This window comes from Sarcophilus harrisii, chromosome 4 (genome assembly GCF_902635505.1).
Source record: "Sarcophilus harrisii chromosome 4, mSarHar1.11, whole genome shotgun sequence".
Lineage (NCBI taxonomy): Eukaryota > Metazoa > Chordata > Mammalia > Dasyuromorphia > Dasyuridae > Sarcophilus > Sarcophilus harrisii.
In genome coordinates this window covers 59112294-59184382 of record NC_045429.1, presented here as the reverse complement: position 1 = coordinate 59184382, position 72089 = coordinate 59112294, and the positions used below count along the sequence as shown (strand labels likewise).

The window sequence follows — 72089 nt, the reverse complement described above, 5'->3', positions numbered from 1 at the left end:
GTCAAACCAAATCTGAGATAATATGCTCAGTTTAGGGCACTAGAAAATGTTCAAATGAGGGCAAACATTGATTAAATGTTTTAATGCCATATCAGGTAATGAATGAGATTAGATGGTCAGGATAGAGAAGAAAAGATTTAGCAGGAATAAGAAGGATATTCCTAAGAAAGGGGAATAGGCTTATCTGACTCCCAGAATTGTGACTCAAGAGAAATAAGTGGAAAGATTGAAAGAACAAACTTAGACTCAGCACTCTTACATTATAGAATGAGCTGCCTTAGGAGACAGTAAGCTCTTTTTCCACTGAATATCTTCAAATAAAAGTTGAATAATGATTTGTAAGGTATTTGTAGGGTTTACCACAGAAGGGATTCTCATTTAAGTCTTCATTGGACTACTGGCTTTTGAAATTCCACCCATCTTTGAGATTTTACTTGATTCTATAATTCCCAAAATCACATTCCTAATCTGCAGAGTCTAGGGGAGAAATAGTAGTAATCCCAGTACCTTTCAAAGGAATGACTTAAATACAGTAGGAGAAGGGGAATGTTATCTAAATACCAAAACTCTGAGCCTTTACTTTTCTTACTCTTCTTGGATAATCCTTTTCAGTCTTTAGTTTTGATTGGATCTTTTTTTTTTTTTTTCAATTTGTGCCACATATGAGTGGGAAGAAATGAAGGGAGTTGGAGGATGATTGGTATTTCTTGCATTTCTTTGGTATTAGTTAAAAAACAACAACGACAACATTATTTCTATGGGATATTCACCACAATATGGAAATGTCCTTCTTATTCTGATCTCTTTATCATATTATAAGTTATTACAATTAGATTTTTATCAGTAATATAATATTATTGATGCCATTATTTTTTCAATTGTTATTTGTAGAATTTTTCTGCTAAGTGATGCCTATTATTAGTATATTGGAAATTCAAATTGGTTCAGATTCTGGCTTTGACATTTTCCATACAATTATGAACAAGTGATGTGATCGATCATTTTAAGTCTCACTTTTTTTCATCTGTAAAACAGAATTAGTTCTCTTTTTACCACTTATGTTAGGGGAATGTTAAGAGGAAACTAATTTGTAAACCTTAAAGTGTTATTTAAGTGTAAATATGAATACAATTATTATTCTTATACCTTTTTATGAGCTGTTCCTTCTTGGTAGCTTCAGCCATCATTTTGCTTGACGGAGGGATCTTACACAGTCCTTTGTTGGGGGGAAAAGGATTTGATATCAGCTATAATGGATACTTGACTTTTTCTTTAGTGTAGTTAAAATCAATAGCATTTATTAATTATCCATTAATAAAATGAGCACTGGTAGGTGATGGGAGAAAAATATACTTCATCATCTAAGCGTCTTAGAATTTCTAGATTCCTTCAAAACTCAGCTTAAGTACTACCTTCTGCCTTTTGTAATTCTTTTTGCTGTCAGGGTCTTTCTCCTCCCATTGTTATTGTTTAGTCATTTTCTAAGCTGTGTCCAACTCTTTGTGATCTTATTTGAAGTTTTATTGGAAAAGATACTAGAGTAGCTTGCCATTTCTTTCTCCAGATTAGGAAATTGGGGCAGAGTTAAGTGACTTGCCTAAGGTCACACAGTAAGTCTCTGAGGCCACATTTGAACTCAGGAAGATGAGTCTTTCTGACTCCAGGTTTGGTACGCTGTCTACTGTACCACTGAATTATTACTTTTAATCTATTTTGTAGCTAGTTGCATATGTACATATTGTCTCTCTTGATACAACATGAGTTCTACTTCCTTTGTACTCTAGTACAGTGCCTGGTACTGAGGTTGTTGATGGATAAATTGATACACAGATTAGATACAACATATTTCCTTCTTTCAGGGAGCTAATGATGGAGTAGAAATTATGACTTATGTGCTAATAACTACTATACAAAATGATGCATAGAAATAAGTTAAAGTGAAGTACTATGAAGAATAAAGTGGGGAAGAGGAAAATTTCTGACTAGCAACATCTCTGGAGTGAAGCCAGGTTTTAAAGGCTAGCTAGGACTTTGGCAAGTGAGAAGTAGTTACTTCCATTTTTAGGCTTGGTATCTTCATATCTCTTCCAATGCTTGATTCAATAAAACTCAAGAAAAGGTAATATTGTCACATCAGGTGATATTATCACACCTATTTTATATATGAGAAAACAACATTGGGGACATGAAACAATCTGCCTAAAATCATATAACTAATAAGTATTACGCTGGGTTTTAAATCCAGGTTTTAGTCTGATAAATACAATGTTCTTTCATTATGCTGAGCTAATAACAAAGTCTTGGAGGAAGTTAAGAATTCCCAATACATTTTATTCCTATTATAAAATAAACGAGCTCATCAGTAAATAATCTGAATTCTGAAATTTCAAAAAGATGGTTTTTTTGGGGGGCCATACATTACTCTTAAATTAAATGGAGTACTTATTTTTTCAAAACATAAAGAAATTCATTTTAAAAAAAAGTTCCACAGTATTGCTAGCATTTCATTATATGTACTTTGCTTGAAAAACAACAACAACAAACCTAACTCTAACTGTTGTTAGAGTTGTTAAGGATGGGGTTGGACTAGGGTCATAGAATCATTGATTTTAGAAGAAAAGATACTGTTGTGTAAAGCAGAGTTATTAAAAATGAGGCCTCCACTACTGTAATACACAGAAGTGGGCCTAAACTACATTAAATGTAATTGGGAAATATTTAACAAAATAAATAAAAATATAACAGAACAAAGAGAATAATATTTGGTTTTCTATGTTAATATGTGACTGGTGGGGATGCTAATGTACAGTTTAGTGACCCTCATTTCTATTTTGACTTTACATAATATACACAGAGAATAAAACACTTAGTATAAAGTGTGGGCACAAGAGGGGCAGAGAAGGAAACTAGGAAACATGAAAATAATAGCTTTTGATAGAATAAAGTAGAATTGGTAGAGGGATTATAGAAAAAGAATTAAATTGCACCCTAATTGGGTGGATGCATAAGGCTTTGTGTAAGGTTCCCTAATTTCCAGTTGTTGGAATCATTGCTATAAGACTCACATTACACCTTCCCCTTCATTGCAGAATTTACACGGAGTCTTTCCTTACAAATATACACACACACACAGACACACACACACACACACATATAATATGAAAAAAATTTGCAAAAACTTATCTCATCTTTGGAAAATAACCCTAAACCATTGGTATTTCTTCCCTTTACTTGAGTAGATTAGTTTCAGAAAATTAGCATAGAATCAATGGCAATTTTAACTCTGAAGTTTCATTCTCAAACCATGACTTCCTATTCTACCTTTCCTGCTTTCTCATTCATGCTAAATTCATTCTTTTTTCTCATTGTGACTTCCCAACCCTTGATTCCTCCATCTTCTTCAACTCTATCTCTGCCATTTGGTTTTATGAGTTCCATATATGGCCTTTAACCCACCTATTCACTGCTTTAATGATTTACAAACTAACACCCTTGAATTATTTATCTTATCTAACCTTCAGTCATTCCTAACCTTTCCCCCCACCCAAAGCCCTCATGATTTCATTTCTTTTTAACTCTTCCTAAACTGCTGAGCCTGGAGAAAGTTAAATTAAGCTTTCACTCACTTGCCTGTATCATCTCATCTGAGATTTTAATCTTGCTAGGCAATCATTCTATTCTTTAAAGGAATTTAGGACTAAGGGCAAATGAATTCTTAAAAAAGCTTGCATTACTTTCTGGTGGTGGCTATGTCAGGATGTGATGGTGTAATGAGCAGATGTTATTATGCAAGTATAAATAAATGAAGCATATTTATGTTTGACTAGTAGGGACCAGTTTTTCACATGACATTTCTGAGGGTGACAAATTTGGGGAGTGGTAAATGTTTCTCGCCCCCCCCCCCCCCCCAATATAGCTATTTTGAATATCTGTAAACTGAACAGAATGCTGAAGGCAGCTAGACTGAACTGTAGGAAGGTCATCTAGTCAATAGTATGGCAAAAATAATTGGAAGCCGAAGGACTTAGGAGTATATCGTGCCTTTGACATTTACTAGAACTGTAATTCTGGGCAGTCATTTCTATATCTCAGGATCCTCTTGAGAAAAGAGGGGATTGGACTCCATGGTCCCGACTATCTTTTCTCCTAAAATCAATGATTCTATGACCCTAGTCCAACCTCATCCTTAAGTATTTAAGGGGAAAAAATCTCAGAGGAATAATTTCTCCAAAGTTATATAGTTAGTAAGTAGTATAACTAAAAGGAGAATTAAAGTCCTAAGAATCCAAGATACCAGGTCCTTTCTATGAAATCAGTATTTTATATTTCTTCAGTATTTCCATGAAAGAGTGCTCCTAAGAAAATGGGTTGGGGGGAAAGAATGCTAAATATAATAATGAATTAAGTAAAACCTCATGAAAAAATAACAATAGCTAGGATTTACATAATGCTTACTATGTGCCAAGCACTTTGGTGAGATAAAATATAGAAAGTTTGAATTACTGAATATTTTGATGCTCTTCTCTGCTTCAATAACTGCTTTCCTTTTAGGTAGGTAGGTGGAGGGGTGGGGGGGAAAGAGTAGTGAACTTAGGTTAGGAAAACTTGAGTTCAAGATCTATCTCTTACATTTATTAGCTGTGTGACCCTAAACAAGTGACTCTCACCTTCAGTTTCCTCATCTGTAATATGGGGATAATAATAACATCTACTTCTCAGGGTTGTTATAAGAATCAAATGAGATAAAACATGGCTGTTATTATTAGAACAGACAAGAGTAATATAACCAGTCTAACAGAGTCCTGATCTGAGCAGTTTTATCTGTCTGTTTATTCCATGGGCAACTAGGTGATGCTATAATGTAGTGTGCTGGTGAGGGAATGCAGAAAACTCATCTTCCTGAGCTCAAATCTGGCCTCAGACACTTAACTAGCTGTGTGATCTTTGGGTGTCACTTTATCCTGTTTGCTTCACTTTCCTAATCTGGAGAAGGAAAACCTTTCTCTGCCAAGAAAATCATCAAAATGGAGTCACAATGAGTAAGACACAACTATAAAATGATTTAATTTATTCCATAATTGTATAGGAAGGTGACTTTGAGACTGAGAGAACAATTTATCCTCAAGCTAGAAAAAATGCTTATCAACAGTATTTACACTATTTAATTGTTTTTGAAAAATTTTTCTTGCCATTAGCCCTTTGTTCCTTTGGTTATAAAAGTTTTTTTTTAGTATAAGATTATAAGGAAAGCTCTAACTTTCCAACTAGGAAATTCCACTTAGGAATGTGGGTGATAAAAGAATCTACTCACCTTTGAATACTCTTGTGGCCCAGCGGGCCTGGAGTTCTGTGCCTGCTATAACGGAGCCTTGCAAACCAACATGGCCAATGAGAGCCAGAGTTGCCTTCTCCAAGTTTGAGGGGAAGATAAATTTGTATATGAAGATCTTGTTTTTACAGAATTTTTCCATAGGTTCTTCAAAGAAAGGAAGAGAGTATGTGTATCCTGTAGCAAAAAACACAACATCGATGTTCTCCTCCACAGTCCCATCTTCAAAGATGGCAGATGTTTCTGTAAATTCCTTCACATTGATTTTCATAGTGACAGAACCACATAGGATATAGGTAGGCAATTCATCATTTGCAATTCTCTTTTGTAGTCGCCTATATTGTAGAGAAAAGGCAAGTGCTTTAATTCTATGTATACACAAATAGGTATCCAGTCACATTCAACTAACAAACTCATGAATTTAGTGAATAACAGCCACACATTGTTTTGAATGAATTGATTAATTAACTTAGCCAAAACATTTGATAGCTCCATATAGATAAAACTTAAGCCACTGTCCTGAGTACATTTTGTTTTCCTACTGCTAATAGAAAACATTTTTTGGGAAAAATTGATTTCTGACTTATTAATTAACAGCAGTTAACCTATTCTTTTGATATGAATGATTAAAAGACTATATAGAAGCTTTTTTTTCCTTAGCCCTCAAAGATGTAATTTTTAGAGACTTTAACTCAATCATATAACTCAGGTACAGAAAGCCAGGACATTGAAAGATATAGTATTTGTGGCTAAAAAATATCATGTTACAGACAGAAAGTGTATATTTTTTGAAATGAAATTAAAGTATAAATCCCACTCTTGATACTATGCTTTTTAGGCTCCCAATAATTATTGCTTTAATATGAAATTGGTCCACTTTAAACTCAATTACTGCATATTTTATATATCCTAAGGGTATACATAAAACAAACACTTGCATTTGGACCATTCTTTTCCCCACACTTCCATTATGAATGCAGAGATTAGTGTTTCCACCAATTTTTTTTTGGTTCAACTATATCATAAATGTGATACTTAAGAAATTCCATTGTTATTGCAAGAACATTCTGCCATTGTCAGTGTGTACTTTAAAATTAGATGTATATTAAAATATGCTTATCTATTATTTTTGTTATAACATCATACCTCCAGTTTTTCAAACAAATTGGAGGCAAGATGATACATACATACATACATACATACATACATATATGTGTATATATATATAGTGGAAAGGCCACTGAATTTGGAGAGAGCTTTATCTTGAGTCTTGGTCCCATAAGTGGTAATCTTTGCCAAGTCCCTTCATCTCTCTGGGTCACATTTGTCTCAAATAAAATAATGGAGTTATCCAGAGGGTCTCTAAAGTCCTTTCCAGCTGTAAATACAAGATGTTCCATAAATCTTAGGGCAGTTGTGAGTTATACTCAAACAAGACTTTTGGGACATCTTGCATATGACTGTAGAAATCCAATGAGATATGACTGACTATATTCATTGATCCTTTCTATATAATGCACATTTTGTGTCAATCAGCTTAGGGTGCCTTCAAATAAATTTCAATTTCTTGATGTTATCTCTTGTGTTATATATACAAATTTTCCTCTTTTCTCTCATTAGTTTTCAGTTTCCCAAGTTAGTACTTTAATCTCTTCCAAAATAAAATTCAATTAGGTGAGGCCTTAGATCTTTAGCACTACTGTCAAAGTGGCAGAACTGAACTTGAATGGAAACATACATTATGAGAACATTGAATGTGAGCACAAATTTTGGCTCCCTCACACAAAAAAAATTAAGAAATTAGATTATTTCTTTCCATAAACTAGATTTTCATTAAATAAAAAATAAAGTACCCCTTTGGATTACTCAATCCATAAGTCTTATGGTTAAACCATCTACTCATGCGCTTCTTCCCCATCCAGTTCACGATGGTTGAAGGTAGGGAACGTGCAACCAGATGAAGAAATCTTGTTGTTTGAATCATATGAGTGGGGTAGCCATCATCAGAAAGACGGCTATCGACCCAGGCACCACTTCTAGTACTGAGAAACACCTAAAAGGTAAGGCAGGATGGATAAATGTGTCATTTAATGATTTTTTGTACTTTTCCCCACTGATGTGATACGTTTCCTTCAGGGCTTTCCAGTTTTCTTAATGATGCTGAAGCAGATACTTATCTGCTGAGAACATAGTTGAAGGATTTCTACAGAGATAAATAAGTGAGCATCTAGGCTCATATCCATCATGACTTGACTGGATTTGTGCAATTTTTGATGTAGACTCTCCCACCCCCAATACTACAGAATATAATTAGAGTTTACCTTTCCTTCCTGTGTTACACTTGCCCATGTCCTCCTATAAATCTCGTCTATATCATTAATCCAATGCTTAAGGGTATTCCCTTAATTCTGTTCATACTGTGGGAATCCAGTGAAAGATTATACAATGGATATCAATGGAATTGGTACTTCAATCACTACTTTATAAATAATCTTGATCTAACATTTTTCTATAAAAATGGGTCAGCTCAGGCATTGTATAAAATTTTTTTATTGTTACATAGCAGTTTTTATTTGATTAGCAAAACAATACTAGTATGTAGAGCAGAGATTATTATCACTTAAAAAAAATTTTTTTTTTTGCTTCTGGAAAGCAAAAATGGCCCAGAGGTAAATTGATTTGTTCAATGTCAGACACCTAATAAATAAGCAATTGGGTTCAGATTTATAGGATTTTAGAATTTAATCTGGAAAACACTTTAGAGGCCATTGTGTTTACAATTGAGGAAACCGAGGCACAGTTAGATTAAGTGATTTATCCAAGAACACACAGATAATAAGTGCCTGTAGTAGGATTTGAACTCAGCAATTCTTGACATCATCTAATACAGTGAATAAGTACATCATTTAGTCACATCTCTGAATCCAGTGATTTTTAGACTACAATATGCAGTTAATTCAGATCATGATGGTTGACTCATAATGCCTTGCATTGTATAAAATTGACCCGAGTGAGCTTATGTTGCTTAAATTTTTTTTATTGGTATCTATTATTTTATGTCACACACATTTCCCAATGTATCCTGTTCCCCCAACTCTAAACAATGCTGTGTAACAAAAAAAAAAAAAAAAAAAAAAAAAAAAAAAAAAAAAAATTAAAAGAGAGAGGGAAAGGTTAGAAAAACTTACCAACAAATTTAAAAAAAATTGACATTATAAGCCAATGTTCCACCTATTACTCCCCATTTCTACAAAGAAGCAGGAGAAGGGATCTTCTCATATATTTTCTTTAGTACCCAAATTTGTTCATTATTTCATAGTATTCAGTTTTTATTTTGCTTTTGGACAGTTTAATTTGCTTTCATCTGTGACATAATACTTCTAGGAATGTAGCATAATATAGTAATAAGTACAAAAAGAATAATGTGATAGTGATCTATTTCAGAACTATTTCTCTTTGAACTCCATTGAACTATATTGAGAAAAGTGATGTGATATGAGTAATAACAGCAACAACAATAATAGACATTTATTTAAGGATTTTAACTTTACATCTGTTCTCATTTGAATTTCATAATATCTCTGTGACATAAGTACTGCAGGAATTAGACTCTTTATAGAATATAGTATCCTCATGGGATCATAGATTTTATGTTGGGAGAGACCTTAGAGGTTATACAGACCATCTCTCTCATTTTACAGATAAAAAAATAGAGGCTCAAAGAGATTATGACTTCAATTAAACAGAAATTTAAAAGCATTTATTAAGCATCTACTTTATGTAGATGCTTTACACTGTGCTACACTTGGAATATAAAGAGAAAACTGATATAGTTCCTGTCCCCAAAGAGCTTATAATCTAATCAAGTAGGACATTTTTGTCTATATCATACTTCTCCCTCTTTCTACTTCCATACAGTAGAAACAAGATGATTTTTGGAGGAAGACTGTTGGGCTGAGAACATCAGTTACATAGTCCCAAAGATAGTAAACATCAGATCTGGGATTTGAATTCAGGTCTTCACTAAATTCCTACTCCAAAGCCTCATGTTGTCATGAAGATGACCCTGAATTACTGAAGCTTATGCCAGCAGGAGGCAGACTTGGAGAAAGGCTCTAAATATGGGCCTAGTAAATTTGTCTTCTGAGAACTATTCTATCTAAATGTGGAGTGACTTATTGTCTATTCTAGTTTGGCTTCCAGGTACCGAATTATTTTCAACAAAGCAATTCATAAACACAGTTTTCTATATATAGGAGTTGCACTCTGTGTCAGTGGAGAATATTTCCAATATTTCCCCAATATTTCAAAGCAAATGATCTAAATTATAAAAGGAAGGTTTTGATCAGCATTTTCAAGAGCTATGAATTACATTTTTAATGTCTTTATTTGCTGAAAGGTTATATATTTTTTGGTAGCACTGTATGGACTATATCTGTCTTCAGAGCAATTCACTAGGGCTTGTTTTCAAGCCAATTCAGCAATTTCCTTACTGAAGTTGGCTGGATTGTGATTAAAAGACCATGTTAATGAAGCAAAGCTCATGACTTTATTCTTTTTATGGGTCTTTATCTTTAGTTTGTTCTAAGTGAACTGCAATAATTCACTTTCTTAATCCTAGTCTGCAGTTTTACAAATACTTGCAACAGGTCAAGAGGGTTGGAAAGATATATGTATATATTTGTCAAATAAAGGCTTATTGCTGAATATAATTCCCTGACACATATACATTAGTAATATCATTAGAAATAAATGTATATATAGAATATGTGTGTATATTTTTGTGTATGTATACATATAGATTAATACATATATACATAATACATGCACACGTACCTACATACTTATATACATTCTATCGGGGCATCTAGAGGGTACAGTGGATAGAACATTGAGTTAGAACAAGGAAAACCTGAGTTCAAATTCAGCTTTAGACACTAGCTGTATGACTATGGAAAAGTCACAACTACTCTTTGCCCCAGTTCTTCAATTGTAATATGGGAAAACACTGGAGAAAGAAATGGCAAAAAACTTCAGTATCTTTGCCAAGAAAATTCCATGGACAAAATTCATAGGGTCACAAAGAGTCAGATATAACTGAACAATAATAACAACAATATATTCTATTGCTGCCTATAATTTATATATAATGGAAAGGATCTGTAATAATATAATTCTGACCTGTCACTTAACATTATTATTTATCTTCCTTGGGCAACATGAGTGGATAACTAATAGGCATGACTAAGTTGACTCTTTCCTAGAAGATATACAGAATTGACTTAGTTGCATCTATATTTGAATATTCATCTTCATATTCCATGGATTAGATGTCTCAGTAGCCTAAAGGTAATAAGTACTTTCAATGTTTTTCCTGGATAAGATTAGGAAGAGAAGGGTCCACTTGACTGGAGATCACCAAGTGCTTTGCATCAGTGAAATGTTCCCAGCCTGACAATGAAGACATTACCTCTTGATCAGTGGGGATTTTTTTATTGCTTAGAAAGGGCTGGGAATGCCTACAATAGCTATTCCAAGATTTTATGTTCACCATGATTTATGCAACCCAATAATGACCAGATGGAGTAGCAATATGGTGCAGTGGGTAGAGTGCCAGAGTCAGAAAGATCTGAGTTAAAATCTGTCTTCAGACATTTACTAGTTGTGTGACCCTGGCCAAATCACTTAACTTTTCCTGAGTTTCCTTAACTGTAAAATGAGCTGGGGAAGGAAATGGCAAAACACTTTAGTCTCTTTGCCAAGAAAATTCCCAAAAAGAATTACAAAGAGTCAGACATGATTGAAATGACTTGACAACCACCACCACCACCAGATATATAAAAATAGCCCTTGTAACAATAAGAGATATTGCCTTGGCTGTACCTACTTTTTCTGCCACACGACTGAGTTCCACTGCAATATCACCACCAGTATTCCCAAGACCAATCACAATAATCCGTTTACCCTGAAAACTTTCTGGACTCCTGTATTCTTGACTGTGTAGGATCTGTCCTTGAAACTTGTTGATTCCTGTAAGAAAATCAGAGGGTGGGGTTTAGCTAAGGCAGGGCTCAGTGTTTGGGTAGGTGGTCCAAAAGGTAGAGGCAAACTAAGATGCAGATACAGGATTGCTGATTTCACTAAATGGTTAAGGGAGAAAATTACTGTCTCTGAAGCCTGACATCCCCTTCCAACTCTGGCTTCTGGAACAGTGGAAACTTAAAACAAACAAACAAACAAAAAACCCAAGGCTATATGCCTCAGGGTTGGAAGGTAATTTGCAAAAGATTTCTCTAAATTCATGTTTTGAATACTCTGACTACTGGCTCTTGGCATCCTCAACTCTATTCAAGGCTCAGCTCAAGTACCACTAAAGTCACCTTTCCTTATTCCTCAGTTAATATTCCCTAACTCAAATTATTTTCTCTTTTTAAAAATTTAATATTTACCTATCTAAGTATGACAAAGGTATTCACAGGGCATGAGCTAGCCCATACTCTGTTTAAGCCTCTGCTGTACATGGTATTCCATCCTTTAGAATAAATGCTCCTTGGAGGCAAGACCTGGTTTCATTTCTTATCTATTTCTTTGCATTGCACATACTTCCTAGCACATAGTAGGTTAATGGCTAACCATTGGCAAGTTTGTTTAAAGAAATCTTTTATGTACAGCTCTACAGTACATATAGTATGATATCATTTATGCATATAATTAGGCTTTACACAACAGACATGTTCCTGAAACTCAGCTAAAAATAAATCTAATTTAAATTCATATGCCTTAGAGAATTCTTTTCAAAGGAATACTATTGTGAATAATTTTATAATATCAATAATTGAAGAGGGCTGCTCAGGTTGTTGTAGTTTCCCTCTTTTTCTAAATTGGAGGCCTTTAAGCAAAGGTTAGATGCCTCCTTTTATTGGGATTTTATTATAGAGGATTTTTATTTGGGTTTGGATTGAATTAAATGACCTCTGAGGTACTTTTCAATCCTGAGATTTTGAGATTTTGTGATTATCTCAGTTCAAATTTGTTTTTTTTCAAGTGTGGAATTTTTAAAAATTGCATATGTTCTACTGGGTTAGTGTAAAGCAGTTTTCTTGCATGATTATTTACTTTGGATACTTATTTGTATGGATCCTTTCTATCGACATTCTTTCAGAAGAAACCTAAAACTTATAAAAGCTTGGGAATCTCTGGGACTATATGATACCACCCAACATGTTAACGATGGCTATGTTAATATGTCCAAAATAGAATTCATTATCTTTTCTACAACCCACCAAAAACCTAAACCCAAATACCCAAATCCAAACAAATCATTATCCTACTCTTAAATTCCCTGTTTATTGTAGAATTTACTATCATCCTTCAGTCCACCTAGGTTTCAACATTGGAGTCATTTTTCACTCCTCACTTTTCCTCACTCACCATATCCAATCAGTTGCTAAGCCTTATTTCTTCCTTCCCAACATCTCTCACATTCATCCCCCTTTGCATTTACACAATCTTTGCTCTGGTTTAGGTTTTATTATACATTACTATTATAACAGTCCTCTCCAGTCTCTTGTCTGTTAAGCTTCCATGTGGTTGCCAAACTTCATTCTAAAAGAAAGATTTAACTATGTGACTCCAATTTAAAAAGTCTTCACTGGGTCCCTATAGCCTCTAGGATGACATACAAATGTCTTGGCCTGGTGTTTAAAATCCACTATAATATGATTCATACCTACCAGGTTTATTCCATTTTTGGCTCATTCATACACTCTCCAGTTTATTCCAGTTTAACCTCCAGCATCTTTCACAGTTTGGCTTAGGTACTATTTACTATTTGATGTCTTCTCTGATTCTCTCAATTATTAATACTTTTGGCCTCCTGAAACTATTTTATATTTACTATCCCAAGTATACACGATATCTTCCCTTAGCAGAATATAAGTTTGACTTTATGCTTTTTAAAAAATCTTTTATTCCTAGTGCCTGCACAGTGCTTTGCACATAATCAATACTTTATACATTTTTACTGAATTGAATATCTTTTAGTATAAGATACTTTGAAGACAGAGATTATTTCATATTTATCTTTGCATCCTGGGTGTCTAATTTGACATATTGGTATATAAGGAGAAGCACTTAATAGATGTTAAACTTTGCTGACCAGCTGACTCACCAGGAAAGGACTCCAAAGGTAAGCGGGGATTCAGGTAATGTCCTGTGCAGATCATTACTGCATCAAAGGTAGCTGTGTCTTGCTTTCCTTCTGTCTCTGTCACCACGTCCCACTGGCCAGTGACAGCAAAGTCTTGGTGCTTGGTTATGCTTTTCACAGTGGTCTGAAAGGAAGCACAGAGACCTTTCTCCAGGGAATCCAGGGCTAGACACTTTATACAATGGAATCAATTCAAGAGAATTCTCCAAATACTCAAAACTTAAAAAGAAAGGTTAAAAAATTGTTATAATTAGCATTAAAAAGTAACCTTTAAGGTCCTATCCAGCTTTTATTAAAAAAAATTGTTATTTATTGGGAAAAAATCAAGTATATGTATGTGTATGTATGTATATGTATGCATGAATGGATGGGTGTACACATGGGTGTGTGTCTGTGTGTGTGTGTGTGTGTGTGTGTGTGTGTAAAAGAAAAAGCTCCAAACATTAGATCTGCAACTTTTTAGTCACAGTGGACAGACTATTATTGAAAATTCCATCCAGACAAATAGACCTTGGGAGAGCAACAATGGAGTTGACCTACAGTATCTCACATATCAGAGTATTTAGGAGAAAACATTTCTCTAGGCAGAATTTGTAGTTTTATATCGAGGTCCTCAACTACTTAACTATCTCCTTTGAACACTATACCGAATACTTTATCAGGTTAGGTTACTTAGATTTACTTGACTGTTTTTCTTTGTTACAAATAAGTACGAGTTGAATGAATGAAGATTATAGAATACACTGGGAAACTGACTCCAAAAGGTATCAAGAAAAATGTAAAAAATATTAATTTTAGGGAAAAAATGAAATATAGCTTCCTATCTGCTAATTGTCATAGATGGAGCAGTTGATGATTTGGCCGATATACACAATTTGTTCAGTTTGCTAGATTATGGTAATTCTGGTTAGTTTATCTACATGCTAGTACTTATTCCAAATGAGAGTTTGAATGGAATTCCCAGGGATCATATTAGGAACTCCTAGGAGAGATCTTTTTAATCTCTTCAATTTAAGTGTTTATTTCCTTTTTCTGAAGATGCATCTTCTCTATGGAAAGACCTGAAAATCAACCACCCCAAAAGAGAAAAAAACAAAACAAAACAAACAAACCAAGAAGTAGAAGACATTGGCCCATGTCCTAATTTTGACTAAACTACTACCAGAGTAAAAGGAGAGGATTAAGAGATTTGGAGGAAGAGTAAAAATAATGAAAGCAAGAAATTATATGTGAAATTTTGGGAAATAGTAAAGTTTTTTCTTTTTTGAGGGGGTTACTTATTTGCTTGAGGGAGAGGCATTGGATCTATGATTTTTTAATTTAAGGACCTTCCAGGTAAAGAAATTCCCTCTACCAATTCAACTTAACATTTTCTCTGCATCTAGTAGTTATAGAGAGCTGTCTAAAACAACCAAATTCCAACAGAAATAGAGCTTTGCAGGCCACATATTGACCTCAAAGACTAAAGTTTACATTATTCACATTTTGTTGTATTTTTATTTACTTTGTAAAAATTTTTCAATTACCTTTAAATTGGTTATTGAAGGCAGAAAAGAATATTGCTGCCCACTCATGCCTGGTTCCTTTTTGCTACCTTTGGTCAACACCAGAGCCAGGGTATATTAAAAGAGGACTCAAATCCCACTCTTCCTGGCTTTGAGGACAATTCTCTGTCCACTATGCCAGGCTGCCTCTTTGAGTGCAGTTACCTATAAATGTTAGCTATTATTATTATTATTACTAAATACATTCAGTTTCTTCATCCACAGTTTTCATTTTCTTCCCAGCTGACAAAGATGCTATTTAATCCCTTTATTCTCATTTTCTTGGGTATCTCACCTTGAAATGAATGCATCTGAGAAGGTCAAAGTGTTCAGCATAGGAACGAAGATACTCCATCACCATAGTATGCTTCATGTAGTTGGGGAAATTTTCTGGAAAGGGGAAGTCACTATAACATGACATTTCCTTGGTGATATTGGTCACTACAGATTTGTAGACTTTAGTCATCCCATGTCCAATCGTTTCCTATGGGAAAGGGAAAACAAAGGTGTTCAAACCTTTTGATGCAACAGTATCACCAACACTGAGGTTAAAAAAAAAAGATCCAATGTATCCCCAAAATATTCATAGCAGTGCTTCTAGTGTCATCAAAGAATTAGAAACTAAGTGGGTGCCTTTGATTAGGGAATGGCTGGATAAACTATAGTATGTGAATGTAATGGAATATTATTGCCTAGTAAAAATATTTTTTTAAATGAGCAATTTAAACACATAGAAGGAATTATATGAATGTATGCATGATGAAGTAAACAGAACCAGAGTAACAATAGACACAATGATATAATAATGTAAATTAAAACAATATTAAAAGTAAATTGAACTCTGGCTAATTATAATAGTCCATCTTCCACCTGAAGAATAGGTAAAGAAATGAGCTACCTTCAGTCCCACATGGATAAAAGGTTGTATACTTTGTGAGAAAAAATAATTAAATTGGTTGTTTTTTCTTAAATATTTTTCTTTGTCACAAATTAAAGGGTTCAGTTTCAGGTTGGAATCGGTAGGGAGTTGTAATAATGATAGTAAAGTGACAGGGAGAATAAAAGTCAGTCTTTTTTCAAGTATATATATGGATTTTTAGGTAATTTTCTATGGGGGGTTTCTTTTGGTGATGTCTGAGAGCTTAGCTATAAGATCTTCCCTTTTAAACAATAAGGAAAGTGATCACACTCACAGTAAACTTCCACAGTCCCCCAATGTCATCACTTCTCTCAAAGCAGGTGGGCTCTAAGCCTTCTTCCAAACAACTTTTGATGGAGGTCAGGCCACTCACACCAGCTCCAACTATTGCGACTCGCTTGACCATGGTCTCCTGCATCAGAAAAAGATGAATTAGTTTTTTATAAGGCCCCAGGGCCAGAAAGAAGCCTTTGACATAGAACAAATGAGTTTCATGAAGTTTTAAGTATATCCTCTTTTATTTTTTGCATGACTCATTACCTCTGTAACCCTGAGAATCTGAATCCCCAGAATATCTAAGTCTGGCCAAGACACAGGGCAAAGCTGACAGAAAGAGGTTTCCCTGATCTTCTAATCTAAATCTGATTTTGATATCCCATTCCTCAGAAGTCTGAGACTCTATCCTTCTTAACCTTGCCGTTTATTTGACTCGACACTATTATCAGACAGCCCCACATAAATTGCATTCTGTTCTAAAGGTCTGGGATAGATTCTCAAAAGTCCCTGGTGGATCCTCCAGATCAGGAATACTAGTAGACTTTGGCTATAGCAGTCTCATACCAGGGTAAATATCCTCAACAAAATAAATTTTTAGTAAAAATTGAAACTCAAGCAGAGTTTCAAGTCACCATATCTTGACCAAGAGATTTATATCTCAGATAAAAATGTTAAAGGAAGTTTAGAAAGAGTTAGAAAGAGTTTAGAAAGAGAAAGAGTTAGCTAATATGTGATTGAGTAAATGTCCAATTAATTGCCTCCTGCTTTTAATGCTTCCTTGCTCTGGGATTCAGAAGAGGGGAGGGTGTGAACATCATTTTATCATTTACTGATTTTTTTAAGGGCGATATGAGCAGCACAATCTGGAAAATTGTTCCTTTTTGTCTTGAATTAATTGAACAATAGAGAGGAAGGCAGATAATATATTATGCACAGCACATTTTTAAACAGGATTAGTTTTATAAAGGATAGGTACACAGGGTTCTGAGCTGGAAGCAGGGCTTGGCTCAAAAATGAGGTCCAAATACTTGCTAAACATCATGTTAAGTAACAGTCCGCACAGACAGAAACACACACACATACACACACACACAGAGGGATAGGGAAAGGGAGAGGGACTGAATCTTGATTTCTTTGATAATTGAGAACTCCTGGGTAGGGAAACTAAGCAAGTTGTCACTTTCTCTCTAGCTTAAGTCTTCAAGAACTGCCTAACATCAAATACTTAAGTGTTTTGCATGGAAGCACAGAATTTGTGTCAGAGATAAGGCTTGAATTCAAGGATCCTGGACTAGTTGTCTAGCTACTGTGTCAGTTTTTCTGCCCATCTGCCTAACTGCCTAATTTCATTCATCTAGAGCAGAAATGGAGAATCTCAAAGACTGTCTACTTCAATTCTTCTTTACCATCTTTCAAACTACTTTCCAAATAAAATGCATTGAGACCCAAGTAATTTGAGCTACTTGCTCAAGTTCACACAGGGAGTGTCAGAAACAGGAACTCCTCCCACAGTTCTCCCTTTCTGTGATATTTCACTTATCCCCATTTTCAATAATGCCACTCCTTTCCAACAGGGAATTATATTGCCATCTTGGCTTCCCTTGCTTTCATTTTTATTCTTTTCATTTGTTCTGGAATTGACAAAATCTGTGCTGTCCCCTCCTTCCTAGATACTACTTGCACACACAGTAAAACAAAGCAGATAAGAAACCTAATGAAATAATACAGAATTTTTTTTTAACCCATCGCTAAGAAAACTTCCCAAGCACTTACCTTCTTGCTATACAGTATTCGGTGTTCTGTATTCTGCTTGTGTATTATTTCTGATTTCTTTAAATTCAAAGATTAAAAACTCAGAGTAAAATCAAAACTTCCAACTCCAGGCACATATTGCTAATTGACAGGAAAAAAAAAAAAAGAAATGTAATGAAGACTCTTGTCAAAGTGCTTTTTGGTCAATCTGGTTTAAAATCAGAATATCAATATGCACCAGGGGCAGCAGCCTCCGCAAAAGAAAGGGTGTCTTCTTCAGTTGTTCAGGGAACCAGCTTTAAAACTTCCTACACCACTTGGAGGGTAAGTGACGACTTAGAAGTCAGTGATATGATTGGATAATGAGAGAAAGCCCTCCTCTTTTCTCTTTTTCCAACCTTCTTTATCATCAGTTTCCGAGAAACTAGAGTCTCTGTGGAGTTGCATGTGGCCACTAGATGGAGCAGGATTCCTTTAAAAAGAAGGGCCGTCTAGTGTTATAGACAGCACTTTGCTCTCAAGCTCAGTCAGGTCAGAAAAAACCTGGGGGAAACACCTATTCCAACACCCTCCTTTTTATAGATGAGAAACTGAAACTGACTTTTCCAGTCCAAGTAAGAACCTTATAAAAATATTAAGTGGCAGGGCAAGTTACAGGTACTGTGACTCCCAATTGACAGTCCTTTGACAGAAATAAGAAACAGAATAATCAATCAACTACCATTCCTTAATCACCTGCTATGTGACAGTCACTGTCAGGAAGACAAAGACAAAAGTCCAACTGTTCTTGATCTCAAGGAGCATGCATTCACTTGGAGGAAGGAACATATACACATATAAACATATATGCCACTTAGATAAACTAAATATAAGGAAAAATCCCTACCATTAGTTTGCTCATATTGGAATATTAGAATCAGAAGCTAATAACCACCTAAATGAATTTAGACTTTTTTGGATTTATAATGTTCCCTTGGCGGGCTTTTTCCTACTAGGCTCCAACATTCAAAAGAATAGTAGGCACATTTCATCAGAAAAATTAAACTGAAGCACATTTAATGTTTAAATTTTGAAGGAAAATTTTCTGATGATTTCTGGCTCAAGCAAAGGCCTGAAATCAGTAGATTAAACAAACCTTACTGTCCTACTTCTAAAAAGCACAAAGATACTTTACCACATCAAAGTCCCAAAGTCTGAAGGATAAATTATATCTTATTAACTCAGATTTTTAAACTTGGAGTTTTTGAGGTCAATATAATTTGTCCTCTCCATTTTTTAGATGAGACAGCTCAATTTCTGAGAAAAGTTATAACTTCCCTAAGATCATATGGTGAGTCTGTGACAGAGAGGACACTGTAAGCCAGTTCTTATTTCTCACAGAGATCTTTCCATGTCTTGCTGAAATTAATAACTAAGCAAACAGGTTGACCTTTGTACATGTTTCAATTACTATTTGAAACATGGACATTGTACTTGCTTCTTAGGAAAAACAGAGCAAAGATTTTTTTAAACACTTGAAACAAGACCATTAGTGTAGACTTTTTTACTATACTGAGAGGTTGTATTAGGGAGGAAAATTTATTGGCTGTGCCTACAGAGTGGAAATTTGTTCATTAAGTTGTACAAGGTAACTTTTTTGCCTGATAAAACCAATTGTTGCATGAGAATTCATCAAACATACATCCCGATTTAATCAAGTAAAATATTTTTCAATCTCTCTCCCTCATCCTTCCCTATATAATAGTGTAGTATGGTATAGTAGATAGAGAGTTAATCTTAAAACTAGGAAGATCTGTGTTCCAGGCCTGACTTTGACACATATTTGCTCTGTGATCTTGGGCAAGTAAGGTAACTTCAGGGCTATATAGGTAACCCTTTTAAACAGTAAATTACAGAGAAGATACTTATTTGCATTGTTAAAGAGAGTTTCCTCACCAGGGAATTTCCTATATAAGGAAAACCTGGTCCCTATCCTTATCCTTTTAAGTTTGGTTCTTATCCTTATCTTTTTGTCACTATCTACAAAAGGACATGACTGCGTATGATTAAAAAGTGCAGGAGTATAAATAGAGTAAAAATTCTGATCTAATCTTCACCTCCTCAAGAAAGGTGGTCAGGTGTCATAATTTTTAGGACTCATTCTAGTCCTAGAAATTGTCTAATTCATCTTATATCGCAAGATATATGAAGGACTGAACAAAGTCCCTGAGTGAGTGATGATATATTTATTGCAGTGACAATGCTTTAGAGAATGGAGATTAACTCAGGAGAGTTGGTTTAAATTGGAAATTTAGCTATGAATAAATCTTGACACCGTTAATTTTTGTATAGAATTATACGGAAAGTTTACCGAGTCTAATTAGGTCTTTAAGAAGCATTTAAAAACCATATGCTATTTCTATTAGAACAAGTAAATTCATTTAAAAAAGGTATATACTTTTTAAATTAAAGAAAATCTTTTTTTCTTTTTCCTCTCACTCTTGTTCCACTGGAAAAAGAATAACAGATTTCCTGTAATAAGTACTTAGTCAAGGAAAACATTCCCTCATTGGCTATGCTAAAGAAACATGCTCACACATAAATATGTATATCTACATATGTATTTATATGCATATGCACATATATGTATACTCATACAAACATACATTTATATCTATATATATTTCATTTTGCTCTCTAAATCATCATCTCTCCTTCAGGAGGTGGATGTCATCTTCATCACTGGTTCCATGGACTCAGAGATGGTCATTGTATTAATCATATTTCTCATAGTTTTCCAAGTTAATTGTCTTTACTATGTTGTTATCATTACACAAATTGTTCTGGTTCTGCTCATTTCATTCTACAACAATTAAAGTCTTCAAGACTGTCTATTTTATAATATTGATGTTATAGTATATTACCCTGTATCACATAAGCATTTCCATGTCTCTTTGAAATCATTTATATTCTCGTTTCTTACATTATGTCATGCCATTACATTTATAAACAATTCATCATAATTTATTTTTATTCAGCCATTCCCCAATTGATGGGTATTCCTTTAGTTTCCAGTTCTTTGCTCTATAAATATTTATTTGTATATATGCTATAAATATTTATGTGCATATGGGACCTTTTAGGTATAGGCCTAGGAGTGGAATAAATGTGCTGAATGGCATATATTGCTTAGTAACTTTTTTATATAATTCCAAATTGTTTTCCAGAATGCTTGTATCCATTTACAGGTCTGCTAACAGCACATCAATGTGCCAGTTTCTAATATTTGTGTTTTCCTTTTTTTGTCATTTTGTTTTAACTTGAATTTCTCTAGTTAGTAGTGATTTAAGGCTTTTTGTTTGCTCTGGTCAGAGATAGTTTGGGTTGTTTCTCTTGGGAATTGTTCATATCCTTCAGTAATTTGTCACTTGGGGAATTGTTTTTATAATTTTGAATCAGTTTCTTAACTCTTAGAAAAGATACTTTCATCAGAGCAACTATCTGCAAATATATTTTCCCTTGTCATATATTTTCCTTTTAATTAAAGCTGTATTGAGTTTGTGCAAACCCTTTTAAATTTTATATATAATTACCCATTTTATCTCTTCTGATCCTCTCCATTTCTTGTTTAGTCATGATCTTTTGTTTTACCTATTGATGTAGGTAATTTTCCCTATATGTTTCTAATCTGTTTGTTATGTAAACTTGTATATTTAGGTAAGTATCTATTTGGACCTTATCTTGATATGTGGCTTGAGAAGTTGGTCTAAATGTAGTATCTTCTATATTTTTGTGATTGGTTGGTTGTTGTCCTTCATTCTCAAAGAGGACTGAAATGACATTAGTATTTTAAATTTGTGTTACAGTGTATCCAACTGTGGCTGATCAGACCAATATGAGCTTGGAATGTTCTGCCACAGGTTGGACACAATACTCCCCATGAACATTTGTGGTACATTAGCTTTGTGCATCTCGTGGTTCTTCTGAGCTACTTCAATTCTGCTTTGCTCGTGGAACACAGTACCTTCTCTGATGAGGGTGTGCTATGCTGGGTGGTCCTGTGTCAGTGTCTCCCTTGTCATACAATCAATTCTAAAGTTCCTAAGTGAGACCTTGAGAGTGTCCTTGCATCATTTTTTCTGACCATCTTGTGAGTGCTTGTTCTAGGTGAGTTCTCAATAAAGTAATCTTTTCAGCAAGCAAGCAGTTAGTTGCCAACTTGGAGGATAAATTGAACCATCATACAGTTGGCAACAATAGAGCAGAAAAGGAGTGGTCAACTTTCAAAGATTTGGTAAACAGCACTGCATTTACTCATTTAGGTCAGAACATTTGCAAACATCAAGACTTGGTTTAATGAAAATGATGGGGAAATTCATAAACTGCTAAATGAAAAACGAGAACTCCACAGGATATACCAGCAGAATAGTTCATCCATTTCTAAGAAGCCAAGAAGGTATTCAATTCCATCAAAAGTATGGTACAATTAAAACGTAGAGAAATGCAGGATTCTTGGCTCAGTAAGAAGGTGGATGAAATTCAGTTTTATGCTAACAGTAACAATCCAAAGCATATTTTATGATTTTTATGAATCAGCACTGAATAGTTGAGATGCACCATAGATCTTTGACCCATAAAAGACCTATAGTGCATCTCAACTATTCAATGCTGATCACTCCCTAGCTGAAATTCGAAGTGAAGAACAGGTTTTGAATGTCATTTGGTTGCTTCCATGTGGTAAAGCACTGGGTGCTGATTCTATACCAGGTGGAGGGTCCATTGCTCATATAAAAGCTGACTGAAATTTTCTAGATTATATGGCAAGAGGAAGTTATGCTCCAGGAGTTCAAGGATGTCTCCACTTTTCATTTTTATAAAGGCAAATGAAAGAGATTGTCCTGTAATTGTCCTAATAATTGACATGGGCTGGTGAACCAGAACATCCTTTTCATTGCCAATTAGCTGTTAAGGTTATCCTCTATTTTTAAAAATAGTTTTTATGTTAAAATTTAGTTTTCAATTAATATGAATCTACTTCCTGCCATCTCCTTTCCATGTATAGTTAAACAAAACACATTCCTTTATTGACCATAGTTTTTAATTTTTTAAAGGAGATGACTGGTTATTGGTTTCCATTTTTACTTTTTCCATTGGTTCCAAGAGATTTGAGCAGTGTAAAAAAAATTGCAATATAATATCTAGGATTTTAGGTAATTTAATGATTTTTAAGTTATTTTTCCTTGATCTTTTTTCCAGATCAGTTTTTTATTACAAAATATCATATACCTGATACTATTTTTCAGTCTTTTGCCTTTAAAAAAATTCTTCTTATGTGGTAGTCATTATCTTCTATTTATTTTAATTTTCAGAGAATTTGAAATTTGGGTAAATTTTTGTATCACTTAAGCTAAACTGCTTTCAAAGTTCTTTCTTATATTTTCTCATTTCCAATTTTTCCTTTAGTGTTCCCATCATTTATTTAAAAAAAAATCTTGCGTCATCTCTTCTAGAAATTCTAGTTGAGTTTGTGCCTGTTTTTCCTTTAGGCTTTGCTTGTAGATGTTTTGGAGTAATTCCCTCATCCTAGGTGTGTGTATCTTAAGCATCCCTGTGGTCATAATAGCATTTAATAGTGATTCTTTTTTTTTTTTTTTTGTTCATTCTTTTAGCCTTCTTTCTGAGTTTGGACTTAATGTTAGGGCTTGACTTTTCAAACTCCCAGAGGAAATATCTAGGCTGATTTTGTGTAATATAGATTTCCACTGTTACCTTTTTTTTTTTTTTTAAGGGTATAGAGTATTGTCTTCTAGAAACTATGGAACAACTCAGGTTGGGTATCTGTAATTTTTTTGTGTTCCCAAAGGGGCCTAATTCAGGGAAAAGTTTAATTGTTGTCCTTCTGATCTAAGGTCTACAAATTATTGACCTGGGTTTTAGTCTGAGCAATACACATGCAGGCATATATATATATATATGTATATATATATATATATATATATATATATATATATACGTATATATATATCACATGCACACATAGATAATAATGTTTATATATATATGTTTAGAGTTTCATTCATATTATGTATATATAGTCTAGGTGTACAATTAAAAATATAAATATGCATACTTATATATTATATTTATAACATCTACTCTAGTACTATTCTAATACCTCATTGTGGTATGGATTAGTTATGATTTTTAAATTCTCAAAAACTACACTAGTGGAACTCAAAAACTGTTAATTTTTAACAAACTGGAAAGGTTTCAGGTTTGGGCTGGGAGTTGAATGGTATGTCTGTTTCAAGGAACAGCCAAACTATGTTTGGAAAATCTTATGAACAGAGAGCAGTGGTTATCTACTGAAGTTATTATTATTGTTCATGTTGTTTTTCCTCAGTAATTTGTTATTAAATCATATCATGGCTGTAATATACATTAATGGAATATGTTTCTACAGCTGAAGGCTATATGGAATGTTCAGAGAGAACTAGCAACTCTGGTATGAAGACTTACTCGGCCCTTTTCAGAATTGTTCATCTGCCTTTAGTGTGCAGCTTTTACCCAATTTACCTATGTCTCCAAGAAGCTGTAGCATTTGGAATAGCCACACCGCAGATGGACTAACCAGGTTGAGGATAACTGACAGGTCTCAAACTCTTCAGTGAGTTAGGGGGATGTCTAACCTAAACATGTGAAGATGTTCTCTGGCAGAATGGAAGGATGAGAATAATTTGTTCCAATGGCCATAAAGACAACTCAAGCTGGCACTGTGGAAGTCTTTGAGCTTGGTCAAGCATCAAAGATACCAAGGTTGTCTACTGCATCCCAAGCCATCACCAGTCATCTTGCTTTTTGTCCTGCCACTGGACTTTGATACTCTGGAAAAGTTTGTGCAAATCTGATACACTTAAATCCAATTCACACTCAAGTCAAGATAACTTTTGCTGTGGTCCTCTTTAAAAATCAAGAGGGCATCCAATATGTTTCTGTGTGTGAGTGTGTGTGTATTTGTGTGTGTGTGTGTGTGTGTATACATAGAAATATATATATGTATATATATATATTTATGTATGTCTTTATGTATATAAATACAAGATAATTTGAGAAGGCAGTAAGCATTGATGGAAGCAGTAAATCTAAGTCAATATAGGCCTTGCTTATCTAAGTAGATATGACCCTAGGTTTCTCTCAATGGTATTTCTTAATGACTATCAGTACCAGCACATTTCTAGTACACCTTCATTTTTCCATTCTTCTTAGGATACTTGGTACCCTTTGTAGAAATGGAGTCAGATTGATTAGTTGAGTTGAAGATAAATTAAATGACTAGAAAAAGAAAAAAAAAGGAGGGAAAATAAGGGGCTAACATGTGGGTTAGGTTTGGTACTATCCTCAGGACCAAAGTAGGATAGACAATAGTTTTTGTCTCACAAATGCCAGGCACTAGAATATCTGGGCAACTCTTTATTCTGATTTATGTGGAACCACCATAAGAACTGCCTCCAGCTTCTTGAGTGACTTCCATGAGTGACTGAGCAATTTCTTTCTTCTACTATATTATCACAAAACCTGGAAACCCTAAGTACTTAATAAATGTTTGTCAACTGACTGATTTTTCTAATTTAATTAAACTGTGTTTGCTTTATTATGAATTTAAATCTAAGTGATTTTCATTAGTTAGGTCTAAATAAAAGTGTTTCCATATGGAGGTGGAGTTGAGCTAAGAATATTAATATGTTTCTTGAGTAGATTCTAATGTGATAATCAATATTTTTTATTATAGCTTTTTATTTACAAGATATATGCATGGGTAATTTTTCAGCATTGACAATTGCAAAACCTTTTGTTCCATTTTTTCCCCTCCTTCCTCCCACCCCTCCCCCAGATGGCAGGTAGAACAATACATGTTACATATATGTTAAATACAATATATGTATACATGTCCATACAGTTATTTTGTTTCACAAGAAGAATCGGACTTTGAAATAATGTACAATTAACAAAAATGCAAGCAGACAAAAATAGAGGGATTGGGAATTCTATGTAGTGGTTCATACTCACTTCCCAGAGTTCTTTCGCTGGGTATAGCTGGTTCAATTCATTACTGCTCTATTGGAGTTGATTTGGTTCATCTCATTGTTGAAGAGAGGCATGAGCATCAGAATTGATCATCATATAGTATTGTTGTTGAAGTATATAATGGTCTCCTGGTCCTGCTCATTTCACTCAGCATCAGTTCATGTAAGTCTCTCCAGGTCTTTCTGAAATCAACCTGCTGGTCATTTCTTACAGAACAATAATATTCCATAATATTCATATACCACAATTTATTCAGCCATTCTCCAATTGATGGGCATCCACTCAGTTTCTAGTTTCTGGCCACTACAAAGAGGGCTGCCACAAACATTCTTGCACATACAGGTCCCTTTCTCTTCTTTAAGATCTCTTTGGGATATAAGCCCAGTATTAACACTGCTGGATCAAAGAGTATGCTGTTTCATAAATTTTTGAGCATAGTTCCAAATTGCTCTCCAGAATCGCTGGATGTATTCACAATTCCACCAACAATGTATCAGTGTCCTAGTTTTCCCACATCCCCTCCCACATTCTGCATTATTTTTCCCTGTCATTCCAGCCAATCTGACAAGTATGTACTAGTATCTCAGAGTTGTCTTAATTTGCATTTCTCTGATTAATAATGACTTGGAGCATCTTTTAATATGGCTAGAAATAGTTTCAATTTCGTTGTCTGATCATATCAGTTGGAGAATGGCTTGATTTCTTTCTTTCTTTCTTTTTTATTTAATAGCCTTTTATTTACAGGTTATATGTATGGGTAACTTTACAGCATTAACAATTGCCAAACCTCTTGTTCCAATTTTTCACCTCTTACCCCCTACTCCCTCCCCCAGATGGCAGGATGACCAGTAGATGTTAAATATATTAAAATATAAATTAGATACACAATAAGTATACATGACCAAACCGTTATTTTGCTGTACAAAAAGAATCAGACTCTGAAATATTGTACAATTAGCTTGTGAAGGAAATCAAAAATGCAGGTGGGCATAAATATAGGGATTGGGAATTCAATGTAATGGTTTTTAGTCATCTCCCAGAGTTCTTTCACTGGGCATAGCTGGTTCAGTTCATTACTGCTCCATTGGAAATGATTTAGTTGATCTCATTGCTGAGGATGGCCAGGTCCATCAGAACTGGTCATCATATAATATTGTTGTTGAAGTATATAATGATCTCCTGGTCCTGCTCATTTCACTCAGCATCAGTTCGTGTAAGGCTCTCCAGGAATGGCTTGATTTCTTATTAATTAGAGTTAATTTTCTATATATTTTGGAAATGAGGCCTTTATCAGAACCTTTGACTGTAAAAATGTTTTCCCAATTTATTGTTTCCCTTCTAATCTTGGGTGCTTTAGTTTTGTTTGAACAAAAACTTTTCAATTTTATATAATCAAATTTTCTATTTTGTGATCAATGATGATCTCTAGTTCTTCTTTGGTCACAAATTCCTTCCTTTTCCACAGGTTTGAGAGGTAACCTATCCATGTTCTTCTCGTTTATTTATAATCTCATTCTTTATGCCTAGATCATGAACCCATCTTATCTTGGTGTACTGTGCTAAGTGTGGGTCAATACCTAGTTTCTGCCATACTAATTTCCAATTTTCCCAGCATATTTTTGTCAAATAGTGAATTCTTATCCCAAAAGCTGGGGTCTTTGGGTTTGTCAAACACTAGATTATTAAAGTTATTAACTATTTTGTCCTGTGAACCTGACCTATTGCACTGATTAGTCTATTTCTTAGCCAATACCACATGGTTTTGGTAACTGCTGCTTTATAATATAGTTTTAGATCTGGTACAGCTAGGCCACCTGCATTTGATTTTTTTTTTCATTAGTTCCCTTGAAAGTCTTGATCTTTTGTTCTTCCAGATGAATTTTGTTGTTATTTTTTCTAGGTCATTAAAGTTTTTTTGGGAGTCTGATTGGAATAGCACTAAATAAATAGATTAGTTTAGGTAGTATTGTCATCTTTATTTTATTTGCTCATCCAATCCAAGAGCATTTAATATTTTTCCAATTGGTTAGATCTGACTTTATTTGTGTGGAAAGTGTTTTGTAGTTTTGCTCATATAGTTCCTGATTTTCCCTTGGCAGATAGATTCCTAAATATTTTATACTATCGGTAGTTATTTTAAATGGAATTTCTCTTTGTAACTCTAAACTATTGGATTTTGTTAGTGATATATAAGAATGCTGCCAATCAATATTTATTAATCATTCACTACATATCAGGGACTGTGCTAAGTGCTGAACGAAAGTACAGTACTTGGGAAAATCCCCATACACATACCATACATAATACTAAAAGATGAGTACAATTTTGAAAGATCCCCGAGTACAGCTTTGAAAGACAATAAAAATGCAGCGATGCTGAAATGAGAAAAAATTTATTTTCAGGGATGGCAGGTAGATTACATAAATTCATGGAAGGGGAGATAAGAGTGCCAAGTTTGGGAAAGAGTAGTTCAATTTGAGTGGAAGATGGAATACCTAAAACAGGGATTCTTGATGTGAGTGAGTGTGTGTGTGTGTGTGTGATAGAACTCCACTGGCAGTCTGATAAACCAGAATCATGTTTTTTCATGAATAAAATAAACACATGGGGTTACAAATTAAGCAATTATGTTGAAATAAATTTCGCAAGTTAAAAAAGTTCCAAAGTTAAGATCTTCTGATATAACTGATAGTAATCTAAAATCTAATAATAGCTAAAATTTGCATAGTAATTTAAGGTTTGCAAAATGCTTTGGCTATATTATGTCATTTGACATAAAATAAAACAGGAAAATTAGGGTAAAATGGGATTTTTAAGGGCCTTAAATCCTGGGCTCAGTTCTTTAAACTGAGCAAGGGAGCAGTTCTGTGGAAGGTAGAAAGGAAATGGAAGAAACTGAAGGTAGAGAGACCAATTAGGAGGCTATTATAGCTTGAATGTCTAGAAAGATAACTATTTCAAAAATTGGGCAAGAATATTTGTGTAGCTTACTGTGATAACCTAATGGATTGTTGGGTAATTAGTCATGTCAAGAAAATAGAAACTATATAGCAAGTAAATGGAGGATGGAGAAATAGTATAATGCAAATTATCAGAGAATACATCAAAGGTGGAAAATGACATTTTCTAGTCAATCCTTTCCCATTCTGAGTTATAGATTTAATGGTATAAGAACATTGGCAAAGGTCAGAACTGAGAGTGTTGCCGCAACTGGGGGGACTGACAAAGTCAAGGAAGGGGATAAGGCTCAAGGATAGATGATTATGGAGATTAACAAACTAATCAAGGAAGCATCTCAAGTCAGCTCAGTCAGCAGAAAAGGAGGAACAAATATATCAGCAAAAAGATATCAAATTGTTCCATCTAATCCTAGGACTCTTTATTCTGGGACCATTTTATAAACTTCTTGCCCTGAGGTAAAGGTTATAGGAAGTAGACAGGAGAAGTAGAAGAGAGTTCTTGTTACATAGATGTTATTTGCACTTGCCAGTTACTGGCTAGGTAAGTGGAACGTCTATTCCCTATTTCACCAATTCCAGCCAATCTTACACGAAGTTCACTTCATGAACTTTGTAAACAAGCAAAACAGCAAAAAATAGTACAGATGCTCCACCCCAGATCTTTAGCCAATGAGACACAGCAGAAGACTCAGAAAAATCAGCAACAATTCGAGTTTGTAAAGGCTTGAGGGTCCGGTCCCATTGAGTCAAGATCGCATTTCTGGCTCCATCCCATTTCCCAGGTCCTGTCAGCCGGTACTGATAAGAAGTGCAGGGACCAAAGAAAACTTCTTTTCCTAGCCTGGGATCCTTAAGGAAGAGGGATAAAATGCTGGGCTTTGCTCCTATGCATATAGCAAGTTCATCCAAGTAGGTAATATAGTCCATTTTCTCTTTGGTGGGATCCATAATGATGTCCCTTAGTGAAAAGAAGGAAAATGGTAAATCCTTTGTCATTTCTCAGTTCCTTCCCAAACTTCTCAACTTGTTTTACACAAGAATCAAAACATGAAGAGGATGCTTTTCTTGGGGAAAAAAATAGATAAATTGGTTTTGTTGTGTTGGAGAGAGCAAGAAGAAAATTCTGTTTTGAGAAATGGGGACAGGTAGAATGTAGGAGAGAAAATAGCAAAGAAGTTAAACTCTTTAGAGCAATTTAAAGTACTGATTTAGGAATTTGAATTCAGTATGAGAGGAAATTCAACCACTGTAAATATGAAGTAGAAACTAATTCTTCCTGTGTAATGCCAGAGAAACTGAAGCAAGATAGAGATTAGAGAGTTTTTAATATTTTATTTGGATTTCTGAGAGGGAGAGATTGTGCTGGGGGCATAAGGCCCCCAGGGCTGATGTCCAAAGCATCCAGCAGCTAACATGAATTCTCAATGACATATATATGACTCTAATCTCAGGTAGACAAAGGCAGGGGCAGAGTCAGGACACTGAGAGCAGGAATCTCCAGACAAGGACCATCAATCCAGTTCTGGCCGGTTGCGGGGTAGGACCACAAATTCTTACAAACTGGGAGTTAAGGAGGTGTCCACCTTAGAGCCAGGAAGTCTGGACTTAGAGGTATAAACAATGCCAATTAGGTATCTGAGATAGGACATCTGGAGTCTTATCTTCTGGAATGTCAGATCTCCACAGCCCTAATCATCTCAGTTTCAGGGGCCAAAAAAGGGGGGTTGAAATCAGGGAAACCTAGGCAGAACAATTCAGGGAAACTGAGACAGGACCATTAGGGAAATTGAGTCAGGACAATAAAAGGAAACTGTGGCACAACCCCTGTAGACATAAACTTGTGTGCTATCACTATCAAAAAGAAGAATAAGACTTCCTAGAAAATCCAAAGTGTGGGTTTGATGGGTATTTTTGAATTCCAAATACTGATTTTTTATTTAATTTCAAATAAATCAAGAATTTGCTTTTGGTGGGAAAAATGTTAATTCAAATCTTGCTAGATTTTCTTTGGTAAAAAACACAAGAATTTAGAAAATGGAATGGATCTTAGAATCAGTTGCTTTGTAAAATATAACAACAACAACAACAACAACATCCAGTCTTTTCTTGAGGATCTCCAGGGAGGAGAGCCAAAGTGGCTGGGTGATGCAGTGTATAGAGCACTGGTTCTGGAATAAGGAAAAAACCTGAGCTCAAATTTGGGTTTCATATGCTTACAAGCTCAGTCTGGGCCAACATCTATTTACCTCCATTTTCTTAACTATAAAATAATGATAATAATAGTACCTACTTTATAGGGTTAAAAGGAGTAAATGAAATTATGCTTCTAAAGCACTTTGCATAGTGTCTGACACATAGTTGGTACTTAAAAAAATATATGTTTCCTTTTCTTTCCCTTCCTCCTATGGAAGTCCATTCTATTCTTGGATAGCTCTAAATATTAGGAAGTTTTCTCTTATATTAAGTTTAAATTTATCTTTTTTTGTGCCTTCTACCAATAGCACCAATTCTGTTTTTTGGAGCCTAGAATTTAATCCTTTTCTCTGACAGCCCTTCAAATCCTTAAAAACAGCTATTATTTTCACTGTTAAAAATGTATCTTGTTTTGGTCCTCCTGACCACTCCCTTGCCACCAGTCAATGTAATCAGTTCACAAGAGGCCAGTATAACCCAGTAATACCAGGAAGTAAGATTGTTAAGGAGAACCTAGAAGTCACAGACAGACTCTCAAAGATCAAAAGACAATAATTTGCAAACTGTAACCTACATTAACCAAAAATTACATCCTGGTAATGTATACTGAATCAGGGGAAACTATCTTGGCCTTGCTGTTAGGGCATTTTAGTTATATGTCAATCTCAGATAGGATTTAAATCTCTTCAGTAAGACTTGTAAAACATCAAATAGTTCTGCTGATTTTGAAATGATGTGAACATGTTAATTTTGGAGTTATACTGACCACTCTGAGAAGATATGGATTTGTTAATGAATAGTTATTCAGTATAGTCAGTATAACTAAGCTGGAACAAATAAGAAGTAGTCTCTTCCACCATGAAAACCATAAAAATGAGACTTCAAACTCCTGCCCCCAAAGCCTTTTCCCCCTCCATGGATCCATGTTGCTGAGTGCTCCCAACTCTCATCCATAGTTTTGTGAGAGATTCTCTGTCCCCTTCACCTTTTCCCATTCTCTTTCCCACTTTTGCCTGCCTTCCTCCTCTACCCTATACACTATCTGCCTCTGGATCCTCCTTTGACCATTTGTTTCTGTACTTTCTGTGTTGTTTTCTCCCACACTGTCTATGCTTTATTAAAGTGTGATTAAAGCCTCATTTCCTGTTGCCATCAAGTCTTTCTTGGTACCCAAAGAACAAGTGTGCCTGCTCTCATTTCATAGTTTTATAAGTTAAATCACAATTTACTTTCCCTCTAGATCTCTTCTTCCTAAGGCCAAAATATCCCTACTGCCTTCAAGTGAAAGTCATATATGCAGTCGTGTGATTCTTCACCCTCCTGGATGTTGTTTTTTGGCTATTCTCTATTTTATCCACATTTTATCTAAAATGTATTGGTAAGGACTGAATACAATGTTCCAGGCATGTTTTAACTAGGGCCTCTCTAGTCTTGGGTACTCTGAGATTCCAAACTGCTGATATAATACCCTGGCAACTCACAATGACTTTTGTAAGTGGGAAGTCTGTCCCTCAGAATATGCTTACATATCCTTTGAAAGCATCTATTAGTGGGCTTTGTTACTGTTGTTCAGTCATTTCAATTATGTTCAATTCTTTGTTACCCCATTTAGGGTTTTCTTTTCTTTTTTCTTTTTTAATATTTTCCCCCCAGGTACAGTCAAAACAAAAAAAAATTTTCACATTTGCTTCCAAAATTTTTGAGTTCTAGGTACTCTATCTTCTTCCTACCCACTAAGATGCAAAACATTTCCACAAAAGTCATGTTGTAGAAAAAAATAGATCTCTTACCCTAATGAAAATAAAAACTCTCAAGAAAAATTAAGTTAAGAAAGAGAGAGAGAGAGGAAATGAAGGAGAGAAAGGAAGGGAGGGAGGGAGAGAATGTTTCAATCTGTATTCGGACACAAATCAGTTCCTTCCCTGGATATGGTAGGATTTTTCATCCTTTAGAGTAGTCATTGATGATTGTACTACTGAGAATAGCAAAGTCATTCACAGGTGGTGATTCCAGAACATTGCTATTACTTTGTATACAGTACATTTCATTTTGCTTGAGTTCATGGAGAACTTTCTATGTTTTTATTTTTTTCTTCCTGAGAGCATCCTGCTCATCATTTGCCACAGAACAACAATATTCCATCATAAACACATACCACAATTTAGTGAACCATTCCCCAATTGTTGGGCATCCCCTCAATTTCCAATTCTTCTGCCCTGAGAAGATAACTGTTGTGAATATTTTTTGTACATATGTGTCACATGTTTCCTTTTTGTATTTTTGAATCTATTTTGGTATTCATGCCAAGTAGTGGTATTGTTAGGTCAAAGGATGTGCATGAATTTATAGTCTTTTGGGCACAGATCATGTCTTTTGATCATTCATCAGTTGGGGCATGAATCTTATTTTTTATAAATTTGACTCATAACTGGGAAATGAGGCCCTATCAGAGAAACTTGTTTAGAAACTCTTCCTACAACAACAGTTAACTATATTTCCCCCTATTTATTCTTATCTTTCATCCTGTCCCTTCTCAAATGTATTTTGGTACTGACCACTCCCTCCCCTAATATGTCCTTTCCTCTATCACCCTCCCTATAATTTCATATCCCATTTCCCCCCCATTTTTCTGCTGGGCAGTTTAGACCTCCAAACCCCCATTAAATAGGTATGTTTCTTCTTCTTTGAGCCAATTCTGATGAAAATAAGGTTTACTTTCTCTCACCTTCTTCTCCCTTTCCCCCCTCCACTGTAAAAGTTTTTTCTTGTCTCTTTTTTTTTATGGCAAATAATTTACACTATTCCATCTCCCTTTCCCTTTCTCTCAGTATATTCCTTTCTCATCCCTTAATTTTATAATTTAAAAAGATATTATTCTTTCATAATCAACTCATGCTTGTGCCCTGTCTATATATTTTCTAATTGCCATAATAGTGAGAAAGTTCTAATGAGTTACAAGTATCATCCTCCCCAGTAGGAATGTAAACAGACAAACCTTATTAGGTTTCTATGATATCACATTTCTGATTACCTCCTTATGTTTTTCCAGAGTCCGATATTTGAAAATCAAATTTTCCATTCAGTTCTGGTCTTTTCATCACAAATGCTTGAAAATCCTTTATTTCATTGAATTCATAACTTTTAATTCATACCTTTTAATAAGCTGCTCCTTCTTAGTAGCCTCTGCCATCAGTTGATTTGTTGGAGGTATCTTACACAATCCTATGACAAGAATAAAATGCATGACTTTTCTTTAATTGTACACAATTGCCCAGAGCATGCCTGCTAAAGCTACTAGACTTGAATACTTTAATGAATCAGTAAATCTCATCAATGTGGTCATTCCTTTTACTATGGTAGGTCACACCATTCATGTGTCCTCATCCTGGATGACTCTTCCCTATGTTTTGTATAAATTCTCCATAAGAGAAATTTAGTCAACTAAAAGCTTTCTGGTTTCAATATTTCTTAGATCATGCAAAACATGGCCCATATAATTATTACCCCTAAAGTTTGTGCAACAGTTAACTTCTATTATAAAATAATGCCGTGGATTTAAGGGACCTTAAAAGGCATATAATCTAATCTCCTCACTTTATAGATGAGGAAACTGGGACTTAGAGAGGTTGGAACACTTGTCATAAGATATAATAGATACCAGAGGCAGGATTTGAAATCAAACAATGATTCCAAAGACAATTGTTTTTTTCCTTGTGCTAAATATAATTACTTTTAAGAGGCAAATCAGATGAGACCATAAACTGGTCTTTTATGATTTATACTCTGACTTTATTTTCCTGGACTCTTGCCTTGTGTAGTATAATCATGATCAATATCTTCAATCTTTTATTCCAGTCTCATTTTTGAGTCCCTGTTTGGTAATGAAGAATCTTTTTCAGGATTATTAGTTTACTTTATTTGGTCCCCCGTCTGTCTGCTATTTGTTAGCAGAAATACCTCGATGCAATTTATTTGTCTGCTCTCCCCTGCCAACACAATATCTTGCTGATTGTCATTAGCTATCTCCTGACACTTAACCCAACTTTCCAACTTTGCCCAACTTTCCATTTAAAGCTTCACTTTTGTAAAACCTCAAACACTTGCCCAAACTTCCTTTTACTATCTGCTGATAGATCTTCTTTTTTTTTCACCTGTCCTATACTGTCTTCATTGTCTAGTCTTTAGATTCTATTCATCCCCATCTGACCCTTCATTGCTATTATGAATCTTGATCTTGATCAAGTTTAAGGACATCACACCAAATCATTGGAGAGAATAATAGAAAACCTTAGGATCATAGATTTAGAGATGGAAAGGACCTTCAAGATCATCTAGACCATTTTTTAAGTGACAAAATTAAAGCCTAATGAGATGAAGTGATTTACTCCAGCTTACACAAGAATGACATAGGACATTGAAATGGGCTGGACTTGAAATTAAGAAGACTCAAATACCAGCTCACATACTTTGTAGATGTGTGAATTTGGAACTCTGTTTTTTTCATCCATAAAATGTAGAGTTTGGCTTTTATTACTAAGATTTCTTCTAACTCTTAAATCTAGGATTCCATGTTAAATAACAGTCACGATAGAAACCCAGTTTGTTTCATTCCACATCCAGTATCATTATCCTGCCTTTTTCTAAAAAACAGAACTACCTTGTTTGAAAGACTCTTTAGGTTTCTACCAAAGTAAGATTTCATTTCTACAGTTATAGACAGAAAACATACCTCTCTTCTCAGACCCATGCATCACACAGATTCCAAAAATTCCTTTAAAACTACTCAGTTATATCTGGATTATAAAAACATACAATTTGCCAAGATAATGACCTACAGAAAAGTCATATTGCTTCAGAGATTTTAAGTAAGGACTTTTTTTTTTTTTAATGAAAAAAATCACCTGGCCATAGCTTGTGAAGATTCTATATATTCTCTCTATAATTTTGGACCCAAAAATGTGTTAAGTTTTAGATAGTCAGGAAAGTGATGATTACTAGGTAGAATTAGATAACTTTTTTTTCTGAGGCAATTGGCATTAAAAGACTTGCCCAGGAAGTAAGTGTCTAAGGTCTTATTTGAACTCGGGTCCTCCCAAATTCAGGGCTAGAGCTCTATCCACTGCACCACCTAGCTGCCCCTGGAATTAGATCATTTTTAAAGAGTTTTTGAAATGTAAGAGAATATCTTTACCCTTGAAGACTCTTGTAGCCCATCTTCCTTGGAGTTCTATGCCCGGAAAGAGTGCTCCTTTAAGGCTGATATGGCCCATGATAGCCATTGTTGGCTTTTCCAGGTTTGAAGGAAACACATATTTGTATAAGTAGATCTTATTTTTGCATAGACTTCTTGTAGGTTCTTCAAGGAAGGGAAAAGAGAATGTGAATCCTGTAGCAAAAATCACCACATCAATGTTCTCTTCTACTGTCCCATCTTCAAAAATGGCAGAAGTTTCCGCAAACTCTTCTACATTGGCTTTAACAATGATATTACCACAAAAGGATACAGCTTGGCAGTTCATCATTTATAATAAAATTTTGTGTTTGCCTTTGGTATGTTACAAAGAAATGAAAAAAGCCCACTTACTGATTTTGTATATAGGTCAATCAATCAATCAATCAGTAAACATTCATTAAGTACCTACTATGTGCCAGACACACTACTAAGTTTTAGGGAACTGTGCTAAGCATTAGATGAGAGTAAAACATTTAACTGATTTATGAAAATCTATGTTAAGTTGCTTGTCTACATGAGAATATTGTGTTCTCTATATATGTAATCTGTAGTGAAATCTGTATGAATAGTCAATCCAGTAAACTTTCCACAGGCTAAGATGAATGTTGCTAACTTTTCTTTTCCTACTTCTAACAGTAAACCCTCAGAACTTTGTTCATTACAAGTTTAGAAACAAAATCCCTCTTCAGAGATACAGTTATCCCTTCTGCATCATGACTTTCCCTATCATAATCTTGCAGATTGGCATGAGAAATTAAATGGGAATTTAGGGGAATTTTGCAGAAGCTGCAAATAATGCATGAAGGTCAGCAGACACTACCAAGCCTATGATCAAATACCTAACCCAAATTTTACAATAAGATACTGTTAACACCCCATAAAAGAAAAATAAGGGGGCAGCTAAGTGGCATAATAGATAGAGCACCAAGCCTGAAGTCAGGAGACCAGAGATCAAATCTGGCCTAAGACACTTAATACTGCCTAGTTGTGTGACCCTGGGCAAGTCTTTTAACCCCAATTGCCTCAGGAAAAAAAAAGAAAGAAAAGAAAAGGAAAAGGAAAAAAAAAAAAAGAAAAAGAAAAAAATCAGATTTCTCCTCTGGTATGAAAGGAAGGCCAAAAAACAAGATTATTTGATGGACTTTTCAACAATGAGATGACCCAGGCCAATTCCAATGGACTTGTGATGGAGAGAGCCTTTTGCATTTAGAAAGAGGATCATGGGGACTGAATGTGGATCACAACATATAGTATTTTCTTCTTTGTTGTTGTTGTTGTTGTTTGCTTGCTTGTGTGACCCTGGGCAAGTCTTTTAACCCCAATTGCCTCAAAAAAAAAAAAAAAAAAAAAAAAAAGAAAGAAAGAAAGAAAAGAAAAGAAAAAGAAAAAAAAAATCAGATTTCTCCTCTGGTATGAAAGGAAAACCAAAAAATTTTATGTGGATTTTCCAGATCACCGAGGCAATATATCTCTAACTCCTGTACTGTGGAAAGTCTCCTGTATATTTCTTTTAAAATTGTTTTTTATAATAATAGCTTTTTATTTTTCAAAATACATGCAAAGAGAATTTTCAACATTCACTCTTGCAAAAATCTTGTGTTCTAAATTTTTCTCTTTACCTGCTACACAAGAAAAAACAGATCAAAGGGGGAAAAATGAGAAAGAAAAACACAAGCATCAGTTCATATAAGTCTCTTTCTGAAATCAGTCTGCTTATCATTTCTTATAGGACAATAATATTTCATTATATTCATATACCATAATTTATTCAGCCATTCCCCAACTGATAGGCATCCACTTTCATTGTATATTTCTTAAAGAGATAATGTCAAGATCTTCCCAAGGATTAGCTAACTGAATGTCTGTTTAGGTCCTGATGATAAAAACACAACCCAGACAGAAGTGGAGTCTCAATGGAAATAAAATAAGTCTAAATGAAATCCTTTAAAGAAAAATAAAAAACAAACATTTATCTTTTGTACTATATATTTCAAAATAATTGACTGACAGTTATTTATCATATGATTGATTTACTTTGAAATTATTGTTCTTTAAAAATGTATATGTAATGATGTTTTCCCTTTTATTTCCATTATGATTTTGAAGATATGATGACCATATGGATAGGCCTGAAGCCACAGAATAAAAGTCATTCTTTAAAATGTTCCCATTTTCTTTGATGATATTCTCATTTGGGTGATATAGAGCTCATTAAAAAATAGTTGGCTATTTAACTAGACAATTTCTTAGAAATTCATCCTCCCTTTATTCAGTTCTATTTATAGGATCATAGATCTAGAACTATAAGGGACCTTAAAGGCCATCTGATTTAAATTCCTCATTTTATAGATGAAGAAATCAAGACCAAGGAGTTAAGGTTAAAGGAACTGAACATTCATCTTTTTATTCTAGTTAACTCTGTACCAAATTGTCTTCCTAATAATATTTGATTTTCCTTATTTTATTTTTGATATCTGTCAATTACTAAGGAATATATAATTCTTTGGTTTGCATACATATATTACTTCTAGAATCAATGTATCTTAGTCCTTTTTTTAAAAAAAATTTAAATTCCGTGATTTTCCAACTTGATACAAAGCCAACAATCATTCTCCTGGCACATATCCTTCTAAACTTTCCAATCAGCCTTTTTAAGTTTTTGATCCCTAAAGGCTTTTGACTCCATGTATTTTTGATCAATATAATTATAGTAACATCATGAAAATATTGATATTTAATATAAATTTTAACTTCCCATTATGTCATGCTACTTAAAAATTTTCTATTTTAAAATGATTACCCCTTAGGAATAGCCAGTCCATAATTCTTGTACTTAAACCATTTTGAAAGTTGTTTTTTTATAATCCAGTTTCTCATTGATGAAGGCAGCATACATAAAATCATCTGATGAAATCTTGTTAGGATGATCATAAGAGAGGGGTAGCCATCTTTAGAAAGACGGCTAATGACCCAGGTGCCACTTCTGGTACTGAGAAACACCTAAAAGGTAAGGCATGATGGGTAAAGTATCTATTATTCCTTATTTTTCCTCCACATATAATCCATACAGTAGTTTGTCTTTGAAAGCTTTAATATTTTAGATGTAAGACATATTAAAATTTCCTCAAATGAGAAGTAATTCCATGGAGTACAAGGAGTGCATATAGTCAGAGTACTTGAGTTCAGAATCCTCGAATGGCTATTTACTGCTTGTGTAATCTTGGGTAAATAATTCATCCATCCTGAGCCCCTGACGTTCTATTTCCTCAACCAAAGAGGGTCAGACTAGATGATCTCTAAAGTGTCTTCAAGGCAACTTCTATGAATTATACCAATTTAGATACAACTTGAAATAATTAAAGAAGGAAGTAAGACTGAAATGCTGGTGCAAAGATGAACAGATGAGTTTTGAGACTTCTCCCTATTGTTATTATTATTAATTATTATTTGTGAGGCAATTGGGATGAAGTTAATTGCCTAGAGTAACTCAACTAGAAAATGTCAACTATCTGAGGTCAAATTTTAACTCAGATCCTACTGATTCCACGGTTGGAGCTATATCTATTATGCCATCTTGCTGTCATTCATTGTTATGTTACAAATAATATTTATTTGACAAGAGACAGCCAAGGCATAGAAAGGAGAGGACTGACACTGGATCCAATAAGATCTGGGTTTAAGTTCTGCCCATGACTTATGTTGGCTGTGTGACTCCAGGCAAGTCCTCTAACTTCTTAGCATTCTAAAAGACTTGAAGAAGAAGAAGCTGACCTTGAATTGTTAGGGATTGTTTCCTCGTCTAGAAATCACTTATAGCTTGTATCCACAGAAATGTTGGAATCAACTGTTAACAGCTGGTAAGAATTGATGATTAAATTTTCATTTAAAAATTATTTTATTTAAAAAAGTAAGAAAAAAGAAAAACAGAAAAGGAATATAAAACAAAATAAATAAAAGACAGCATTGTCATGTGCCTAGCAGAACATCAGGGAGGATTAAAAATATGTAATAATGGGGCAGCTAGGTGATATAGTGGATAGAGCACTAACCTTGAAATTACGAGGCACTGAGTTCAAATCTGATTTAGACATTTAACACTTCCTAGTTGTTTTGACCCTGGGCAAGTCACTTAACTTCCATTGCCTCAGGAAAAAAAAACAAACAAACAACAACAACAAAAAAAACCCAAACCCCAAACCCCAACATGTATATTTATTTATTATATATAATTATATATGACATATAATATATATTTATATTTTGTGTATAATATATTATATGTAATTATATAGAACATAATATATATATAAAATAACAAATTGCCAATTCAAGAGAGTATACACACACACACACACACACATACACATATATATATATATATATATTAGTAGAAGAAATTCTATTTATGAGTATCCATCTTTTCTAACTTTCTTTGTAAATTTTTTTTTCTCAGCTGTGCACTTTTTTTACTCTATTCTTTTTTCCCCTTTCATGCTCTCTCCCCCCAAGCAGGCTATCATTAAAAAAAGATATATTTATGTAGTTATCCATATCTAATCTATAATTGTATCTATAGCTATAGAAATATACATACACTTACATACATACACTCCCTCCCCCCAATTAAAGATGCACATCTTTTCTATCCCAGTTGATTCTCTGCTTTAATTCTGCTCCTTAACTTGCTTTACTGTTACTTAACCTCTCCCTTTCCCCCCTACCCATGGATCCCTCCCTTAACTTCGTGTAGGTCCATCCCTACTGCCTTATTTCTGTATAGATTTTATTTAATCCATCCCCATAGTTTTCAGAACTACCAGTTCTCCTCTCCCCTCTAATGAGTCTGTGTTTATTCTTCTTTTGCACCTCATTTGTATAACATGACTACTATTTTTACCTTAACTCTGCTTCAATCTTTCTTTTGAGGTACCATATTGTTTGTCAATTTTAAAAATATGGCACACATTTCTCATGTAAAAAAATAAACAACTTGTCCATGTTGAGTTCCTTGAAATTGATCTTTGAGATTGGCTTTTATGTGCTAAATTTTGTATTAAATTCTGGTTTGATTGATACAAAGTCCTGATAATCTGCAAGTTCATGTGATTGTTTATTTTTTTCTCATTCAGGATTATAGCTAATTTTGCTGAATATGATATTTTTGGCTGCAAGCCTAGTTCTTTTGATTGTTGGTAGACATGATTGCAGGACTTGGGGTCTTTTACTGTGGCTACTGATAAATCCTGTACAATTCTAATTGTAGCTCCAGTTTATTTGAATTGTTTTTTTTCTTGTTTCTTGCAAAATTTTCTCTTTTATCTGGGAGTTTCAAAATTTGGCAATGATATTCCTATGTGTTTTTCATAAAGAATGTCTTTGAGGTGATTAGTACATTTTTTTTTCTGTTTCTACTTTCCCCTCATTCTATCACCCAGGATAATTTTCTTGGATTATTTCTTGCATTATTGCATCAAGATTCTTTATTTTGGTCACAATCTTCAGGCATCCAATTCTTATGTTTTTCCTTCCTAATCTGTTCTCCAGATCTGTTGTTTTTCTTATATTTCACATTATGTTCTATTTTTCCATTCTTTATAATCTGTTTTGTTATTTCTTGGTCTCTCGTAGCTTCACTGGCTTCTCCTTGCCCAATCCTAATTTTCAAAGAATTATTTTCATCTTTGAGACTGTATTTCCTTTTAATTTTGTTTTATAATCTTTTTGTTTTTCTTGGATAGTTTTTTTTTTTTAAGTTTTTCCTCATTTTCTCTCATTTAATTTTTGAATTCTTTTATAAATTCTTTCTAGGCAGGGAATCATTTCATGTTACTCTTTGGGATAGAGCTGTTTTTACTTCAGTGTCCTCTTTTTTTTTTTTTTTTTTTTTTTTTAATTTAATAGCCTTTTATTTACAGGTTATATGTATGGGTAACTTTACAGCATTAACAATTGCCAAACCTCTTGTTCAATTTTCACCTCTTACCCCCCACCCCTCCCCAGATGGCAGGATGACCAGTAGATGTTAAATATATTAAAATATAAATTAGATACACAATAAGTATACATGACCAAACCATTATTTTGCTGTACAAAAAGAATCAGACTCTGAAATATTGTACAATTAGCTTGTGAAGGAAATCAAAAATGCAGGTGGGCATAAATATAGGGATTGGGAATTCAATGTAATGGTTTTTAGTCATCACCCAGAGTTCTTTCTCTGGGCATAGCTGGTTCAGTTCATTACTGCTCCATTAGAAATGATTTGGTTGATCTCATTGCTGAGGATGGCCAGGTCCATCAGAACTGGTCATCCTATAGTATTGTTGTTGAAGTATATAATAATCTCCTGGTCCTGCTCATTTCACTCAGCATCAGTTCGTGTAAGTCTCTCCAGGCCTTTCTGAAATCATCCTGTTGGTCATTTCTTACAGAACAATAATATTCCATAATATTCACATACCACAATTTATTCAGCCATTCTCCAACTGATGGACATCCATTCAGTTTCCAGTTTCTAGCCACTACAAAAAGGGCTGCCACAAACATTCGTGCACATACAGGTCCCTTTCCCTTCTTTATAATCTCTTTGGGATATAAGCCCAGTAGAAACACTGCTGGATCAAAGGGTATGCACAGTTTGATAACTTTTTGAGCATAGTTCCAAACTACTCTCCAGAATGGTTGGATTTGTTCACAACTCCATCAACAATGCATCGATGTCCCAGTTTTCCCGCATCCCCTCCAACAATCATCATTATTTTTTCCTGTCATCTTAGCCAATCTGACAGGTGTGTAGCGGTATCTTAGAGTTGTCTTAATTTGCATTTCTCTGATTAATAATGATTTGGAGCATATTTTCATATGGCTAGAAATAGTTTCAATTTCTTCATCTGAGAATTGTATGTTCATATCCTTTGCAGTGTCCTTCTCTTAAGATGAATCCTGTTTCCATAGTAAGTTTCTTCTTTGATGGTTCATTTTTTTTTTTTTTTTAAGTAAAAGGTATTAGTATAATCACCTCTAATCATGGAGTGGGGGAATGGTGCCTCAAGTTTCACTTCAGCTCTCTCCTCTGACCTAGAATCCCAAAATAAGCGGTCCCCACACTGCTCATAGCCAGCAGTGTCATTTGTGTACTGCTCAGGGTGGTGTCTCAGTAGCACAGTTGGATCTGGCATTCCCAATCAACCTGGACTCAAGACTCCAAAATAATGCAGGAGGTGAAAATATCTGTGGTTCCTGCTGAGGCTCCAGCCACACCCAGCTAGCTCCAGGGCTTCCTACTTGGTAGTTCTGCAGAGCTGGCCCAAAGGTATTTGCACTTAGCAGGAATTAGTCCTCAGTCTTGGGTCTTTGTTCAGTTTTTCTTGAGTTGTGCCTGGAGGACTTCTGTTCTTCCCCAGTCTTCTTGATTTTTCACCTGAAGTGTAAATTTGTTCTATTTGTGGGGGAAATCTGGAGAGCTTGAAATTGATCAACTTTCTCCACCATCTTCCCAGAAATTTTCATTGTTTCATTGTTAACATTTAACTTGTAGCAAATGGTACAATTCAGAGCTTTATTTATTGTTTCATCAATTGTTTAGACTTAATAAAGTGATGGAAAAATATTAATAATGCAAATGAAACTTAAAAAATGTGTCCTGCATACATTTGTTGCCCCTAGAGAGCTGGTTGTTAAGCATTTACTAGCAAATTCTTCTCCCAACGCATTTTTTTTTTTCTGATTTCTTGAAAAGGAATAACTGAAAACATTTTATCCTTACCACTTTTCCCTTTTTGTCCACGCACACACACACATGTATTTTGGTCTAGCATCATAAAAGTAAATGTAACTTTTAAGGTATACAGTATTAATATTTCTACCTTTCATTCTCAAGAGTTCTGAAATATAGTGTTGTGTAGTAGAAATATTGTTTGAACTTTGAGTTGGGAGATTTGGATTTGATTCTAGGTCCTGACACCTATTAGCAGTGTGAGTATGGGTGTGGCACTTAATCTCTTTTTATAATTTTTTTTTGCTGAGGCAATTGGGGTTAAGTGACTTGCCCAGAGTCACACAGTTAGCAAAGTGTTAAGTATCTGAGGCCAGATTTGAACTCAGGTCCTCCTGACTTCAGAGCTGATGCTCTATCCACTGCATCAAATTGCCCCTCTTTTTGTAACTATTAAAGTACTTTATAAATGAGAACTATTACTAATAAAATGATGATTTGGGAAAATATTGAATAGAATGATATTGAAATTTATGTATGTATATGTAATTTTATTTGTGTGTATCACCTAGATATTATATGTGATTATAAATTGAGTGGGATCATCATATTTGGAGCTAGAAATGACCTTAAAAGCAATTTAGTCCAATCTTTTCACTTTGATTTCCCTCTTCATTTTTGTTGCTTTGAAACAAAGTTGCGAAATGGAAAAAAATATATAATAATTGGAACCAGGACAACTGAGTAGAATTCTGGCTTAACTACTTACTATTTGTGTTTTCTTGGACAAGTTATTTAACTTCTCTGAGATTCAGTGTTACAAGCAAAATGATAGGCTTAGATAGATGAATTCTTACTCTAAAATCCTAATGTTTTAGTAGTAAAGCTGAAAGTTGAACTCAGATTTTTATACATTTGATTTTAGGCTCATAGGACAATCTAAATTTCTGATTTTTTTCTTGTCTTGGAATGAGAGAGTAGGAAAAAAAAATAGTTTTCTCTGAAAACTACCTAATGCCAGGCATCAACAGCCTTTTCTAACATGGTTTTTTGGAGACATTCCAAAAAGCATTTGGCAAGTGGAGACTTGCTATGATTCAGAAAGCTTGGAGCTAAAAGTGTCTTTAAGAAATTCCAGGGTTTAGGTCACTGTGTATTTATTCTTAAATTACAATTATCTTGTATGTTTCACAACCCCAAAGCAAAAACTTCTCAGGAAAATGAATTAGAGGGCTTATAAATAGGTGAATGTACCTGAGAGGCCACACGACTCAGTTCCACTGCAAGATCACCACCAGTATTCCCAAGACCAATTACAAGGATCTTCTTACCCTGAAAATCTTCTGGGCTCCTGTATTGCTGACTATGGAGGATCTGTCCTTGAAATTTGTTGATTCCTGTGAGAAAATGAAAAGGCGTAATTAAGCTTGGGAACTATATCAGTGGAAGCAAGCAGAGGCACAAAAAAGTACTCGGTTGGACATGATGAATCAAATATATATTCTATGCAACAGAGCAGTAATAGACAATTTTGTCACAAATGGGGCAAGTACCTTGTAAAGGGATTTGGGTTAAGTGGTCCTAATTGTTGTTATTTAGTAATTTTCACTTTTATCCAACTCTTCCTGACTCTGTTTGGGGTTTTCTTGGCAAAGATACTGTAGTGGTTTGTCATTTCCTTCTCCAGCTCTTTTATAGATGAGCAAAGTAGGGTCAGGATCGCAAAGTTCCTAAGTATCTGAGGCTAAATTTGAACTTGGAAAGGTGAGATTCCTGACTTTTAGGTCTCGTACTCTATCTACTTCACCCAAAGTACTTCTGCCCAAGCAGATCTAAATTGAATCCCAAATTAACCATGGATGAAGACACACTCTTGGATACCATTGTGCAGGGAGGAGGGTATGATGCTGGGGTATTGGGTCTCAGAGATTGAGAGCCTGTGCAACATGAGAGTGCTGGATGGTGAAGGAACTCAAATTGTGTGCCCATTGCTGAGGATAGGGTGGAAAGTGACTTCCTAGTTTAATTATTCTTCCAAAAGAATTCCTACACTATTAATTAAAGTTCTGAGAGCTATCAAAATGTAAATGTCACATATTTTCAACTTGCAGACTAACTTTTAAACTAATTAAAAAAATTTAAACTTAAATACAGAATGAGAAAAGAAAAAAAATGTTGCCATGTACACAGTAAATAATAATAGAGGATTCAATATAAAATAATAAATTTCCTTTTCTTTTCTTTTTTTTTCTTTTTTTCTTTAATAGCCTTTTATTTACAGGTTATGTGCATGGGTAACTTTACAGCGTTAACAACTGCCAAACCTCTTGTTCCAATTTTTCACCTCTTACCCCCTAGATGGCAGGATGACCAGTAAATGTTAAATACATTAAAATATAAATTAGATACACAATAAGTTAAACTTCCTTTTCAAGAAAACTTAATAAATACTATACATTGTTTTCACAGCTTCCCAACTGTGCTTCCCTGTTAGTTTTCATTTGTTCTCTGCTGTGCACTAGCAGTATTCCAACCCAATCACATGCTATCAGAGAGACTGTCTATGAAAATTTTCTCCCAATTTTCTACATTCCTTCTATTCTCAGCTACATAGGTTTTATTTATACAAGAAAATTTTGATTTAAAATTATTGAAATTATCCTTTTAATACTTCAATAGTATTTTCCTTTATAATATAGTTTAAGATCTGATACTGCTGAATCTTCTTTCTTTACATCTTTTTTTTTTTCCTGGTTTCTTTTAAGTTTCTGACCTTTTGTTCTTCCAAATGAACTTTATTATTGTTTTATTCGAAACGAGAAAATAATTTTTTTTAGTAATTTAATTGGGATAAAATGAAATCAATAGGTTATTTAAATAAAATTGTCATTTAAAAATTGTATTGGTTTTATCTATCAAAGAACAATTAATACTACTTCAATTATTTAGATTTGAGTTTATTCATTTAAAACATGTTTTATATTTATATTCATATAGTTCATGTATCTATTTTGGTAGGTATACATTCAGATATATACTGTGAAAGTATTTAAAATTGTCTGAATCCATATTGAATAATATTTCTTACAGTGTAATTTCTCTATTTTTCACTTTTGATTAAATGTATTTTAATTTTAACTTTGTGTGAGGTATGATTACTATCCTTTCTTATTTTTACATAATAAATTCTACTTGTGCCCTTTATTTTTATCTTTGTGTATGTCTCTCATTTTTATAATATTTCCTAAAAGAAACATATTGTTGAATTCAGATTTTCAATCTGCTATCCATTTCCATTTTATGGGTAAATTCATCCCCTTTATCCTATTTACCCAGTCTCTCCTCATGCCTCTGCTTTACTTCTACTCACTCACTTGCCTTTCTATTTCTTAATCCCCCACCCCTCTAAGAATACCTCCCTTATCCTCTCCTGCCACCATACTCCTTGGCCTCCTATTTCCTTCTGAATTTAGAAGACTTGTATACCCTTCTCTCTGTCTCTGTCTCTGTCTCTCTCTGACATACTTTTATATAACACACACACACACACACACACCCACACACCCACACCCACACACACTTTCTTCTTTAATCCATTCCCAATGAAAGTAAGGTTTAAGCACTACATTCCCCTTTAATAGTTTCTTCTGTATCAACTCTTCCTTTTATCCCTCATTTGTATGATAATCATTCTTTTTTATCTCTCCCTACAGGTTTATTTGTTTTAGAATTATCTCATCATACTCAGATTAGCCCAAGCCTTTTTTTCAAACTACCCAAATAACGATGACAATTATAAGAGTACCACTAATATTTTCACATATATGAAGTAAATAATTCAACTTTGTTGAATAGCTCATAATTGGTCTTTAATGTTTACTTTATATTTCTCAGTATTATATGTTTATTTTCCCTTTAGGTTCTGGGATTTTTTCCACAAAGACTTGAAAATCTTTTAGTACATTAAGTACATTTTTTTCATCCAGGATTATATTTAATTTTGCTGCATAAGTTACCCTTGGTTGTAACCCCACCTATTTTGCTCTGTGGAATACTAAGCCCTACACTGCTTCAAATAATACTTGGTAGGTCTTGTGTAATACTTTTTGTAAATCCATGATATAAAAAGTTTTTCTCCTTAGCATTTTGAAAGTTAGATATGATGTTCCTGTAAGATTCCCTCCCAAGATCTTTTTCAGGTGGTGATTGTTGGATTTTTGTTTCTATTTTTTCTTTGTTTTATGTTCATTTTATCTTGATAATTTCTTGTAATATTGTATCAAGGTTATTTTTATTGTAATTTTCAGGTAGTTTGACTATTCTAATATTATTTCTTCTTTATCTGTTCTTCAGATCAATTTTTTCATGAACTTTTCATTTTCTCTTCTAATTTTCATTCTTTTGATTTTTAAAATGATTTCTTGGTGTCTTAGAATGCCATTAGCTTTCCCTTGCCCAATTTTAGTTTTCAAGGAGTTATTTTTTTGCTTAAGTGTTTGATTTTCTATCTCACGTTAGTAGACTTCACATAATTTTCTTGAATTGCTCTTATTTTTTTCTTATTTCTCCCCAATCTCTCTTAGTTTATTTTTAAAAGTTTTTTATTTTAATAAATCAAAGTTTATCAAAGTTCTTAGAACTCTTTGTCCTTAGGAGTTGACATTCTCATTGAAAAGGGGGTGCTTTGTTTTAGCTCCATTATATTCCTCTGAATATGAATACACATTTCTATCCCCATAGTAATTATCTATAGTTGGGTTCTTCTTTGCTTACTCATTTTTATTTATTTATTTATTTATTTTTATTTTGTTTTTAGAAGCATTGGTGTGATCAAGTTGTAGTCCCAAGTATGGAGAATGATGCCCCAAGTCTCATGTCCTTATTGTTATTTTCTGAGGTGTGTTTCAGGGTGAAATCTTGGGCACACCTCTCTACTCCTAAGTTACAGCTAGGGCCCCTAGTCATACCGTCCTATAAATGATTTTTACTCACTGCAGTCGCTGCAAACTACAGCTGTCCTCTCTAGCCTGGAATTGAAACCAGGGACTCTGCTGTCCTGTAAATGCCCACAGTCAATAGGATCCTCATCCCTCACTACTGCAATCCCCAGGTATATTCTAGCCCTTCTCCAGTAGACTACAACACAGTTTGCAAAATGAAAGTTTCTAAGGCTGGAATGCAAGTGTTTCTGATTTGAGGGACGGCTTCCTGTTCCCCATATCTCTTTGTCTTTTGACTAAGCTGATAGTTTTGTTTTTTTTTAAAGAATCTGGCAAATTTTAAAAGACTCTGCTGATAGTGTGTAGATGTTAGACTAGCATTATTGCCAGTTATTCTCAAAGAGGAGAAATAGTTTAAGCATTGCCTATATGAAAAAGGGGCAATGTTCAAAACTAATAAACTAGTTTTGTAAAGTTGCAAAGGTACACTTGCTTGTAGGACTTTGGGGCCCAAAGAGGAATTCTCAGAGAAAGAATTTGAGAACCTTTCTTTAAAAGCTCCAAAAAGAAAAGCATTTATTTAACATATTTTTACTATAGTGTAATAATTATAATTCACAACTGTATAGTGCTTTCATGTTTACAAAGCACTTTGAATCCATTATCTTTTCTGATCTTCATGATCACTTTGTGAGGCAGGCAGATAAGGAAACTGAGGCCCCCAGAGTTTAAGTCATTTGCCTAATCATACAACTAATGCATCTGAGGCAGGAGCAAAAGACATGTCTTCCTGATCCCACATTCAGCACTCTGTCTACTATCCCCTAACTGACTTTCTCATACTTATAAAACACTTATATATGTTCAAAGAACATTATCTATTTAGAGCTTCATAACAACTCTATGAGACAGGTACCACAGGCATTATTATAACTGGTATTTTTGTAGATGAGGAAATGAGGAAATATAGATGAAACTCAGAGAGGTGGATGATTTGTGAGGAATCATACAGCTAAGAAGTATTGGAAGTAGAGTTTGAATACAGGTCTTCCCTACTCCATGTCTAGTTACTTGGCCATCTGCTGTTTGTAGTACAGATTTAAAGAAATTTAAAGAATTTAAAGAAATTTTAAATCTAAAGAAATTTAGATTTAAAGAAAAGAAATAATCATCTCATTGATTGACATGTAATGTTTCCAAATAATTTACATGCATTAATTAAATTTTGCCTAGATTAATTAAAATTAGAAATTGCAAATATCAGTCTTTGGCTCCTTGAAGTTTTTCAGAGTCAGCATAACCTGGAGTCCTAAGTTAAACATTAAACTAGTTTGATCTCCAAGCAATTTAAGTCTGATTTCTTGCCATGCTAGGTTAGATTCAAACAGTGAAATAATCAATACATTTTCTTACAATTCAATAATTAATAATTTTACCTACACAACTATGGTATATACAGAATGATTGAGAATCTTTCCTGTAGAGAACTGCCCTCTCCTGCATGGTCTGTTTGGCTAAAGATGTCCACCATGATAGACATATACCCTGGGAATAGAAAAGATTCAGAGCTTCTGAATCATTAATATTGTTATTATTTCTATACCTACTACTATTCCAAAGATGATGATGACTACCAGAGGTGTCTTACATTTGAATGACAATTGATTCTTTTGCAAGTCCTTACAGGTACATTTTACCTTCATTTTATGATGGATTTGATTAGTGGTGTCAAATAGAAATAGATCATTAAACCATACCCAAGAATCCTGCTATAACGAGATCAACCAAATCATTTCTAATGGAGCAGTAATGAACTGAACCAGCTATGCCCAGAAAAAGAACTCTGGGAGATGACTAAAAACCATTACATTGAATTCCCAATCCCTATATTTATGCACAACTGCATTTTTGATTTCCTTCACAAACTAATTGTACAATATTTCAGAGTCTGATTCTTTTTGTACAGCAAAATAATGGTTTGGTCATGTATACTTATTGTGTATCTAATTTATATTTTAATATATTTAACATCTACTGGTCATCCTGCCATCTAGGGGAGGGGGTGGGGGAGTAAGAGGTAAAAAATTGGAACAAGAGGTTTGGCAATTGTTAATGCTGTAAAGTTACCCATGCCTATATCCTGTAAATAAAAGGCTATTAAATAAATTAAAAAAAAAAAAGAATCCTGCTATAGCATATATTAACATTATATATGTTCTGTTGTTGGTATTTATTTTGTAAAACATCTTCCAATTTTACATTTTAGTCTGATTCAATCAGTATTTGGAAATATTGTGGATACGTGTACCCTGCAGGAGGTATTTGATGCCTCTGGTTATGACTATGGTCAAAATATTTGTGAATGAAATGCTTTTCTCTAGAAAAGCTGGCAGAGTAGCCTCTGCTCAAACCACATTAATTGACTTACCAGGAAAGGATTTTAGAGGGAAGTGAGGATTCAACAAAAACCCGGTGCAGATCATGACTGCATCAAAGACAGCTGTATCTTGCTTCCCCTCATTCTCTGTCACCACCTCCCACTGGCCAGTGGCAGAGAAGTCTGGACACTTTGTCACACTATGCACAATTGTCTGAAAGGAAGCACAGAAACACCTTCTTCCTGTAAAAGCTCAGGACAAAACACTGGAATTGATACAAAAAAAGGTGCCAAACATGAGATTGACTAATGTTTTCTAGTCATAATATCCATGAAAATCTTAAATGTTCTAGAGAGGGAAAATGTACTAGAACAGCAACATTGAGAGACAGATACATGTAAATATTTCATGTCTTCAAGAATTCAGTAAAAAAAAAAAAAGGATTTACTGGAAGGGTGGTGCTGCAGGCAGCTTGTACTATCTCTCCTAAATGTCAAATTTTCAGTGTGACCATTTATACTTAGGAAATTGGCAACTGCTGCAAATCAGAGTTTGACATTGTTTTATTGATTATCTAGACATAAAAAACTAATAGAGAAAATGTAATGCATATTAAATTTTATATAAGTCAATTGTTAAACATTTATTAGCACTTTTCCTTACACATGCTTTTATAAACTCTTTCTTTTTCTCCATTTTCTTCCTTCCTTCCTTCCTTCCTTCCTTCCTTCCTTCCTTCCTTCCTTCCTTCCTTCCTTCCTTCCTTCCTTCCTTCTTTCCTTCCTTCCTTCTTTCCTTCCTTCCTTCCTTCCTTCCTTCTTTCTTTCCTTCCTTCCTTCCTTTCACTGTTTTAAGCCCAGGGTCAGAGCTAGTAAGGTTCTGAAGCTGGACTTGAACTCAGATCATCTTGACTCCAGGACACTGAGCTATTTAGCTGACCCATCTTTTAGTATTTTAGCAGTTCTGCATCTCCCATAGACATTTTACTGAAAGGAAGGAAATCAAAATCAATCTCTCCCTGTATAGACTGATGACTTAGTGGATAAGGTAAATGTCAAAAGTTTAAAACTCTGGTCTACCAAACAAAAAAAAAAAAAAATCAAGAGAGAGAGGATGTGTTGAGAAGTGCCTGCATTGAATATATACTCTTGGTTCTGGGAGAAAAGAATTAATAAGAGAGGGTGAGGAATGATTCCTACAAGAAATCTGAAAGAACCATCTTCCCTTTTGTCCTCCTTGCTTCTTTCATATGGAGAGAGATTCTGGCAGGAGCTCCCTCAGTTTTTTCCTTTCCATGAGCTGGTTGCCCTGCTAACTGAAGTAATATCTGTTCCTTCAGTTCTCAGCATCTAAGGTTTCTTACCTTTAAATGAATGTATTTCAGAAGGTCGAAGTGCTTAGCATAGGAGCGAAGATATTCCAAAAACTTTGCGTGGTTCATATAATTGGGATAATCTTCCTGAAAAGGGAAGTCACTGAAACAGCTCATCTCCTTGGTGACATTGGTCACCACAGATTTGTAAACTTGAGTCTTTCCATGTCCAGAGGTTTCCTGGAATGGGAGAGTCAATTTTTAGAGAGAGAGCAGAATACAGTATTGCCTCCTGGAAACAGGAAAAAATTTCCAGGAAAGGATATTCACTCTTTATTTGTATGAATTTTTTCTTATGTTATAGACTTGTTATAATCCAAATACTTTATAAGTTTTGAAGTTTATGTATTACATGAGGCAATACAGTATAGAACATTGTCTATGGAGTTAGGGAAGCCCTGAGTTCATTTCCTTTCTCAGATACTTTCTAGATATATGGCTCTGGAAAAAGTTATTCAGTCACTTTCTGCTTCAGTTTCTTCATATGTAAAATGAGGAATAATAGTAGAATTTATCTCCCAGAATTGTGAGGATCAAATAAAATAATATCTGTAAAGCACTTTGTAAAACTTAAAGCACTACATATGTGCTAGCTATTAATAGTATTAACATATGATTAGTATTGTTCAGTCATTTCAGCCATGTCTGAGTCTTTGTGACCCCATTGGGGGTTTTCTTGTCAAAGATACTGGAGTGGCTTGCCACTTCCTTCTCCAGCTCATTTTACAAGTGAAGAGCTAATGCAAACAGAGTTAAGTGACTTGCTCAGGATGACACAGATAGGAAGTATCTGAGGGCAGACTTAAGCTGAAGAAGATGAGTCTTCCTAAATCTAGCTCCATTACATACTCTAATATGCCACCTACTTGCCCAAATCTCTGCATAAAATCTAGGTAAAATATTAATATATAATTATTGTTATTACTATTGCTGCTAAACTGTCTCCAAGGAGATCCCCGTCTACTCAATTCCCCATCCTATGTCTGATAAGGCACTGAGCCAAGGAAAGTCTGATGACTGGAATGCCTGGCTAATAGCAGAGGTTTGCAGATAATATTACAGTTTTGGCCTGTCAGGTGAAGATTAACTCTAGGGTTTAACTGTTGGATGGAAGATTAGCTACCATTAAATATTAACTATCATCTCCCTCCTTTGGGATTTTATGTTTCTATTCTTACTTTATGAGATCTCCTTAGGTTTTTTTTTTTTTTTTTTTTGCATGTCACTTACCCATCTACTTGTTAATTCATACTGAACTTACTGTTGTATTGAATCCCCAAATCAAAGAATGCTAGAGTTAGAAGACCCTTTAGACATATAGTCCAGTCATTTCATTTTAAGATAAGGAAACTGAACCTTGGAAAGGTCAATTCTCCAGTTAGCTAGTAAGTGACAGATTTAGGAGTCAGACTTATTTTTATAGACTGGTACAGAAAAGGGTCTTCATTTAAAGAGTCCAAAGTAGACAATCCTACATGATCAGAAATGTATTAACTTATTAAATCTCGGGGAGGAGCCTCAGGAAGACCATATACTCACAGTAAATTTCCATAAACCCCCAATGTCATCACTTCTCTCAAAACATATGGGCTCCAGTCCCTCTTCCAAACAGCATTTGATAGAGATCAGACCACTTGCACCAGCTCCAATGATTGCTACTTGTTTAGCCATGATCTCCTAAGTCAGGGTTAAGTAAGACTTCTTTGTCCAAGAAAAAAAGGAGTTTTTATCAAAACATGAGTAGGAAGTCCTTTACCCTCCTAATAAAAGAAAGTGGAATCAGATAACAGAATTAATTATCCTTCTAATAAAAGAAAGTGGAATCAGATGACAGAATTAATGAGAATAACATGTTAATGAGTACAAAGAATGTTAACCTTACTAAATCATGCCTTGACCAAATGTGAGGGAGCTTTTTCTGAACTGAAAGAGATAGTATCATTTGTAATTCTTTTGGAGGCTCTTTAAAAACCTGAGTCCATAAACATTTGGTAGGTTTTTCTCTTCATATTCAATGAGGACCAAAATGACATCACTATGTAAAAAGACTAATTACAGTGTATCTGTGGCTGATCAGACCAATAGGAATGCTTTGCCATAGGTTACACACAAATAATGAACACAAATGAATGTTTGGGGTAGAATCTCTAACTTTGAGCATCTCGCAATTCTTCTGGTCTACTTCAGTTCTGCTTTGCTCATAGAGCACAGCACCTTCTCTGATGAAGGCACACCATGCTGGGTGGTTCTGTGCTAGTATCTCTCATGTCATACAATTGATACTAAAGTTCTTAAGAGAGACCTTGAGAATGTCTTCGTATTGCTTTTTTTTTTTTTTTTTTGACTCCCTTGTGAGTATAACTTGAGGAACTCAGTCTCCTTGTGAAAAGTGGTCCCAGAACACAATGACATTTAAGGCACATGCACAGGGAACACAGGGAACTGGAACACACTCTTTCTAGGCAACTGCAAACACACAGGCAGCAAGGAGACAACTTGTAGAAGTTTTCTGGCATTAGAGAAGAGAGCTTACTGGGATTCAGAGAAAATTAATTCCAGCTTTTGAGAGAAGGGTCACAGAGAAGAGCAGACATTTGGAACCTGGGCTTAGTTAAGCCCAGCAGAGACACTTATCCCAAGTGTAAACACCATAAGAACTCTAGAGAGAAAAATAGGACCCTAGAGAATCACATAAATCCTGAGTCTGTGATTTTAGTCAGACATTCTTTCCAGATGAATATTTTCACAATGATTTCCTATTGTATTTTCACTTGATAGTGAAATTCTCTATTTCCTGCTATAACCCTGATGTGTAGAATAAGTTAAAACTGAGCAGTCCTAATCATAACTGCTGTTTTCATTCTTAAGAGACCAAATATTAAGAAAGCAAACCACTATATAATCAAACGAAACAATATAAACATTTATTCACAGTGCAGGTACTGCCTCAGTAAGCTTACCTTGTTAGCATAAAGTAGACGATCTGCTGCTGTCTCTATTTTTATCACTTTTCTTTAAAATCCAGAAGCCAAGTACTTACACTTAGTTAAAGCAAAATATTAAAAATTGAGCCTTTTTTTGGTTGTAACTGGAAATCTACTAGAATGAAAAGTTCTTGAAAATGAAAATGGTCTATCAGAAGAATTTTCTTGCAGCTTTTTGATTATACTCCGTCATTTGTAAGAGGATCAAATGATAGGATTTCAAAGGTCAGGAGACCTTTGGACATGGTGAAATAAGCTTTCTCAGTCTCTCTTATCAGTCCGATTCTTTCTGACTGTTTAGGTTTCTCTGTTCCTTCCTCTACATTCCTCCCTCTCACCTCCTAAACTCTTAGGTCACATCATGATTTTCAAGAACCCAAAAAGGGCAATATCTCGATGTTGTGAAATGTCTTGAGGCCTTGAGGGAAGTGAAGTGTCTTGTGGCTTGGTTTGCTTTCCAGCTATTTGTGTATTTAGTGGAGGAGGCCTGGAGGTGTCTACATTTCACTCATGCCATATCTCAACCCTTGGAGGCCCTATCTTTTCTGAGGATCTCTCTAATTATCTTAGGAGGACAATTGCTTTACCCCTTTATTTTTGTTGCTCTGCATTCATTTCATTTTTCTGTTTGTGGAGGAATTTTGGAGAACCTTGAAATTTTTGACCTACTCTGCTATTTTCTCAGAATGAGTTTCCTTATTTTTATCATTATATCAATTTACTTCTTGCTTTTTCTTTTTTCTTTTTTTATTATAGCTTTTTATTTACAAGATCTATGCATGGGTAATTTTTCAGCATTGACCCTTACAAAACCTTCTGTTCCAACTTTTCCCCTTCTTCCCCCATTCCCTCCCCCAGATGGCAGGTAGAACAATACATGTTAAATATGGTAAAGTATATGTTAAATACAATATAGGTATACATATCCATACAGTTATTTTGTTGCACAAGAAGAATCAGATTTTGAAATAATGTAAAATTAACCTGTGAAGGAAATAAAAAATGCAAGCAGACTAAAACAGAGGCATTGGAAATGCTATGTAGTGGTTTACACTCAAGAGTTCTTTCTCTGGGTGTAGCTGGTTCTATTCATTATTGAACAAATGGAACTGATTTGGTTCATCTCATTGTTGAAGAGAGCCACGTCTATCAGAATTGATCATCATACAGTATTGTTGTTGAAGTATATAAGGATCTCCTGGTCCTGCTCATTTCACTCGGCATCAGTTCATGTAAGTCTCTCCAGGCCTTTCTGAAATCCTCCTGCTGGTCATTTCTTACAGAACGATAATATTCCATAACATTCATATATCACAATTTATTCAGCCATTCTCAGTTGATGGGCATCCACTCGGTTTCCAGTTTCTAGCCACTACAAAGAGGGCTGCCGCAAACATTTTTACACATACAGATCCCTTTCCTTTCTTTAATATCTCTTTGGGATATAAGCCCAGTAGGAACACTGCTGGATCAAAGGATATGCACAGTTTGATAACTTTTTGAGCATAGTTCCAAATCGCTCTCCAGAATGGCTGGATGTATTCACAATTCCACCACCAACAACACCAGTATGTGTCCCAGTTTTCCCACATCCCCTCCAACATTCCGCATTATCTTTTCCTGTCATCCTAGCCAATCTGACAGGTGTGTAGTGATATCTCAGAGTTATCTTAATTTGCATTTCTCTGATTAATAATGACTTGGAGCATCTTTTCATATGGCTAGAAACAGTTTCAATTTCTTCATCTGAGAATTGTCTGTTCATATTCTTTGAGCATTTATCAATTGGAGAATGTCTTGATTTCTTATAAATTAGAGTCAATTCTCTCTATATTTTGGAAATGAGGCCTTTATCAGAACCTTTAACTGTAAAAATGTAAAAATGTTTTCCCAGTTTATTGCTTCCCTTCTGCAGTAGTTTTTTTTTGTACAAAAACTTTTCAATTTGATATAATCAATATTTTCTATTTTGTGATCACTAATGATCTATAGTTCTTCTTTGATCACAAATTTCTTCCTCTTCCACAGGTCTGAGAGGTAAACTATCCTGTGTTCTTCTCATTTATTTATAATCTTATTCTTTATGCCTAGATCATAGGACTTATCTTGGTGTATGGTGTTAAGTGTGGATCAATGCCTAGTTTCTGCCATACTAATTTCCAATTTTCCCAGCAGTTTTTGTCAAACAGTAAATCCTTATCCCCAAAACTGGGGTTTTGGGGTTTGTTCACTAGATTATTAAAGATATTCACTGTTTTGTCCTGTGAACCTAACCTATTCCAGTGATCAACTAGTCTATTTCTTAGCCAATACCAAATGGTTTTGGTAACCACTGCTTTATAATATAGTTTTAAATCTGGTACAGCTAGGCCACCTTAATTTGATTTATTTTCATTAATTCTCTTGAAATTTTGATCTTTTGTTCTTCCAGATGAATTTTGTTGTTATTTTTTCTAGGTCATTAAAATAGTTTTTTGGGAGTCTGATTGGTATAGCACTAAATAAATAGATTAGTTTAGGTAGTATTGTCATCTTTATTATAGTTGCTCACCCAATCCAAGAGCATTTAATATTTTTCCAATTGGTTAGATCAGACTTAATTTGTATGGAAAGTGTTTTGTAGTTTTGCTTATATAGTTCCTCACTTTCCCTTGGCAGATAGATTCCCAAATATTTTATACTATCGGCAGTTACTTTAAGTGGAATTTCTCTTTGTAACTCTAATTGTTGGATTTTGTTAGTGATATATAAGAATGCTGATGACTTATGTGGGTTTATTTTGTATCCTGCAACTTTGATAAAGGTGTGGATTATTTCTAATACCTTTTTAGTAGAATCTCTGGGGTTCTCTAAGATATCATGAGTTTACTTTCAATAGTTAGCCAGAGGATAAAATTAGACCAAAGCAGGGGCATTTACTGAAATGCTACTGAAATGTCATAAAGGAATGGGAGCTTCAAAACATTCCTCCTATAAAGCTGGAGTGTATTGCCACACTTTTCAGACTTATCTGAAAAAGATCTTAAGAGTTTAAAGGAGTACTATAGTAAATCAACAACATGAAGGCAGCCAAGAAAGTCAGTGAGATTGTAGATATTGTTGGGGGTTAGGGGTTATCCAGGAATAACAAATTACCCTCAGGGGGTCTAAGTCTTTTTCAAAATTTTGCATTGAGTTATTGGTGTCACAGTTTTGGGATAAGCATTGATAAACCTGGAAGCTTCCAGAGGATGGCAAGTAGGCAATTAAAGTGTTCTTTGAAGTTTCTATGTAGATTAGTTCAAGGAATTGGAATGCTTAGTCTGGAGAAGAGAAGACTCAGAGAGAAAGGATAGCTGACATTAGGTATTATAAAGATGGCATAAGGAAGAAAGATTAGAATTATTTGTTTTGGTGTAACAGGGCCGACTCAGAAGCAATGTGTAGAAGTTGAAAGGAGGCAATTTTAGGTTTGCAGCAAGAAGTTTCATTAAAAATCTGAGCCATCCCAAAGTTGAATGGTCTTCCTTTCTCTGACTACATGTCTTTGAGCTAAGGCTAGATAGCCACTTTTTTTGTGAATGTTTAGAGGGGATTTTTGTCCAAGAATGGGTTGGACCAGATGGGCTTTGAAGTTCCTTCCAATTCTTAAATTCTATAATTCTGTGGCATGATAAACAAGGATTCACTCTACTTTTCGCTATTTTTTAAACTTCTGAAAATATATGATGCTCAATTATTTAAATGACACTGGATCGTTTTGAAATTTGTTATCAAACTCCATTACTGTTGCTTTGATATCTACTGCTCAAAGCAAAATAGAGTGGGAGAAAAAGTACAGGATGGATAATAATTAGGAATACTTTAAAGACATGACCTATACTTGCAAATTTTAGACTGAATTTGATCAAGATAGTTAATGTTTTGAGGTCTTGATTTCTTCATCTACAAAATGAGAGAGCTAGACTGAATAATCTTTGAAGTTGGATTTGATTTTCACTTGCTATGTAAAAGAGGGAAGTAATTCAATTTAATGCTACTAGAAAATTTAAAAAGATATTTATGTTAATACTCTGTGGTAAGATCTACTTAGGGGAAAATGATTCAACAGTTAGGAATCTAATTAGTGGGTACTGACATAACCACTCTGACTGGACTAGAGGATTAATTTAAGAGAGTAATGGTGTCTAAAGGTAGAAATAGTTTTCAAAAATTATTTTTCTTTTTTTTTAATAATTATAACTTTTTATTGACAGAACATATACCTGGGTAATTTTTTACATTATCCCTTGCACTCTTCTTCAGTTTTGACTTTTCCCTTCCCTCCCTCCACCCCCTCCCATAGATGGCAAGCAGTCTTATACATATTAAGTATGTTATAGTATATACTAGATACAATATATGTGTGCAGAACTGAACAGTTCTCTTGTTGCACAGGAAGAATTGGATTCAGAAGGTAAAAATAACCTGGGAAGAAAAACAAAAATGCAAACAGTTTACACTTATTTCCCAGGGTTCTTTCTTTGGGTGTAGTTGCTTCTGTTCATCATTGATCATTGGAACTGAGTTAGAGCTTCTCTTGTCAAAGAAATCCACTTCCATCAGAATACATCCTCCTACAATATCATTGTTGAAGTGTATAATGATCTCCTGGTTCTGCTCATTTCACTCAGCATCAGTTTATGTAAGTCTCTCCAAGCCTCTCTGTATTCATCCTACTGGACATTTCTTACAAAACAATAATATTCCAGAACATTCATATACCACAATTTACCCAACCATTCTCCAAATGGTGAGCATTCATTCATTTTCCAGTTTTTAGTCACTACAAACAGGGCTGCCACAAACATTTTGGCACATACAGGTCCTTTCCCTTCTTTAATATCTCTTTGGGATATAAGCCCAGTAGTAGCACTGTTAGATCAAAGGGTATGCATAGTTTGATAACTTTTTGGGCATAATTCCAGATTGCTCTCCAGAATGGTTGGATTTGTTCACAACTGCACCAACAATGCATCAGTGTCCCAGTTTTCCCACATCTCCTCCAACATTCATCATTATTTTTTCCTGTCATCTTTAAAAATTTTTTTATTATTATAGTTTTTTATTTACAAGATATATGCATAAGTAATTTTTCAGCATTGACAGTTGCAAATCCTTTGGTTCCAACTTTTTCCCTCCTTCCCCTCACCTCTTCTCCCATATGGCAGGTTGACCAATACATGTTAAATATATTAAAGTGTAAGTTAAATACAATATATGTATACATGTCCAAACAATTATTTTGCTGTATAAAAAGAGTCAGACTTTGAAATAGTGTACAATTAACCTGTGAAGGAAATAAAAACTGCAGGTGGACAAAAACAGAGGGATTGAGAATTCTATATAGTGGTTCATAGTCATCTCTCAGAGAAAGAACCCATCCCCCAGGGAAAGAACCTGGATGTAGCTGATTCAGTTCATTTCTGCTCTATTGGAACTGATTTGGTTCATCTCATTGTTGAAGAGGGCCACATCCATCAGAATTGATCATCATCATACAGTATTGTTGTTGAAGTATATAATGATCTTCTAGTCTTGCTCATTTCACTCAGCATCAGTTCCTGTAAGTCTCTCCAGGCCTTTCTGACATCATCCTGTTGGTCATTTCTTACAGAACAATAATATTCCATAACATTCATATAACCACAATTTATTCAGCCATTCTTCAATTGATGGGCATCCACTCAGTTTCCATTTTCTGGCCACTACAAAGAGGGCTGCCACAAACATTTTGGCACATACAGGTCCCTTTCCCTTCTTTAGTATCGCTTTGGGATATAAGCCCAGTAATAGCAATGCTAGATCAAAGGGTATGCACAATTTGATAACTTTTTGGGCATAATTCCAGATTGCTCTCCAGAATGGTTGGATTTGTTCACAACTCTACCAACAATGCATCAGTGTCCCAGTTTTCCCACATACCCTCCAACATTCATTATTATTTTTTCCTGTCATCTTAGCCAATCTGACAGGTTGTAGTAGTGTCTCAGAGTTGTCTTAATTTGCAAAAAAATATTTTTCAATTATTAAGCATTTGTTTTTACTCTCTTCTCCTGTGCCCTTCCCCAACTTGAAACAAAAAGAAAAACAAAATGGTCCTATTTCATTGATATAATATTTTTAAAGCAGTTCCAAATAGTATTGGTGATTTCTGCTTTATGGTATAATTTTAAATCTGGAAAAGTATTTGGTCTCTTTAATTCTCCTTTAAAATATTTTATTTTTCCCAATTTTATGCAAAAACAATTTTTAGCATTTATTTGTTTTTTAAATTGAGTTCCAAAATCTCTCCTTCCTTCTCACAGAGAAGACAAGCAATTTGATTTAGGTTAAACATATGTAGTCATGCAAAAAATATTTCCATGTTATTCACATTGGAAAAAGAAAAACTTCATAGACTTATCCATCCCCTGACTAAATCCCCCCCAAAAATAAAGAATTAAAAAAGTACTTTTCAATTTGCAGTCAGCCCCCATCAATTCTTAAAATAGGGATGTAAGTCTTTTGAATTGTCCTAGATCTATGTATTGCTGAGAAGAACTAAATCTTTCACAGTTCATCATACTCAGTTCTCCAATTCTAGTCAATCTTAGGTGAAGTGAGAATTTACAAACAAGCAGAAACAAATAATACTGGAGTCTCCCAAATCTTTACCCAATGAGACAATAAGGCAGACTCAAAAGAATCAGCAATGACTCCAGCCTTTAAGGGCTTAAATGTTTGGTTCCATTGAGTCAGAATAGCATTTCTGGCTCTATCTTATTTCCCAGGCTCTGTTGGTAAGAGATACATGAACCAAAGAAAACTTCCCAGTCTAGGATCCTTGAAGAACAAAGATATAATGTTAGGTTTTGCTTTCATGTGTAAAGCAAGTTCATTCATGTAGGAAATATAGCTCATTTTCTTTTTGTTGGGGGTCTTTAATGACTACACTTAGTGGAAAGAGTAAAAAAGAAAAAAAATCATATTTAATGATTAAGTTCCTTTCCAAACTTCTCAAGATTTCTACAGATGGAATTTCATACTTAGTTTTTATTATGGTTGTTGAACTCTCATCCTTACCTTTTAATAGATTGCTTCTTCTTGATTTCATCCATCACTAGCTTATTAACCCAAGCCTTTGACAAAAGGAATCCCTGATTCCAGGCTGATAGTCTAGATCAAAAATCTACAAACTATTACTCAGTGACCTGTTCTTGCCACCTGTTTTTGTACAGTTCATGATGTAAGAACTGTATTCATAGTTTAAAATCCAATAAAGCTTTTTAAAAAAAATCAAGAAAAAATTCATTCTTAGCTAGGAAGCGATACAAAAATAGCATGTAAGCTGGATTTGGCCCATGGGACATAATTTGCTGACCCCTGGTTTAGACCAAAGCTTCTTAAATTATGGATTGTGACCTTATGTGGGACCATGTAACCAAATGTGGGGATTGTGGAAAAATTTGGCAACAGTAAGAGGTATCAAATATTCTGCCAAGATTTAATTCTTTATATAAAAATAAACAAGCACATTCATCTCATTAGAATGCAAGTTTGTTTTCATCTTTAATAAATGGCAAAATTATATGTATACTAATGAATTGTATAAATTTATGATTTATTATCACTAAGTATTTGATTTGTATACTTATTTTATACACCTATATACCCAGGGTTGAGTAAAAATTTGTCAAGTGAAAAGAGGTCATGAATGGAAAAAGTTTAAGAAGTCCTGGCTTAGACCAGCTTCTCTGCTTTATAGCAAATCCTTCCGGAGTGGAGGAGGCCTTCCTCTGATTCTTTTATTTTTTTCTGTATATGAGGGCAGCACCTATACTAACTCTCTTTTATATACAAACACTAGGAATTTAGTGAAAATTGATGGTAGAATAAGAATGACATGGTTGTTTTCAAAAGATGAACTCTTTCCTTCATTGCATTATGGTTTGGAAATTTTTCTGTTGGAAATGTGAAGATCTAGATAGTCCTCTGTGCTATAACCATCCATCACAAACAACTTATAGATATAACTTTAGGGGGAAAAATATTCAAGGAGAAGCCTTTATGTATCCCTAGCATCAAAAAAAGAGTACTTGAAAACAGATACAAGAAAAAAAAAATTTATCCTTGGATTAAGGTCATACTCTATTGGTTTGGCAATTGTTAATGCTGTAAAGTTACCCATGCATATATCCTGTAAATAAAAGGCTATTAAATAAAAAAAAAATAAATTAAAAAAAAAAAAAGAGAGTTGTGACCAGACAGAGCCAAGATGGCTGAGAAAAGGCAGAGACTTACTGGAGCTCTCTCCAAAACTCTTCCAAACACCTTTACGATGGAAGGGAAATTGGTTCAAAGAGGGAATAACATTAAAAACTCAATTAACTATCGAAATCTATCTTCTATAGGAACTAGGAAGGAAAGGGGATAAGAGAAGGAGGTGGTGCTCATATAAGGGAGGGCAGCATTGAGGGAGTTGGTAGTGGGGGGAGGAAGAAATAGAATGGAGGGAAATAACAGTCAGCAATCATAACTGAAAAAAAAATTTGAAGCAAGTTTTTCTAATAAAGGCCTCATCTCACAGATATTTAAAGAAGTGTGTCAAATTTATAAAAATGAGTCATTCCTCAATTGATAAATGATCAAGAGATATGAACCATTAGTTTTAGATGAAGTAATCAAAAGTAGTAAAGTATCAAAGTAATCAAAGCTCTCTATAGTTATATGAAAAAAACATTCTAAATCATTATTGATTGGAGAAATGCAAATAAACAGGATAAATTATGAAGGCTTTGAATACCAAGTCAAGGCTTTTCTATTTGATTTTCAGTGACAATAAAGAACTGGATTTTAATGAGTAACAGGTTAAATGTATCAAAGGTACATATTCTACAGATATTGAAGAAGTGAAATAAAAAAAATCCTTGATTCTATATTGCATATGAGGATAAGAAATATCTATGAGTTAAAGATGATGATTAAGTTGTGAACCTGTGGGATTAGATGATATTCCCCCGAAAAGTAATAAGAAAGTGGAAGCTGGGAAGGTGTTTAGGAGAAAAGATAATAAGTTTTATTTTGACCATGTTGAGTTTAAGATGTCTGCTGGGTATCCATTTTGAAATATCTGCAAGACAGTCAAAAATGTAAAGATGGAGCTCTGTCAGTGGAAAAAGTGCAGGATAGCTATATTTGAGAATCATCATCATGGACAATGTAATTATATTAACAGAACCTATAAGATCACTAAGTAAAATACTATAGAGGAAGAACAAAAGGACCACGACCAGGACAGAACACTATGGGATGCTTACAATTGGGTAGAAGGCATGCTCTTCATACGGATACAATAAAGAAGTCTTTTGGGGGACAAGAGAACCAGCACAAATATGTTTCTAAAAACTCATAAAGAAGAGACAATCAAGGAAAAATGGGTAATCGATGGTCTCAAAAGCTGAGGTGAAGAATAATTACAATTGAGAAAAGAACCTTAGATTTGGCAACAAATATATTTTTGATAACTTTGGAGAGTAGTTTTGGTGAAATTATTCGGTGGAATGCCAGACTGTAAAGAAATAAGAGGATAGTGGAAAAAATGAGAACCACCTAAAGGAGTTCAGCCATAAAGAGCCGAAGGAATATATGAGATAGAAGGGATGAAAAAAAAAAAACAAGTGAGCCTTCTTTGTTTGCTTTGTTTTGTTTTCAAGAAGGCATAGAAATTTTGAAAACTATCTTCACATGTAATTGGAAAAAATAGTATTAAGTAAAAAAAAAATGCATAGGCACATGAACATGCTTATAGGCAGTAGGGAAAGAGCAAGTATATATGTATGGTAATAAATCATGTTGTGACTATTGTGAAATATTTTATGAATGCTTTGTTACTAAAACAAATAAAACCACTTTAACACACACACAAAAAAAGGTCATACTCTATTAATATTGCTGTGAAGGAGATGCTTAATTTGACCACATCCTGATGTACTGCCCCGGTATCTTCCCATCTAGTTTCCCATCTGGTGTCTTCTTATGGCTGATGTCCACCTGCTTGTCCTTTTGTTCAAATTTGCTTTGAATTCTACACATGTACTCAGACTTTTTAATCTGCTTGCACTTTTCTGCTTGGTCTGCATCTATCCAGACTGACCATTACTTATTACTCAGACTATACGTCTTACTGCTCTGATTCACTGAGTATTGACTTTTATACCTGTCTCATTTCCTTGGATTTATTTTGACACATTTGATTCTGATGTTTGCATGGCTCACTGAATTCACAGCCATCTGTTTTTCTCTTTCCCAGATTCTCTCCACATTCCTCGGTATCCACCAACTTTTTATCCTGACTCCCAGTCCTAGCCCTTTCACTCCTGCCCTGATCTATTGCTTCCCACTAACTGAACCTGATGGCAAAGGAGAGTTTGCCTAATCATACTTGCTGGGTGCAATTGATTTCTAATTGTTATCAGGGGCACACTTGGTCCACTCTTCCACATGGGCTATCTTAGGTGCTATTGAACCTTCTCTCTCTCTCTGGCTATGACAGCCAGGTATGATAGGACTTATTTCTCTTAGTTGCTTTTTTGTTTTTGCCAGCTTAGGTTTTTATTTCTAGCTTTGGCAGAAGTTTAGAGCTCATTTTATATGACCCCATCAATTAAAAAAAACATAGTATCTTTTTTCTCTTCTGACACTAAAGGGATAAGTGAAGGCTTGTGAGCAAAAAAAAAAAAAAAAAAAAAAAATCATGCCATAGAAGTTTCTTCTATGGATTAGCCTATTTATTTTATAACTTATGAAAGCTTGAGAAGCAGCCTCATTTTGTTGTTCATTTAATTTCCAGCCTAAGGTCAAGGTTCAAATCCAACTTCTATTAATACCTATATAATTAATGGTGAGTGTATTGCTTAAAAACTTTCAGTCTCCATTTCTTCTTTTGGTGTTGGATTAATCCCATTTCTGCATCATTTCTGCTTGCAAAAAATGTCCTCCTAGGCACTCACATTTGATTTCACAACTTAAGCCAGAAAGTCAGGCTTCTTATGCATTTAAAGTAGGAGAATAGGTTGAGATCTTTTCAGAAATCCAGCGCTTCTTATGCATTTAAAGTAGGAGAATAAGTTGAAATCTTTTCAACCACAAGAATTCTAATTATTTATGTGACACAACATGGTGTCAAGTGCCAGGAAGATGGGAGGCAAAATCTCCCTCCCCTGTCTGACTGGAGGACCAAAGCAAGAGCACCAGCTATACTGAGGGAAACCTTGGAAAGAACCAATTACTAGATGGTTCAATTAATCTTTCACTCCTATATCAAGAGTAGACAGCCATGACCTCCCACCTTTGGCTTTATCTGTCCAGGAAGAGTTAGATCACCATCTTTTGAGTCCTTGCCCAAGGCCATATAAGTAATAAGTGGCAAAACCAGGATTTGAAACCAGGCCCACTAATTCAGGCCTTTATTTGCTATGACACACTGACCCTGCTAACAGAACTCTGAATTGATTATTTTTAACATTCATTTAAAAAAATTGAATTCCAAATTATTTCTGTTTTTCCTGTTCTTTTCCCACCCACTAAGAATGCAAGAAATATGATATCAGTTACAGATGAAAGATTTTTTTTATAAAGAAAAAGGAATATTTCATTTCTGTAGTCTTATATTCCTAAGAAGATTCTAATTCACTAGATAAAAACCTGTTTGAATTCAGGTTTTCATGGAAGGGACTGCATTTCTGTAGCCTTACATTCCTAAGAAGGTTCTAATTCAATAGATACACATCTGTTTGAGTTCAGGTAGTCATGGAAGGGACAATTTTAAAATTGAATAGGACACTTTTTTGGAGTGTTGGAGTTCTAATCTTTAAATAATCTTGGAGCCCCTTGTAACTGGAATTCTCTACCTGACAAAAGCAAGGGAGAGAGAGAGAGAGTAGTTAGATAATAATTCAGAAACATAAATATAGGATTTGTAGAATGACTTGACCCAAGGAGAAATCATTAGCTTGTAATTTCAACTTAGAGTGATATTTCTAGTTTAGTGTCCCAGAGATCTATCCTTGGTCCTGTACCACTAAACATTTTTGTTAATAATATGGTTAAAGGAATAAAATAAATGGACATCAAAAGTGAAGGTGATAAGAAGCTTAGAGGGCTTGATAATACAATAGACAACACACTTGAGAAAATAAAAGATTTTATCAATCTATAAGAATGATATTAAATAGAATTAAATGTGACATATGACACTTAGGCCCCTGAAACCAATTTCACCAATTCAGGATGGAGAAGATTTGATGAGACAAAAATTTCTGTGAAAAAGTTCTGGGGAGTTTTAATTGATTGCAAGATTCATATGATGCAGTAATATAGTATGGCAAACAAAAGAGTTAATATCTCCTAAGTTACTTACAGGGAAACACAGAGTTCAGAATAAGGGGGGAAATAATAGGTTATTCTTTGTCCTTAATAAATAAGGCACTTCTGGAGTGCTGCATTAAAATCTGGATGCCATGTTTTAAGGACATAGAGAAGCTAAAGCAAACCAGAAGAGGGCGACAAAGTGAAAAATATGGCAGAACTTGCCTTGAGGATAGTTCAAAGAACTAGAAATATTTAACATAGAGAAGATAAGATTTAGAGATAAGATATGTCACTGTCCTTAAATATTTGAAGGACTATCATGTGTAAGAGAGATTAGATTTGTTGGTCTTGGTCTGGAGATTAGAGATATAGGAGCAATGTGGGAAAGTTGCAAAGTAGATTTTTGGCTTGATAGAAGGAAAAACTGCCTAGTAAAACTATTCAAAAGTGAAATGGGCTGCTTTAAGTGGCAATGGCTTTCTCTCTTAAGGTCCCTTAAAATAGAGACTGGACAATAATTTCTTGATTATGTATATGCTTGCTCAAGATAGTTTCTGAGATCCTTTACAATTTATAGATTCTGTGATTCTGTAATATTATTATGTCTCACAACCTTAAAGCATTGACTTATTGGTAAAAGGCAAAAGTCAGGGCTCTTAAAGAGGTTGGTATGTATGAAATGCTACACAACTGAACTACTCTGCAATATTGACTCCAGTATTCCCCAAACCTGTCACATGGATGATTGGTCTGTGAAATTCTGGGCTCCTGTAATCTGGACTTTGTAAGATATGTCCTTGAAACTTGTTGATTCATGGGAAAAAATGAAAAGACAGAGAATGGCAAAAAAAAAGCAGTGGAGACAGGAGCAGTGCAAGCATGAACTTTATGCATTTAACATTCAGAATAATCCAAGTGTTTCCTGCATCAGAATATTCATGAGGAAATGTCTCTTCCTAAAATGTCTCTTCCTATGTATAACTGCAGTTCTTTTTCTTTTTTTTTGTGGAGGCAACTGAGGTTAAGTGACTTGCCTAGGGTCACACAGCTAGGAAGTGTTAAGTGTTAAGTATTAAGGGTCTGGGGTCATATTTGAACTCAGGTTCTCCTGACTTCAGGGCCAGTGCTTTATCCACTGCACCACAGCAGTTCTTTAAAGCCTCAAAGATCATACTCTTAGTTATTTAGAAAATTCCCTTATCTAGATTATAGTTCACTAATGATACTAGATAACTGAGTATACAATATATTATAGATCAAAAGTTGCTTATGAACAAGACCTACATTTCTTACATTTATAGAGACAACATGGTGCAATGAAAAGAGTAACACTTTTATTCATTATATTCAGTCAAATAATGGGATATTTCAAGCTTCATGTTTTGTAATGCATTTTAGCCTATCTTATTGAAAACATATGGATTCCTGAGCCTTGGTTCCAGAGAGCAATGGTTAGAACAGATGCAAAAAAGTGATTTCATTTCTTTTAATCCAATTAAATTCAATTCAGTAAATATTAACTAAGTTCTTTTTAAAGTAAATGGTTCAAGAACACTTTAGTAAGCTTAGGAAAAATATTATCATATAGGATGATTCAAAATCTTAGGGCAATTTTAAACCATTAAAGTTTTAAAAACTTTATTTAGATAGCTATTAAATATTTCTCTTAAACCTGCCCTAAAACTTTTGACTTTCACTATACTGATATTGGATATATACTTCTTTATTTCTACTTTTTCACACAACACCCCTCCCCTTCATTAGTCAAAGTCAGTCTGCTATTGCTTTATGTACTGTGGATCATGTAGTTTCTGCACATGTAGAGGGAATAAATATATTCCAAGAAAGAACTTCCCTCTTTTGTCTTGTCTTTATGGCTAAAGACATCCATATATTTTATCTTATCTATTTAAAATCATTATTTTAAGAAGGGAACCATAAGCTACATCAGACTGTCAAAGAGATACATGACAAAATTGTTAGGATTTATAGTGTAATTCAGTTCCTATCTGAATCATTAATTGCTTCTAGGATATGTAATTAATAGGAGTCACTGGTAGGGAAAGGTTGACTTTGTGAGGGCTTTCCCCTCTTCCTACTTAGTAAAGCAAAGAGATAAATTCCTTTCAGACCATATCTTTCTTTTCCCTCTGGATAATGGGAAATAGAAATGATCTTCCCTTGGTCTCTCTCTTATTCTATCCTATTCATTTTGGAGTCTTGGGTACTCTCAAATACCTGTGTTTGGGCTATCTAATTCTGGATAAATAATGGCTTAAGAAAACCTAATGGGAAAAATCCAGATTGAGTTTAGTTCTGTCTTTTGGGAAGTCTGTAAAAATTATTAATAATTGATTCTAATTTATAAGAAATCAAGCCATTCTCCAATTGATAAATAATCAAAGGATATGAACAGACAATTCTCAGATGAAGAAATTGAAACTATTTCTAACTATATGAAAAGATGCTCCAAGTCATTATTAATCAAAGAAATGCAAATTAAGACAACTCTAAGACACACTACACACCTGTCAGACTGGCTAGAATGACAAGGAAAGATAATGCGGAATGTTGGAGGGGATGTGGGAAAAATGGGACACTGATACATTGTTGGTGGAATTGTGAATACATCCAGCGATTCTGGAGAGCAATTTGGAACTATGCTCAAAAAGTTATGAAATTATGAAACTGTGCATACCCTTTGATCTAGCAGTGTTACTACTGGGCTTATATACCAAAGAGATTTTAAAGAAGGGAAAGGGACCTGTATGTGCAAGAATGTTTATGGCAGCCCTCTTTGTAGTGGCTAGAAACTGGAAACTGAATGTTTGCCCATTAATTGGAGAATGGCTGAATAAATTGTGGTATATGAATGTTATGGAATATTATTGTTCTTTAAGAAATGACCAGCAGGATGATTTTAGAAAGGCCTGGAGAGACTTACATGAACTGATGCTGAGTGAAATGAGCAGGACCAGAAGATCATTATATACTTCAACAACAATACTATATGATGATCTGTTCTGATGGATGTGGCCCTCTTCAACAATGAGATGAACCAAATCAGTTCCAATAGAGTAGTAATGAACTGAACTACCTACACCCAGGGAAAAAACTCTGGGAGATGACTATGAACCACTACATAGTATTCCCAATCCCTCTATTTTTGTCCACCTGCATTTTTGATTTCCTTCACAGGCTAATTGTACATTATTTCAAAGTCTGATTCTTTTTGTACAGCCAAATAACTGTTTGGACATGTATACTTATATTGTATTTAATTTATACTTTAACATATCTAACATGTATTGGTCAACCTGCCATCTGGGGGAGGGGGTGGAAGGAAGGAGGGGAAAAATTGGAACAAAAGATTTTGCAATTGTCAATACTGAAAAATTACCCACGCAGATAACTTGTAAATAAAAAGCTAAATATATATAAAAAATGACCTAAGTATACATAGGAAAAAATATTATTTTCCCCAACTACATGTAAAAATAATTTTAAATATGTTTTTGAAAAAAGTATTAATAATTAAAACTATTACCCATTGGTTAATTAAAACCAATTAATTAACAATTAAAACCAATAAGTTCTTTCAAAAATTCCTTTCCTGATTTTGCTTCTGATTTTCCACCCCTGTACCTTAGCACCCTTCATCCTTTGGAAAATCTCTCATTCCCTGTGATCTTCTCTTCTCTGTGGTTCAAAGGGAATATCCCTTTGCTCTTATAGTCCCTTTCTCCCATTGGTGGATTGCTCCCAGAACCTCCATGTTGAGTAAGTATGCAGACTACTCAGCCTTTGTTCCCTCTTCTAGTTTTGCCTCTTTTCAGATGATGTTATCATGTTC

The 72089-nt window shown here is 34.5% G+C and overlaps 2 protein-coding genes across 2 annotated transcripts in view; both read right to left on the bottom strand.

Annotated features, from left to right (window-relative positions):
• The window catches only part of LOC100918029 (dimethylaniline monooxygenase [N-oxide-forming] 4), a 21616-nt gene extending 3273 nt beyond the window's left edge, over positions 1-18343 (bottom strand). Inside the window, exons 1-9 of the mRNA XM_023501766.2 lie at positions 18268-18343; positions 18051-18170; positions 16276-16413; positions 15378-15566; positions 13500-13662; positions 11217-11359; positions 7183-7382; positions 5312-5664; positions 1147-1216 (exon numbers count right to left, since the gene is read on the bottom strand). Of these exons, the coding sequence (XP_023357534.1) occupies positions 1147-1216; positions 5312-5664; positions 7183-7382; positions 11217-11359; positions 13500-13662; positions 15378-15566; positions 16276-16407 (1250 nt within the window). The 5' untranslated portion in view covers positions 16408-16413; positions 18051-18170; positions 18268-18343. The remainder of the gene's footprint in view (positions 1-1146; positions 1217-5311; positions 5665-7182; positions 7383-11216; positions 11360-13499; positions 13663-15377; positions 15567-16275; positions 16414-18050; positions 18171-18267) is intronic.
• An 11002-nt stretch (positions 18344-29345) lies between these two features.
• Positions 29346-56039, bottom strand: LOC100924222 (dimethylaniline monooxygenase [N-oxide-forming] 4-like). The gene is given in 11 exon segments (XM_012547645.3): positions 29346-29660; positions 29663-30011; positions 34399-34468; positions 36438-36741; positions 36743-36791; positions 39280-39479; positions 45448-45590; positions 51562-51724; positions 52875-53063; positions 54423-54643; positions 55844-56039. Coding segments are annotated over 10 exon segments (1704 nt in total). The 5' UTR covers positions 54555-54643; positions 55844-56039; the 3' UTR covers positions 29346-29555.
• Between the last annotated feature and the right edge of the window lie 16050 nt (positions 56040-72089).